This window comes from Mizuhopecten yessoensis, unplaced genomic scaffold (assembly GCF_002113885.1).
Source record: "Mizuhopecten yessoensis strain PY_sf001 unplaced genomic scaffold, ASM211388v2 scaffold11011, whole genome shotgun sequence".
NCBI classification, from domain to species: Eukaryota; Metazoa; Mollusca; class Bivalvia; order Pectinida; family Pectinidae; genus Mizuhopecten; species Mizuhopecten yessoensis.
The window spans coordinates 868,969-940,859 of NW_018408834.1; the positions used below are offsets into that span (position 1 = coordinate 868,969).

The 71,891-nt window shown below is 35.0% G+C and overlaps 3 protein-coding genes across 8 annotated transcripts; 1 reads left to right on the plus strand and 2 right to left on the minus strand.

The window, feature by feature from the left end:
• The first annotated feature begins 1,445 nt into the window (after positions 1–1,445).
• Positions 1,446–18,146, plus strand: LOC110464600. Of its 3 annotated transcripts, none has more exons than XM_021519901.1 (13): positions 1,446–2,141; positions 5,156–5,701; positions 6,028–6,113; positions 8,213–8,255; positions 8,861–9,223; positions 9,417–9,755; positions 11,198–11,325; positions 12,300–12,658; positions 13,284–14,205; positions 14,364–14,412; positions 15,128–15,229; positions 15,553–15,873; positions 16,157–18,146. In XM_021519901.1, exons 2-13 carry the CDS (start codon positions 5,275–5,277, stop codon positions 16,450–16,452), a joined length of 3,435 nt encoding a protein of 1,144 aa, XP_021375576.1. In that variant the 5' UTR covers positions 1,446–2,141; positions 5,156–5,274; the 3' UTR covers positions 16,453–18,146. The 3 variants fall into 3 exon arrangements, with proteins under 3 accessions (XP_021375576.1, XP_021375577.1, XP_021375579.1); XM_021519902.1 differs by having other exon boundaries at positions 5,447–5,701; XM_021519904.1 differs by lacking the exons at positions 14,364–14,412; positions 16,157–18,146 and having other exon boundaries at positions 15,553–15,715.
• Positions 18,147–22,708: 4,562 nt separating this feature from the next.
• Positions 22,709–51,024, minus strand: LOC110464583. Of its 4 annotated transcripts, none has more exons than XM_021519863.1 (15): positions 50,917–51,003; positions 43,622–47,374; positions 38,024–38,244; positions 37,476–37,689; positions 34,639–34,656; positions 34,204–34,307; positions 33,995–34,068; positions 33,124–33,389; positions 31,062–31,388; positions 30,234–30,566; positions 28,403–28,506; positions 28,069–28,136; positions 27,620–27,831; positions 27,164–27,181; positions 22,709–25,403 (listed from the first exon to the last, which is right to left on the minus strand). In XM_021519863.1, exons 2-15 carry the CDS (start codon positions 43,644–43,646, stop codon positions 24,829–24,831), a joined length of 2,559 nt encoding a protein of 852 aa, XP_021375538.1. In that variant the 5' UTR covers positions 43,647–47,374; positions 50,917–51,003; the 3' UTR covers positions 22,709–24,828. The 4 variants fall into 4 exon arrangements, with proteins under 4 accessions (XP_021375538.1, XP_021375539.1, XP_021375541.1 ...); XM_021519864.1 differs by lacking the exon at positions 50,917–51,003 and having other exon boundaries at positions 43,622–43,757; positions 47,239–49,294; XM_021519866.1 differs by lacking the exon at positions 43,622–47,374 and having other exon boundaries at positions 50,917–51,024.
• Positions 51,025–60,763: 9,739 nt separating this feature from the next.
• LOC110464582 lies at positions 60,764–71,885 on the minus strand. Its single transcript, XM_021519861.1, has 11 exons — positions 71,878–71,885; positions 71,230–71,568; positions 70,532–70,861; positions 69,901–70,239; positions 68,857–69,183; positions 68,143–68,475; positions 67,499–67,602; positions 67,184–67,251; positions 66,401–66,615; positions 64,268–64,285; positions 60,764–61,341 (listed from the first exon to the last, which is right to left on the minus strand). The coding sequence occupies exons 2-11, from the start codon at positions 71,306–71,308 to the stop codon at positions 60,764–60,766; spliced, it is 2,391 nt and encodes a 796-aa protein (XP_021375536.1). The 5' UTR covers positions 71,309–71,568; positions 71,878–71,885.
• Between the last annotated feature and the right edge of the window lie 6 nt (positions 71,886–71,891).

Here is a 71,891-nt window from a genome sequence, read left to right on the forward strand (position 1 = left end):
TAGATGTCAAGCAGTTAATTGGTAGACACAAATTGGTTACCTAATTCATTAACTTATAAAGTAGGTAAGTGTGTAATTAAGGTTCTTTGACTGATAGTTCATAATTCAAATAAAGGTATATTTGTTCCCTCTTTTAGGGTACTAATAAACTTACGTGTATGTTCACATGCATGTACACAAGGAAACAAATCTGCAGCTATCAGTCAGTTTTTATACTGGTATTCGCTAGTCATATATTTTGTCCATGCAATGGAGCATGACTGTGCAACATGCCTTTATTAGTACTTTATTACTGCTTAGCTATTTTTAAAAATCACCAATAAGTTTTAACACAACAGGTTAATTACTAGACCGTAAAACTACCTGTAGTTTATCACAGTATAGTACGTTTCATTAAGGGGTGTGTGGGTGATTCCCCGAATTTTCCAACCTATCTAAATACACTAGCTTTTGAACTATTGGGAAAATATTAAATCATTACATCTGTACCTATGGACAAATATCAATATTATCAATAGATAAATATCAGTAGTATCAAAAGACAAATATCAGTAGTATCAATAGACAAATATCAGTATTATCAATAGATAAATATCAGTAGTATCAAAAGACAAATATCAGTAGTATCAATGGACAAATATCAGTATTATCAATGGACAAATATCAGTAGTATCAATAGACAAATATCAATATTATCAATGGACAAATATCAGTAGTATCAATGGACAAATATCAGTATTATCAATGGACAAATATCAGTATTATCAATAGACAAATATCAGTATTATCAATAGACAAAAATCAGTATAATAAATGGACAAATATCAGCAATATTAATGGACAAATATTAATAACCAATATACAAATATCAGTATTATCACTGGACAGACATCAGAATTAGCATTGGACAAATATCGTTGTTACCAGTTCTATAATAACGAAGACATATCAGACTTAACGATGGAGAAATATAAGTATTTTACACATTCTGATCGAACGGAGATGCTAATTCATAAACATTTTTTTAATAAGATTGTTTTTATTATAATAGCGTTGTAAATATATGTATATGTCCAAAGTTTTAGCAGATTTGATGAATCAACAAGTGTTTTGTTTTGTTTATGTGTTTGTAAACTGCTTTTAGAGAGAAATTCAGAGCCAGTACCATCACTTACAGTCCTGTTTTACGTTAATATTGTATTTAAAGTTCAATGGTCACGGTCTTGTTCAATCTGAGGTTCCATAAACTGAATATTACAAATTGTTATTTTTGAGAGATAAATATAATTTAGAAATGTATATTAAATAATATCATATTGATATTGGTATTATAACTAATATGATTACAAGGTAGTTATTTCTCCTTTGCTTATTCTGATACTTTGCCATTATTATGAGCTATTTCATGTTGTAATACTAAAATATTCTTAGATAATTATTTTCAAACTAGATATATCTATACGTGTAAGGTTTTCTTTCAAGAGATTTGGAGAAATTACATTCAAACGTTTTGTTAAACGAAGTAAGGCGATCAAGGTGTTGAACAATTGAGGATTGTATAAAACTCTTAATGGTTCATTAATGTTAAGTTCGAATGTAATATATTGTTATAATTTTAAAAATGTTATGCATATCCGGCGGTTGACATAATCACATTTTTGTATTAGACACAAAACATATTTCAGAATTAAGATATGTCAGATAATTTCTAAATTTCCTGTATATAAAACAATGACACAATGATTTAAAACATAGCTAATGAGGGTTGACATTTCTTTGTATTTATGAATAGGTACTAAATAATTCTAACTGTAGACACATCATAAACAATACTATTGTCATATTTCACAATGGTTTATACACGTATATACCCACAAAATACCCTTTGAAATCTTTGGTCGGTGCTCGAAACACCTGGACTTTAAAGTCTGTCTGTACAAGCACTACACGATGAGGATTGTACATGAATGATAGTAACGTCAGTTATAGGCTCTAACAGAACATTTCGTGGAATAACAAGATGTTAAAGTGATGTAATCATTGTGATTTGTTAAGCGGGTTGTGAGGTAAGCAGTCATGTCTATCGAGCGACAGAGGCTTCACATCACCCAGCTATGGAGCTAAAGCCAAAAGATTGGAAGGTAATGTAACGGATATATTTCTTAATTTAAAACTATCATCAACTTGATATAACAAAAATGTATAAGAATGACAGGGTTCTCTTTCAGAAAGATTGATAAGTAGGATAAACGAAAAAATCTACAATCTAAGTCATTAATCAATACGCATCTGTTATGGTTATCATACAAATTACTGTCAAGTTGGTGTATTAGGGGATAGGTTTCTATTTAAATCGAGTGCAATGTTGGGTTTGGATGACGTTGGATTGGTTATGGTGGCTGGGATGTAGTAAATTGTTCATCCTGTTTAAGCAAATGTTAAACACATGTTTTCATCGCTCAATGGAAATGTGTTTTCTTTTGTTCTTTGTTCTTTGTTTTGACAACACTCAGCTGTTGAACAACGCACGTAACAAACAAAATTGCCGGTCGAAAGGGGATTTAAAAGAATCAAAGTCAAAATATTGGTCAGTGTTTTATTATAGACCAATGCCTTCACGACTCTGTCGATAGGATGGGTATATGCAACACGAAATAAACTTGACTTTTCTTTACCATGCGAATTTGAAGATGTTGACGGGATCTATGGTTTGAAATCGAAATGTCTCTCTAAAAATTGCTTGATAAGTTCTAGCATGTAGTGAATATATCGTTTCCACTTGCACTATTTTTGGATAGTGGGTATTGCGTTTCGCTTCAGATAATTTAGCTGATCATATTTCTTCTGAAGTATTGTTGATAGGTGACCTCACGGAAGCTAAAATATATTGATGTCAGTATAAATCCTAGGAAATCCATAATATCATGGATTTGTCTAATTCTGAGCGATGACTAATACATCAGAGAGAAACAACAAAATAACGTCAAATGCATTAAGGTGGCGCGGTGGATAGCGCACTCGCCTCTCATCAAGACGACCGGGGTTCGATTTCCCGATCGGATGTGAAAAGTTGTGGGGTCACCTGCAGGACAACATGGGCTTTCTCCGGGTACTCAGGTATCCTCCCACATCAAGACCCCGTGCACTTACATAACATCCGGGCGAACAGGTGTGATTAACATTATTTGGTAACTTGTTTCATGATTGTTGCAAAATAAATAAAATAGATATTTATTCCACATATTTTTGAATGATGACGTTGAATTTACGTTTCGCCATATTCTTCTAATTCTTGACATGGTGTCAGTTTCACCCACTATTCAAAGATTATTTTCTAGAGTCGAGGACACATTGTACACAATGAAATAAGTACAATCGACAATAGGCCTCGAAGTGTTAACTTGTGTATGGTTTATAGGGATTCATTACATTATGGGGATATTTATGTTTATTTTTATGATTTTGTTGTTGAAGATACAGGTATTTGTAATAGGATTAAATGACAGGTATCTTACTATCTTTATTTAGTTGCGACAGAATTACAATATCGAGCTTAAGTTTAAGCTTTGAGTAAGATCTGTTTGGAACGATTAATAAGTCGTAGAAGTCCTTTAGCATGATCACGGCCTTTCTGTAGCATTCGTCTTTCGCCTTTGGCAGGAAAATCATTCAAAATACATTTTTCCAATATTGGAAATGTTACACCTTCTTCATTAGTTGTTACCCAGGCTCCATGTATCTCAGATTTTTACACGCTAGTTCTTATACCTCTGCGAAAACTTCAACTGGAAATATATTTTGTCTGATGACAAAGTTCAGATCCTTAGCGAATAACCTTATTTTTTTACCACCTACATGTACGTATTCAGTATGGTTTTATTCAAAGCTTCAACTGTGTTATTGTTTTGTGTAGATACAATTTTAGTCATTTGGTTATGGATACTCATTCATCTAAACATTTGTTTACACTACGCATTAAGCGCCAGGTAAGATGAATTGCGCAATATCTTATACAGATATACATGTACCTGTATCCTCCGATAACAAAAGGTCGTACAAACCACCGTTTTACGTCTGTGATATAACTGTTCACCTATATTTAAGGTACCAGAATGTTCTACCTCTCCATATCGGAGGTTTCATTAACATATGAATGAATTGATTCGCAAATGCACTTTGAAACAATGTATGCGCTGATATGAGGTAATTTCCAGCGGACAGGACGATTTATTTACCTGCGATAAGTGGTGCGTAGCTTATGTTGTCTCTCATTTGTCTTCACACACCTGGTTGAAAGACTACTCCAGATTAATCTTTAAATGCTATAGCGGGTATTGTAGAAATGTATTGTCTCGATAACAGTACAAAAGAGCAAGGTAAAATTTGTCCCGTAGACTATTGTTACCTATGTAATGTCTAGAACACTGTAAAACCTATGGGCACAATGAATACAAACATATAGTTGTGGGGGTATGATAATCTTTATGAAGCGTGTATAACTTGGAGTCAGAAACAAGGCTTGCCAAGTGAACATGTATATTATATCTGAGTTTCTAACTAACGTACTTCTATCTGTTGAACACATGGTATTTTATTTTCTATTTCTATGTATGTTGAAGTCATAGACACATCCTTTTCCAAGTGTAATGACGTTATGGTACTTTTTGTGTCATTGATTTCTGTGTTTTGATGTCAGTGGAGTAATACCAAATGGTCAACAAAGCCGCCATTCAGTATCACAATCGATAACACTAGGGCAAATATACACAAAGAAAATGGTAACACTTTCTGAAAGGTTAGTGACAACGAAACATGACACACTTTTGTGCATTATCAAAAGGATCGACTTTCATGTCAAACAAAAAAGAAACAGAATATTTCCAAATGAAATAACGATAGTGAGAGTACAAGTTGTCCGCGCATAATTTCATGAACCTGCACGTCTAATGTTCATATCGTAAAGTGTATGTTCCCAATTCGAGAATGTGACATCACTTTGATTTTTTGAGATATTGAGATATTGCAAAAGAACAGGAGAAAAAGTATAATTAAGTTTAGAGTTGATCTTTAATTATTGACTTTTCTCATATTAACGTTTCTGGTATTTATATCCCGATTAAGGAGCGGTTAAGCATTTTTGTCTCTTCGTTTTCAGTACATCTCAAGGTGAACTCTATTACTGCCGAAAGCTGTTAACATGGATGATATTAAGTATTATTCATATCAATGTCAAAATTGATTTTGTGAGGCCAGCTGCATTGAACGGTAGTAAACATGAGTCTTTCACGAAGGACAGCTACCAGTGAGCTGTTCAGGGCTGCGATGCAAGGAAACATAGACTTGTTCGACGCGGCTATTAAATCCGGGGAGAATATAGCGAGCACAAACTACCACGGCCAGTCCGTGGTCCACGTTGTAAGTGTGAATTGCCACTTTTCCTTACTAGAGCACCTTGTCGCGCGGTACCCTCAAGTGCTTCATCTTGGTAGGCGATTGGACAATGGTGGCTATAACGCTGCTCACCGTTGCTGCAGAACTCTCCATACAGAAGGACGTCTAAGGATGCTCGACTTGCTGCTTCGAACTACTGGCATTGATGTGGAAGATTATTGTCAACGTACCACATTGCTTGACCTAGCCAGGCAGTACTACTACACTGATGTGGAGGAATACTTACTATGGCGTAGATCCCATACGCAAGGTATATGAAGCAATTTTATACCGATTTATTTATATTTTGATATACATCGGAACAGAAATATATATGAACACATGAAACCAATTAGTATTCAATTTTACAATATGCAATATATATTAGTTAGGATAGTCAAACGGAAAAATCTCTCATATCAATTACAAAACATTTAACAGTAGAAAACGTAGTGTTGTCTTTCTTCCACAAGGCTAATTATAAATATTTTCCATTTACACTTTAAGTAGATATCGTGAAATTTCGTATTTATGAAAATCATGTGCCTCCGGCATTACGTCAAATCGGACATAAAAGTTCTATATATCTTTACGTAGGTTTGCCTGAGAATATACGCCGTATGACTAATGATGGGGTGATGAAATTTCTGAAACAACAGCTACTATCACCGCCACAACCGCAGGTAATAAAACAATGAGATGATCATCTGTATTAGATATGAATACTATCTGTATGAACGTTCATCGTGATTTCGCTTTGCTTTGAAATAGCATAAGTCCTCTTATTGTCTTTCCTTGGAGTAACGACTGTGTGGTGCTTTGCCAGTTCTATGATCATATATGAAACTATGAAGAAAAATTAGAGTAGTGTATTTTTTATCTCGTTTCTTCGAGTATTTGCGCCGTACAAAGAAGAAATTAGACTAGTGTTTATTTGATCTCGTGCCTTCGTGTGTTGGCGCGGTACTGAGAAGAAATTATACTATATTATATTTGATCTCAGGCCTTCGTGTGTTGACGCTCTACAAGGAAACATTAGACTAGAGTATATTTGATCTTGTGCCATCATGTGCTGGCGCTGTACTGAGAAGAAAGTATACTAGAGGATATTTGATCTCGTGCCTTCGTGTGTTGACGCTGTACTAAGAAGTTATTAGAGTAGTTTATATCTGATGTCGTACCTTCATGTGTTGGCGCTGTCATAAAAAGAAATTATACTAGAGCATATTTTATCTCGTTCCTTTGTGTGTTGGCGCGGTACTAAGAAGAAATTATACTAGAGGATATTTGATCTCGGGCCTTCATGTGTTGACGCTATGCTAAGAAAAAAATAAAGTAGTGTTTATTTGATCTCGTACCTTCGTGTGCTGGCGCTGTACTAAGAACATATAGGACTAGTTTATATTTGAACTCGGTGTCTTCGTGTGCCGGCGCTGTACTAAGAAGTTATTGACTAGAGTATATTTGATCTCAGGCCTTCGTGTGTTGACACTGTACTATGAACATATAAGCCAAGTGTATATTTTAATCTTGTGCCTTCGTGTGTTGACACTGTACTAAGAAGAAATTATACTTTATTATATTTGATCTCGGGTTTTCGTGCGTTTACGGTGTACAAAGAACATATTAGACCAGTACATATTTTAATCTTGTGCCTTCGTGTGTTGACACTGTGCTAAGAAGAAATTATACTATAGTATATTTGATCTCGGGCTTTCGTGTGTTGACGGTGTACTAAGAACATATAAGACCAGTATATATTTTAATCTCGGGCCTTCGTGTGCTGGCACTGTACTAAGAAGAAATTAGAGTAGTTTATATTTGATCTCGGGCTTTCATGTGTTTACACTGTTTAATGAAAAATTAGACTAGAGTATATTTGATCTTGTGCCATCTTGTGTTGACGTTGTACTGAGAGAAATTAAACTAGAGTATATTTGATCTCGTTCCTTCGTGTGTTGGCGCGGTACTGAGAAGAAATTATACTAGAGTATATTTGATCTCGTATTTTCGTGTGCCGGCGCTGTACTAAGAACATATAGGTCCAGTTCATATTTGAACTCGTGTCTTCGTGTGCTGGCGCTGTACTAAGAAGTAATTGTACTAGAGTATATTTGATCTCGGGCCTTCATGTGCTGATGCTGTACTTAGAACATGTATACGACCAGTATATATTTTAATCTTTGGCCTTCGTGTGGTGTCGCTGAACAAGGAAAAAGTAGACTAGAGTATATTTGAGCTTCTGCCATCGCGTGCTGGCGCTGTACTGAGAAGAAAATATATTAGAGTATATTTGATATCGGGCCTTCGTGTGTTGACGCTGTACGAGGAAAAAGTAGACTGGAGTATACTTGATCTTTTGCCATCGTGTGCTGGCGCTGTACTGAGAAGAAAATATATTAGAGTATATTTGATATCGGGCCTTCGTGTGCTGGCGCTGTACTGAGAAGAAATTATACTGGAGTATATTTGATCTCTTGCTTTCGTGTGTTGACCCTGTACTGAGAAGAAATTAGACCGGTGTATACTTAATCTCGGGCCTTCGTGTGTTGACGCTGTACTGAGAAGAAATAAGACCGGTGTATATTTGATCTCGGGCCTTCGTGTGCTGGCGCTATACTAAACAAAAACTATACTAGAGTATATTAATTTTGTTCTCCTACCAGCATGTGTTGACGCTGTACAAGGAAAAATTAGACCAGTGCATCTTTTTTTTATCGCGGGCCTTCGCTGTATTGTTTTTTCTTCTGTATCTATTAATTGTTTGATCTCTATTTACTAGAAAACCTCAACCAGAACAAAGACCGTTCCTGCAGAAAAGTTTGGTAAGCTAAAAGTAGCAATAATTTGCCATAATCAACTAATTTGCGTGGTGATATATTAGTAATAATCAACGTCATTCGTGTTTTACCATTTTTAATACATACCTACGATTACAAACTTCATTGTTATAAAAATGATTAGTTTACTAAATCGGAAACAGTTTGCAATATCACCACAGACAAAGCATTTAAATTCTATACACTGTATGCGATGTATATTAAGATAAACTTTTAATCGTATACTAAGTAAGAGACGTGTTCAACAATTTGCAAAATGACAAGTCAATTAGGAACGGTGTGTAATAAAGGTAAGGCGCACATATTTTCACACCGCTTCAACCAAACTAATCAAATGCGAAATCCACATTTACTTTTAAATGGGAGAATGAAGCATGACGTATTACCTTTAAGATAGGGTGCATTACATTTATATCGATATATATATAGTTATCGCAATTTGACCAATAAAATACCATGCCGTTAAATAGTTTTTAATGTGATGTGGTAAACAATTCCTTAAATGTCGACATATGTAATCTGAGAAGAACTCTAAAGGTGTCACTATTCGGTACCCTTTTTGATGTACGATAATACAAATATACTTTCAGAGGATTTACCGTCTGCAAAGATTAATTCCTATCTGGAGATGTTCATTGGTCAGAAAGAAAAGTATCGGCACATCAGAGTAATGTTTGTCGGAAAAGAGGGAGTAGGAAAAACTACCCTTTGTTTACGTCTACAAGGGAAACCAGTGGATATCGCAATAAGGGAACCCACTGAAGGGGCTTCCCTTTATCTTCAGGTTTTTGAAATTGATCTTGACACGTACACTTGGTCACGAATTGATGACGCTAGCTCCGATGGCATCATGGCTGACCGCATGGGGCGCCTAATGAGGGACGCGAAAAAACGACGTTCCTTGGCATTACCGAGCGAACTGAAATTGTCACTTGTACCTTTAAATGAATCAGGTAAAACGATGCAGAAATTTTCTTTTAATTTGATAACTAAGCTTTGTTGTTTTGTAACTGTATATTACATTTTTAGGTAACATACAGGTCAAAGACACTTGCTTCTACCTCTATTTATGTAATTGTCCTTATTCTTATCAAATAAACAATTAAAATGAATAGTTCCCTGATGTACACATTGTTTACTTATCAGAAATAGAAGAGACTCCTGGCGACGCGAACGTTCCTATGTCAGCAGGAATTCCAGGCAGAGAGCCAGCGTTAGGAGGGATACTATTCACAGGTGCCAGTAAGCCACACATGACGTCTCTACCTGATGTCCGCAAGTTAGAAGAGAGACAATTACGATTTGTCGACGTCGTTCGGCAAACATCTGAACTGCAAAAGGGAGACAATGTTGCGTTTCTGTCTATGTGGGACATGGGAGGACAGACATCTTTCCAGGCCAACCACGGGGTGTTTATGAGCTCTCACTGTGTCTTTATCCTCGCCTTTGATACACTGGAGTATCTGACTGAACGTGACGAAAGTGGTGAGAATTTATATATTCTGACATTTCCCTATTCTGGTAGTCAGAGGGTGTACTTTTAAATTATGACCAAGTGCGTTAACATTGACCCTTCTATTAATACCATTCTAAAGTGTAGAGAAATGAAGAAAATAGTATATTAAAAACATCAACACAAGTAACAGTAATCAGGAGGAACGTGACGGCTTGGTTACATAGGTTAGAGAGTACTATTGGGTATTATTGACTTCTTTATCATATCATCATTATGGCAGATTCACGCTTGTATCTACCTATGGTTTCGTGTCTGTCATGCTTTTGACAATTGTTAGAGAGTTGATAACTGATTTGCCTCCCAAAGATGACAGTATAGCGTATACCACTTAGGGGATAACCCTACTGTATTTTGATATTTGCGGCGATATATCGTGATTATGCTGTCGCAAATATCCGATATACTGGCTCCGCGGGTTCAAAATACAGTAGGGTTATCCCCATTCTAATTCATATCAACCGAAACACCGAAAGAAACGACGATTTTAAAATATTTTTGAGTGTTTTCTTTAAATTCTGGTTCTCTTTGCTGTGGATTGGTAACGTCAGAAATATTCAAAGTAAGGGGGAATTACGTTGCCCTTTCGGAGTCACGCTATTGTTCGTGACATAAATAATAATCAATTTCATGACATGTCAGGGTCAGTCGGGGTCATCGACGGCATTATCAATCGCCATTAGGGCTTCATATGTAAATGAGAAATTTGCGAACGGTTTATCGTGGTTTTTCTATCGCAAATTATTTTTGATTGTCCAATCAAATACCTTGTTACATCTCGAATAAATTAGAATATTGTTTGTAGTACAGGAAACACTTAAATTCGTTGTAAATTAAATTAGATTTAATTAAATTAAGTCCCTGGTTACGGCTCTTTCATCAAGCCTTTCCTTTTGTTCTGGTTCAAATATTTTGTTTTGTATTTGGCTTAGAGTTCTGAATTTGTTCTATTACAATGGTATTTTTGTATACACAATACATGTAATCAGTGTAGCTGAGCCCGACCTTAAAACTTGTTATTGTTTGGCGTTTACCGGTCAAGGATTTACGGTTGAGTAATTAAGTAGGTCTTAATAGATTGTTTATGACGTTATTCAACTCTTATTACTAGGATTTTTATTTAAGTCTAAACCATCAATACATTTATTGTGTAAGTTGATTTTTCTGATTGTATCAAAATGTCCAAGGATTCTGTGGTTTTATTTGCTATTAACTTTCAGTTCGTTTGTTCAATTCAGTTGCATTTGTCCATGTGTATAAACGATTCGTTGTAGGTTCTGTTTTTTCTTAAACATTGCTAAAAAAGTATTGAATATAAAATGAACAATAACTTTTTAAGTATCGATTATAAATATGAACTATTTTTAAGGAAAAGTCTCACAACATCTGTCAAGTTGGTTTATTCATGTTACAGGGCGCATCACAGAATGGATACGGACCATTGGTACATACCGTAGTTCTTACGATAAATCCCAGCCAAGCCACAAGCCTCCTATCATAATTGTCGGCACAAAAATGGACCTCGTCAACAAGCACATACCGGTAATATTCTTTAGAATATACATTTGATAAGACAGATAACATGGCACAGTTGTTCAAAAGATGATAAACTTAATGAGTGACTGACGCAATTAATTATTTTTATGTATCTTTAAAATACTACCATTAATTGAGTTTAAACTTTCCAGATAGTACATATTTTTGTAGCGTTACATGTTTCACCTCGTATTATGAACTAGTTATTAGAGACTGAAAAACGTCGTTAAATATTGATAAATTTGATCACCTTTTGAACAAATTGGAACTTATCTTCAAAATTTAAGACAATACAAATATCTACTTGTCTTAAAAAATGTGAATTATAAACATCAAATATGGTAAAAGGCAGCACAAACTTGTTACTGATATCCCTTTATGATATTCCATCTCTTTGAGAAGAATTAGTGTGCTTGATCATAGGACTCTTATCTTAACCCTTCAGGTTTAACATGCTGAACCAATAGAAGTAATTTGATCTTAACATTTTATTGTTTATCACTTTTACTACACCTGGTGTTGTTTTTTGTCACAACAATCTTTACACACTATATCAGTTTTTTGTTCGAGTTGATGGTTATGGTGCTAAAAGTATATATCTGACAAGGGAGCGCACGCTTAAACTTATTGATAATTATGTATGGGGGTTTCAAGCAACGCTTTGTTTTTATGATTAAGTTTTGATGAAACAAGCATCAAAACCTTTTTTAAAAGTCAGATGAAATGAAAGCGACTTTGTTTTACATAATACGATAAATGAAACTGTGGAGAGAAGCATGTGTCTTTATGTCGAATAAAAGAAGAAAGAGTTGATAAAAATATTCACATATACACAGTAGATTATTATTGATCAGCCTTTTTATTTTTTTATGGACTATATTTATCTAAATCACAATATTAAAATTAAAACGTTTGCAAAACTCATCATGTGTAGTTGACTATAATACGCATATATACGTATATCAAATTCCAAACAACAGGCGAAAAACAATCGCAAAAAACAGCTGGAAGCTATAAAGGAAGAACTTTGCCAAACAAAAGAAGTGGAAGCAAGTGTGGACAGCGACGGTTCTGCAGATTTTGTCCGTTTTTGTACAGTCGACAATACGAACGAAAACGCATCTTCTTATGATGATATCCGGAACCTGATTCTGGAAGCTGCCAAACATCAAGACCAATGGGAGAGGGAACTCCCTGTGAATTGGCTAGTGCTAGAACGGGATCTGCTCAAACAGCGAACTCTAGGAAGAAAGATACTGACGCTGGATGAGATTTATGAAATAGATGCCAAGTGTGAATTTCCTATTAAGAACAAAGAAGACATCATGCTGTTCCTAGAGTAAGTTTATATTCAACAGCTGTTAATTTTGCCCTTCAAACTTCAGTACTATTTTATTATGTTGTTTACTAACGTTTGCTTTACTGATAAATTGACCCACATAACAGAGGGTGAAATGATGAAAGCTTAAGCAAAACGTTGTCGGTATGTTAGCCGTTGGAAATTATTTACTTGTTTTATATGATATATACACACGTCCCCTTCCTCATTAATGAAGTCATAAAATTCATTAAAAAATTAGGGGTATGTTACACATAACATTTCCAAACGATTGCCATTTTTGTACTCAGCAGTCTTTTTGGATGTTTACTATTCAGAGACTCTTATACGTATCAGAGGTAATCTACCTGTGATGTTTTATTCAAGATACCTGTGTAAACAAAGAATATTGTTAACTGTGTGTGCGATATATTCCTCTCATTCTTTTCAAACGAATATGGCAGGAATTTTTCATGTTGAGTAAAAAAAACTGGTTTTATGATCACGGCTGCTGCAAGATTAAGATATAACGCCATATGCTAACAGAATACCACGTAATGGTACTGTAGTTTTCATTTTGATGTCAGCAGATAAAATTTACGATAATTATATATATATGTATCATAATTTATCATCGCACCTTAAGATACCTTCACCGAAATCGGACAATCGTCTTCTTCCGAGGTCACAACCAGGCAGTGATTGACCCGCAATGGCTGGCCGATGCTTTCCGGCGGCTCATCACAGACAAATTGTTCATTGAAAGGGACTTAACGCTGCGAAGACACTTGGTGAACTTCCAGTCGTTCGCCAAGCTGACGCTTTCACTAATCGAGGAGCTCTTGGCAAGTGACGAGTCAAAGGGATTCCGTGAACACATGCCAATCCTCTTGGTATTCATGGAGAAATTCGGTCTCCTTGTCCGACCAATCGACGGATTCGACTGCCGCGGAAAGGTCATATTTGCAAATCACTATTTTGTACCCAGCAAGCTTAAAGATCCATCAAACACAGCCCAGATTGATGAGGAGTTGCGAAATGCAAGATTTGTAACCAAAACCCTTTGCATCATGTTCAATGAGGTTTTCATCCCCCGAGATCTCTTTGATAGAATTCTAGCAGGATGTCTGCAGAAGTACGCGCTGACACGAAACTCGACAGGTTCCGCTGAATCCAGTACCTTGCTTCAAGGATTCGGCTGCTTCCAGATAGAGGGCGTATGGAATCTCATAGTCTCCCTACAGTGGAATAGGTCGGCCATTACACTGACTTTGTACAGCATGACAGAGAGAAGCATTTACTTGAATACTGGTCGTCGACTGCTTAAGGAGATCAAAATAATAATTGACACTGTACTTAAGACAAACTGCCATGAACACATGACATACCGGGATCATCTTCACTGTAGCTACAGACTCGGTCCCCGAGACGACCCTTTACCGGTGGACGAGGTGATTATGACTAGATCACACCACCTATGCAGGGGAGAGACGTGTCGACAAAAACATCAACTGGGAAGGCGCCATCTGTCTGTGTGGATCACAGATACAAGGCATGCTCAACCACGGGTAAGTCTTATTTGATAAATAAATACATTATAATAAGTGAAGTCCAAATGTATGAACTTTGAATATGGGGTAAATGATGTCAATAATTCGCGATGATCAGTGATATTTTCATTGTATATTTTTTATCATAATGTTGGTACTTTATTAATACATTCTAGGAGAACTACATACCTGGACAAGGGACAGTGCCCTCTATTCCACCAGCAGGTATTCAGTTCTAATCAATTACCGTATTCTTTATATGGTATTTGTCAATTATAACTAGTTGAAATTAAACTTCTGCTTTCCTATTAAATATTCGGCCAGATAGCTAACTTGATAAGAATATCTTTTGCAATACTTAACCTGGGTATTAAATATTTATCTGAAACCTGGATTTGAAGATTATTATCATCATGAGTTCCACGACTTGGTGAACTTGTGCTGCCATCTTTGAAAGATTTTGGTCTTTTCCATTGGACCATCGAAGATATGTCTCAATTATTATTAATTTATCCGAAAAGAAATATTCCTCCTTGAATTTCTTATATCAAATAAAACTAACCTGTCGATCATAATATAATGTGGCTTCGACGTTTACATGACTTTATGAAAACATAACGTATGCGATATTATCTCCATATTTGGCCAATAACATGAAATGTTGTACCTGTCCTTTCCATAAAAAATGTTTTTGTCTCAAAGCAGCAGTTTTCAACATTTCGTTTATGATGCCAAAATTAAAAGTGTGCGTGAAAATCATTGTAATTGAAATCCCATTGTATTCATATTGCTAAGAATAAACTGCGAGTTCTTTAAAGGCAAATTGTTAAAATGTAAATATATGTGCAATTTAGTGTAAAAAAGTATTTAGTTACGATAATGACCATCTTTAGATGAAGATACATATTTCAAAATTTAAAACTGGTGTATTGTTTTAAAGGGACTCGACAGAAGGCTTGGAACCGAATTCGAAATTGGAGAAAATTCTTTCGCAACCTACTTCGTACCAGGTCAAAAAAATACGTTCCAACGGAGCATTCTGGTAAATTTAAATATTAAATCTGTTATCCTATCTTGCTCATCTGCAGAACAAGTGACATTTTCTGAAAGCTTTTATCAGTGCAGTACAGTAATATTTCTGATTGATTCGGTAAACATTTTGAAACTTAAACAATTATTTTACCTCGAACCTATTGTTTAGTTTTTTTGTGGATTTTTTTTTTAATTCTGTTTTCTTTACAATTTTGCGATTGCATTTTTTCATAATCTGTCCGCGTAATGGTACATTTTTTTGTTTGTTTTTCTTTTGTTTTTCAATTTACTTACTAACAATTATTACAGCCCGTGTTCTATATGTGTTTTCAGAAGATCCTGACCATTTCGGAATACCACACCGTATGCCGACAGCTCGTGAATTCGGTAGGTTATCGGAGCACGTAGGCAGCTGGTATACCCTGATGTTTGCAGAACTCGGAATGGAAAGCCATGCGATAGAGCAGATCCAGTCGGAGTGTTCACAGCTCTCTTTCCGTTCACAAATCACAAAGATGTTTCTGCGTTGGTCGACACAGTTCCGTGAGCAAACATACGCACATATAGCCTCCGCTGTGTCCAAGTTTGGCGTGGACCAAGACCACATTCTCAAGACCATAGAGAGGAGATCGGACATTCATCGCACAGTGAAAGGTCAGAGTTCAGTGCCTGTACCATCGGTTTATTTTTTTAACAGTTATTAAAAGCTCAAATATAGCGGCTGCACATTATATTTAGTATTCTGAATTAATTTTCAGTGAAGCTTCAATTTTTTAGATCTGAGTATTTTATGATGAATGGAAAGATTGAAAATCAGGCTTCTTAACTGCATTTGGCAAGAAGATATTTATGTATTTGCATGCACGTGAGACTTACAAAGTACAAATATATAAGTATGCATATATACATAAAATACATGTTTCGTTTTCACTGCTAGGTGTCGAATTGCAAGAAAAGACATTAAACAGGAAACCAACTGATGACGAGATCCGAATCATCTCAGAAAATGTGAACAAGTCGTATTTCAACTTATGTCTTGAACTTGGGCTCAAAGTCCCCGAAATTGACCAGGTTGACGTGGAATACGACAAGGTGAAGGACAAAATGGCGAAGCTGTTGAAGCGCTGGGTAAGAGGTTGTAAAGAACCACCTGCGACGATCCGAAGGATACTGCTAGCCATGGAGAGGTGTAATATGGACGTGGCTACGATCGGCAAGATGGGTCTGTCTTAGAGATGAGAAAATGTGTTTTACTACTGTAGAATGTGATTATTCTATATTTTCCAATTCGTACATGTAAGGAATGGCTCGAGGCAAGGGCGTGACATTACGTGGCATTGGGTACTTGCTTCACGGTTTCTGTGAATGTATAGATAGGCAACAAACAGTGTAAGTCAGAACTGCACAAAATAAGCTTAACTATTATATTACAAAACTGTATATAAGAATACACTCAATCTTTTGAGTTTATGTCTGTTTTTATTAAAATCAAACTTAAGTTATTTCACAACAATTTCGAAACACCTTCTTTCAAATTAAATTAATCGCTCTCGTTGCCTCGGATTGTACCACGCAGGGGTCTCAATGTGGGAGAAACTGGAGTGTCAAAAGAAAACCCGCATGGCCTTTTCAACGTCGGTTTGGGAATCGAACCCAGGCCGTCTTGGTGAAAGGCGAATGCGCTATCCAATGCACAACCCGACCATCCATTAGAGTTGATCTTCAAATTATTATCTTATGGCATACATATTTCAAAGACTGTACGTAAGATTATATAGCACAACAAATGAATATCTTAACCTGTTAATCGCATAAAATTATGAATTTTGCTTCATCGTGTAGCTAGATGAGACATCATGAAAAATACAAATATAAAGAGTATACTTATTTCTGAATAAAAAGTAAACAAGTTATTGACAAAAAGAAAAGGTGAACGAGATTTAAAGCAATACTTTTGAGTAGTGTAAGTAATGGTCATTTTGACAAATAAAACGTTATTTCAAAACGTTTGAAGGCATATTTATAACTATTTGATTGTGGACACAATTTTTATTACTCGTTTATCGATGATATTGTCATGCAGAAATATTAAATTGAGTGCGGTGAAACAGGTTTAGGCATTATTTCACAAATATTTAGGTGCCATGTTTCACATTTAAGGTGTTATGTAACATCATTTTGATGAAGCGTTTTTGTGTGAAAAATTACATGCATATAAGTATTTATGAATATTTAGAACTGGGATTTCGAAACATTTTGCTGAGGTAGCCGATTCTAATCAATGAACTTAATTTAAACATAAATAAAGTTTATTCCGCATATGGGATGAATTACTTACTGTTGCGCCCCTATTTTTTATGTTTTTATTTTAACCAGACTTTGTTGAAGACATTTGTTTGTTGCTAAATGTTGCTATTGATTTTCGTCGTTCGTACACACAATAGTCTAGAAGTTGGAAAAATAGAAAGATAAATCACTGTTGTCTTCCTCTATAAACTGGACCCTTCAATGGAAGTCGCAAGAGAAACGCTTTCAGAGCTAAAGGTATCCATGATATTCAGGAAGGATTTAGGGAAGTGTGAAAAAAGAATTGTCAAGGAAAATATGAAAAATTCTTGTCTCATTCCGATGGAGGATTGAGTCTGGTGAAAAATACAAGGATTTCAATGTGTAACCATCCCTCCCAAATTTTAGAGGTGGCAACCCTGATTCTGGAGAAGACTGATGTAAGCTTTCTTTCGATTTGCCAGAAATATATACTGTATATGTTAGCCATTTCCTGACATCATTTATTTAATAAGTGTCTGGTATTGCTTTGTATACATGATAAAATTTACTTTATTTCTCAGCAGGAACATTCTATAAAACTCATGTCACTGTTACATGTTAAGTCCGTTCGTGTGTTATAATATGATTAAATTATGTAACAATGAGAATTAAAGATTTAACTAATAATACGTTGTGTTTTAATTGTACTTAAATATATGAATATTGTTTATGTTATGTTTTATAAAATCATAAGTTATATCCTGAACCATAACACTACTCGTGATCACTGGAGCTATCAAATTTGCAACAAACCTCGGAGACTTAAAAACCCAACAGCAAAGTCTACCACCATGTAACTAGAAAGATAAACACAACATAAACATGGGATTCCATCTTTATAAATTTGTAATAGACACAGTATGGCAAAAATGAAAGACACAACACCATACAGCTATTCAAGACTCCTCGATGATGTTAGTTAATATTCGAAACTGGTCTTAACTACTGTCGAAACAGAAGGTAAGTGCGAAAAGTCTCTAAAGAAGTTTAAAAAATTAGGGTACTTGATAATTTGAAATTACATCATGAGTGAAGTGTGTACATTTTGAAACATTAGGAGCAGTAACGTTTGTCTAAATGACTAAAATATGATATAAATTTAATACCGCAGTAAATCTATGAATTTTGCAGTGAAGTAACAAGCGTAACCTGAAGTATTAGCATCTGATTCTCCTCATAATGAAAAAGTTATATGGTTCCTCATATATTTTACTGTATACTTAGTGTACTAGAAATTGCTCATCCAACAACCCCTTCACTATTTGAAGTTTGAGCTATCTCACTTCAAGAAATCATTCCTTTCACATTATATAACCAATAGCTTCATGCCTAGATCTAGATACGTCATTCCGGGGAGGAAAGATCGACTAGAGAATACCAGTATGTCAACAACGGCGCACTTATGCCAAAAGATATTGGCCATGTAGTACGGTTTTCTGAATGCTGGTAACAACGACCGCCTACTTCTCAAACCCGACATCTGTGTTTCTCTTACACATAATACTTGTAGTATGGCCAATTTAAAAAGGTGCACGACGCCTTATGATGTCAGAAAGGAATACAATATGACTCGACCGTGTTTACCTTCGCATACGCCATGTTTGATTGTCCCCGGAAAAAATTACAACTCACCCCGTTAGGAAGGCTGGGATATTTCTCCTATAGCGATGACGTTTTGTCACTGCGATAAATATCCTGTTAATGTGACGAACACATTTATAACGTTAGTTGGTATCATGTCTGGAACTGATAGCAATTGACGGTAAACTAAGCATCATAGATAAAGACGTGTCAACATTCACATACAATACGAAATCTTGTCTACTACAATTTGACCCCAAACACTTCCAAAGCAACCTAAACAACCAATTAAGAAAATCTGAACTCCTGTTTTTCTGTAATAACCTAAACAAAATAACAAATTTCGCACCTTCATTAATTTTACCCCTCGTTTTTCTATGCAGAACCGATTTATCCATTAACGAAACCCCATTACATGATGATCTAACCCTGGACTTTATTTCTGAAAAAAAATGTGCTTAACGGTTGAGGCCCACTGAAGCATTAAAGTGGGCATCATTCTTTTCCTGATGGACTCTTATATTTTCATCCACATGATTACTTCCCGCGTAAAAAAATCTCAGTTTGGTGGATATGTGGTGTTTCGCATAAAAGCCTAAACCTGGTGGCTTTGTCATGATTCCGCTTAAAACGTCTCCAAACAAGAGGTTTTATTGGTCCCGCGTAAAAAGTCTCCACACGGTGGCTTTGTAATGGTCTCGCGTAAAAAGTCTCCACGTAGTGGCTTTGTGGTGTTCCCACACAAAGAAATCTCAATGCTTATTTTCCACATGAACATCTTCCATGTTGTTCCACATAAAAAGTCTCTTTGCACGAATTCCATTTTCCGATCTTGACATTTTGCGTAATCTAGAGTAACATCAAACATACGGTTTACATGTTGCAATGTATTCGATATTAACTTTGAGAACGTAATTATTTCCTATATAGGTTCGGCTGCTGACTAACAAACCTTTAAGATGCAGGTTAATGAAAACTATGGTTAAGGTTTGTGATCCAAATCATGACCTTTTTTTCTTCGTGTAGCAGGAGGTCAATGTTTTGATGATGCTCATTCATTTGCCTTATTGTTTTATCATCACATATATGTACCTATATATAATGTTTTTCGGAGCTTTTAAACTTATGTACTGTTGAAATTCGTCAATGAAAGCCAGTTACAAACCATACTCGATGATTTCCATGTTCCAAACATTAATTTCCGGAAAACGTTTTTTTTTTTCATTTTTTGTTTCTTTTGTTTCGGTATACATGTTGAACTCGTTGTTTGACCACATAGTGGTAATCATTCGGGAATTTTTATCAAAGTTTCGGGAATTTCTATCAAAGTTTCGATTTTACGTCAAGGTTGGTCCTCGATTGTACATGTACTACATCAGGACGGAAACACCGTAACAGTTTCAGATTAAAAAGCTTTCATATGATATAGTCCTAGGGCTATGTTTGATAACGATAGTTTTCGTTGTTTTATAATTTCGATGCTGTTAAACGGAAACGTTTAATCATCAATGATGTATGCTTCTCAAAATGTGTATCACGAAACAGACCACTTTTACCTAGACTGTATAAACATTTGATCTCGTGCAATTAAAACAATAATAATAATAATATACAACATTTCATATAGCGCCCTATCTAGCAAGAATAAGCAAGTCTAAGGCGGTTTACAGTACATAAACATGCAATTTTTATACAATAAATGCAATGTGTGCTGGAGATGTATTGTGTTCTGTTTTATAGTGCCACCTCACTTAAATACTACAACACGGATACTGCAACATCAACCCCAGACCATTTTATACTCCACCTGGGTTGTTGGAGTTGTGTTGGCAGGAGAAATACACTTTCTCTGAATATTACATGCATACGACGACTTCGAGGATCTAACCTGGCCGCCTGCCTGGAGGCCCTGAGTGTTTACCACTCGACCAATCTGCCACAAGAGAGTGATGAAACCATTGCAATTATTTACTTACACTGGAAGCAAAATGTGTGCACACAAGACACAGTTGGTTGGGAACAGGGCAATGGTGAATGATTAACTGTCATATATTTGCAAAATGTCAACAAAATAAAAAAGTACACGTGAATGCATTGTTATATTTTATTTAGTGTTACAGATTACGTATACATGAAGCTAAGATAATTTACACGAAATACATGAACCAAATATCCCCAGTAACTACTGGTAAACTAAATAAATGATCAGTACAAAAACAGCCTGGGCCTGAATAGATCATTTTTGCTTTATATATAACTGGATCAAATGGAAATAGATGTTCCGTACTGTTTTGCTTTCATTCCATTTCCCTGTTATTCCTCTTTTTGTATGTCGCTAACTTTAAACGTATCCGTGGACGATGATAGTTTAACGTTACATAAACCACATTCCACGACAGAACAAATCTAATAATAGTTAAGAATAATAATATGTTATACCGGGCCGGGTTCGTGGATACATAAAATTATGAATCATATATATATATTGTTAGTAAATTCAAATAGCGGTAAGCTGATAAAAGCGACAGGTAAGGACGGGGAAAATAAATCGTAAGTACATCTATCTTCACCGTATAACAATCATATTTGCTGTTTACTGTTTAAAAAAAAAATCCTAATGTTTTTGCGAATGTGCCGAAATAATTTTACGGCACTTAATAAAAGAATAGATATCAGTCTTGTGTGATACTGCGTAAACAGAATAATCACACCTAAAGTTTACAACTGGTTGCTTTAGCTCTTTTGTTTCGAGGGTTGAAATATGTCCGTTACACAGTAAGAATGGGTCATTTTTTTCCATACTTTTTTGCTGGAAACGATTGTAATAGTAAGCCAAAAACACCGCGCCCTCATAGAGGAGCAAATCAAATTGTATGAAAAATAAAATGATAACCTTGGTCGTTAAATACAGTGATGACGCCATGGTGAGGTTTTCAGAATAACACTACTTGTGAGCTGTACCGTTTCCCTACGTAGACAAATACAGTTCATTTTTTACCTATCAGGACTGTGCCTTTAAGGTGTAATGTAAAATTGTCCATTAGTAGGCATCTCGATAGTTTATCATAGAAATGGTATACTACTAAGGTTTGCGTACAATTACTATCAGGTCACCTGTCACTTATACATTTACGTATACTACTAAGGTTTGCGTACAATTACTATCAGGTCACCGGTTACTTATACATTTACGTATATACGCGTATACTATTTATATTTGCTAACAATTTCTACCAGGCCACCTGTCACTTATACACTTACGAATGAAACTAAAGTTTGCTCACGGTTACTATAATAATAATAATAGTAATAATAATAATTCGAGGTTCTTATATACCGCATTATCACAACCTAGTTCATAGGTCGTCTCAAAGCGGTTCACAAATTCTCATCCTTGTTAATAAGGCATTGGCAACCAGCCAATATCTTTCTCAACTCCCTGGGGAGCAAACAGCCGGACCTGCCATTTCGGCGCGAACAGCTAGCATTCAACAATTCTAGCACTGCCCAACCACGTACTCATTTACAGCTGGGTAGTCTGGAACAAGCGGAGTAAAGTATCTTGTTCAAAGATACAACACAGTGCCGTGACTCGAACCCGCAACCCTTCGGTCATGAGCCCGGCGTCCTGCCACTAGACTACCGTGCCTCCTATCAGGCCATCTTGTCGATCGTACTGTTCAATTAAATAGTTAACGACAAGCCTAAGGTTTCGCATATTAATTTAGTAATTAATCAGTACTTAAATGAAGTCGTTGTCACACCCCAATATCAACACGATATGAAGTGCTATTACATCGTCATCTCTCAATGTAATGAAGGTTATGTATATATATATATATTATACATTTTTTTTGTGGACAAAAAAGTAATAACGACAGTGCAGATAAAGGAACGCATCAAAGGTTCTTTGCGATCCGCCCCCTTTTCAGAAACATTTTCAGATAGAAACATGAACAATTACATATCACAACAAACAGTCACTTTGCATCAATAAAACAACAAACTTTATTAGCAAACGACAGTAGTCCCTTATATGAAAAATGCTGTTGTAATTGCATGTCATCGCGGGTAGTTTGTAACCGAAGGCTATTTTTTTAAAACAATACTGTATACTGTTTTGTAATATACAGTTGTGAAACCGTACAACGCACCAAAAATAGCGTGCGCATATCGTGTATTCATCGTGCACACATCGTCTGTACATCGTACGCACAACCCTGCGATTTAACAATCGTTCGTACAGTTGTGCGCTTCTCTCTACACAACAGTGCGATTTGGTACAATTGGTTGTTCAATATTACAGAATGAAACTAATCCGGAAGAATCGAATGAAATAACGTACACTGTATATATTAATTTCTCATCAAAATGATTAAAGATTGTGTTCAATTTTACAATACGATTTAGACATTTAGACGGTATTAAAGTGAAAGTTAGACTGTCAAGTTTTGATCCCAGGTAAAAGAAAAGGTAAATAACATTTTGATAAGTGACCGGAGCTTTACCTTGTCTGTGCCTGACACAGAGAGCTGATATGTTATACCGTATAATCGTTATGACAAATGGACATTTAGTATTTGTTAACTGCATTCGGTTTGGTCTACAGCTCCCCTTCATCTAGATTTTCAAAAATCGGCCTGTTACGTGAGTGCCCTGGGTGAGGAAAACTACGGTCTAGGTATATGTAAAAAGTGGCCATGTTTACCTGTATATTGGAATCGTGTCAATATTTGTTGTCATTTTACATGTGTCGATTTGGGAAGTTTCAAAAACACCAAAAACAGTATTTCTAATTTTTTAGAAATATAGATAGAAAGATAAGCTTACAGATGTAAGTAGAATATAGAAATATACTTAAAAAAATCAAGTTTATAAGTTGAAACATAAAACCGTTCATGTTGACAAGTTATTTCTCAATTTACACTAACCACGATTGTTATCGAACAACGTTCGTCCATCGTGCGCACAAATTTGCGAAAGCAATAATCTTCTAGAATTGTATCGTTTACACATCGTTCACACATCATGTGCACATCGCACATCGTGTAACTTTGTGCGATTTCACAACCGTATAGTTTCATTTCGTTTTGAATTCACATAAAATAATAATAAACAAAATACATATACAGAGGTCAGAGTATCTACATTGTAATAAACGTTCAGGTATTCAATTACTGTTTCCTACATTTCGCATTTTATTACATATACAAGGTTATATTTTGCATAAAATCATGGATAAACTATTCTCCGATTGAATGTTTTAATATCTAAATAAAAACTACATGTATTGCTAAATGAGGTGAGGTGAAAGGACAGAAAACAATAACAAAAAAGTAGCCGAAAAGGAGAGGAAATAATAAGATTCTAAATATTGTTACGTGGGCAGCCGAATTATTTGGTAACTTCCCTGTACCCGTGTAGAGGACATGAAAGAAAATCCAAAAATCCGGGATTTCCATATTAGTCGTCCCTTATGAAAACGCATACCTATACAAGTTTTACATTAAAGATTAAATACAAATTACCCGAGAACAACAGTTTTCCTTCATGATTATTTGGATAGCGCGATGCATACATATTTACCACTATCAGGTTTAAGCCTGAAGAGAGTTAAATTGTATAGGCCAGACCTCAAATATATGCAGATCACATTCGGGTTATATGATCCTGATCAATTCAAAATATTCAGAAAGGAACTTAACTGTTGTTGTCGATAGTCTCACATGTTGACCTCCTTACAGTATCTCTAATTTGTGTCAACACGTTAAAATCAGCAGCAACAAATACGTATGAGGAGTTGTAAGCGATTTCATTTAACTGAGCCGTATTTATTCCGTTTCCTATTCCAACACAAGCCACCAGGACGCCATTATTTCTCAGTGTGCTGGCGATTGTTGCCGAATTATCAGACGAAACCCCGTCAGTCATCAGAATTATTACCTTTTCTGAGTCAGCTCTTGCACCATTTTGAGCGGCAAGTGCATTATCCCTGACGTACTGCAAACCACTTGCTATATATGTCCCCGCGTTGGTGTATACGATTGAATCTATAGCTGGATTCAGCGTTAATGCTCCATAATGTTCATTGAGCCAAAATTCATATCTAGGAACTGAGGCAAATGTAACGACACTAACTTGAATGGCGGTTGGGTCTAACAGAATATTTGCTGTAATGTTTTTAATGAAGAATTTCATTAATATGAAATTAGATGATCCGATACTTCCTGAGGCGTCCAGAAGGAATACAACGTCAGTCTTCGTATTGCTGCATTCTGGAAAACAACATTCATATATAGAATACCTGCTTTAGAATTTAGTTTTTAAATGCAAATTTACAGGTGGCTTACATAATTTACTTCTTATATATATACCAGAACATTAATAATTATGGAGGTGTATTTTACTGCTTTAAATATTGATATAAGGTTAACACAAAGTAACGAAAAACGAATACCACACACTTAGTGTTTCTGAAGAGTTTCATGCGATATGTGTGGTATTCATCATGAGGTCTCCTATTATTATCATATTCAGGAATTTACTCACATCTTGTAAAGTTGTTTTATCACCAGGACATATTTATACAGAAAAAACAATAAATATCAAAACAAACATGACATAACATCAATCACTTTGTAAAAAGAAACTAAAACAAATAATAAAGTGTTAAGTGAACTATCATGTAGTTTGTGTAAATGGAATATTTCGTATTTTACACTTTTATCTCAACATAACAGACACACTGTTTTGGTAAAATAAAGAGAAATATTAAAAGTCTTTATAAAAAAATACGATAAACACATATTTCATTTTATTGTGTTTATCATTTTTATGAAAGAGTATCGTTTGTTCAGTTTTAGGCTTATATATACAGCAAAAATCAAGTATTTCCTAGAAATACTTTCCAAACAAAATCTGTTTACATTAATGCTGATAATGTCATGTTTTATTTTGCATTCACGCTAAGTCTATAAATGGAATAGTTACGACATAAAATAAGAAAGTATTAGCATATTTCATTGGTCTTTATTACTGCCATCAAACAAACGTTTGGACGTTTCCCCGTAGACTCAGTAAAGATATAAAATTAACTTAGCATGGCTCTCTGGACAAAACAAAATTGTCATTTGGTTTAACATCAATGTAATTCATTGATTATTGTTTTGTTTGAAATGACGATTGGTGTTAACCCTACAGTTAAAAATGTCCCGTTATTGTTTACTAGGCTAGGTCCAAAACAGCTACTGAGGAACAACTGACATCAGGCTCAGTTTCCCGTACAAAATTTAAAGACAAAACAAAGCTATCATATCTGATTCATTTGTTTTAAAAATAAAGATTTTTTTTTTATTATCAAATTAAAAAATAAATGAGAATACTTAATAAGCGTCGATTAAAGTGCCGGGAACGCTTAAATATTTTGATGAACTGTTTTCCGAGCACGTAGTCACGCATCTGTAGCGTGACAGTGATGCCAAGGCTATGGATTCGTGAACTGCAAGCAGTTATAGTTATGTTTGTGATACGAATGTAAAATAAAGACATGTCATATGCATTGTAACGGTGGCAGCTACGCCATGTCTTGGTAAATTATGTAAGATTTGGTACTAAATAATTCATGTGTATACCTGCTATAGGAATATATCTGATCAAAATAATGTGTCATGGTTCAGTGATATTTTGGACGTAAAAGATGGTTGGGGTCATGTTTATAAGTATTAAGCCGCATTGACCTAGTGTAACGTCGTATGGTGTGAGAGGGAATGCTGTTCCACACCTTAACCGAGGCAAGTGCAAGCTCCTGAAAAGGGGATGAACTGTTTCGGGTGACGTCTTCAAATGGGACCCCTGCCGCTCCCATTACAATGAATCAAACAGACACATGGCTTATACGAAAATAAAACGTTATTTTTTTACCTTAAAAAGTATTGACGATGTGTTCGAGCCCAATTGAGGTGATTTATATGATGGCATATTTAAGATGACGATTCAACCCTTTCTGTTGCAGTATGCACCAGAAAAGTTTACTTACCATAATCTTCGTCAGGATCTAAAACCAAAGACAGAAAACAAATAAGATTAAAACATATCATTGATTGTGTGCATGTTGATAACAGACTGAATGTGACGTTACACAACAAAAACTCATTATAATTGCATATCTGGTATTTGCCTATAGTGATTCAGGCATTTTTCAAGCCTTGCAATACAGGTACCTGTATTTCACTGTGATAATGCAAAATGTTTTACAATATCCAATTAGCCAGTCGGGTTCTAAACATGTTTTACTCTAAGTAACTAAGGAGCGCTACGCTCTGGTAGCGAGATAATCGTTATTCAGTCTTCTCTCTCTCCCTCTGTCTCTCTCTGTCTCTTTGTTTCTCTCTCTGTTTCTGCCTCTATGTTTCTATCTCTGTTATAGGCCAAGTACAATAATTATGTAGCTGCACATTTGTTTGTATTTGAAATATGTTTAGATGTAACATACCAGTAATAATGACTTGTCCGACAATGCTGTTGGTTTCTACGCTTTTAAGGTCACTTTCGGTAAGACTGTCGGCAACCAGAGGGAGAGTGACCACAAATGCTGTAACGATGTCGGCAGCTGTCAGCTTTGTTGTGATTACATTGTTAAAGCTATCGGTGATAATCACTTGTATTTCTATAAACATCACGAAAATGACGTTGACACTTCCAGGTCTAAAAAAGACATGAATCAATAAATCAATCAAAAAGTGTATTGTTCATTTTTGCATTAAAAACACATACCAGATTATATTGATGATATTGTTTACAAGAGCATTTTATCTAATGCATATTATTAAAAAAAATGGCGTTAACTATGTAAGAAGGTGTGTACCAGAAAAAACCAGTGGCCGAGCCTGTATAAATAATGTTTATGAGTTGAAACCTGCAGTGGAACATGAAAAAACTTACTCGAGTCCAATGACTTTGCTTCTCTTGTAGTTATCCTTGATATTGCTTCTCTCGTATACATAGTCAGTCTGCAAAGATACATTTAACAGCACATATACCATACCATCAACACAAAAGATACACTAGGAACGCAGAAATAAATACAGAATAACTTTTACAGCTACCCGCGAACAAAAATACTCCGAAGGAAAGCGATTATTTCTCCACATAACTCCGAAGGGAAGTGATTCTTTCCCCACATAACATCTGTATTGTCAAATAAAATCGATTTGTTTTTGCTGAATAAGATCGAATAATTTCTCAAATAATAAAAATAGTTATAGAATAAACTTACGTCACTTTCTATTTTCTCTGCAAAGCTCTTGAATTCATCACTGTTTTTGTCACCGAGGGCAGGGATCCATGTAGTATTTTGCAAATGAAACTGAGTGTTGAAAGCTAATAGAAAATGTAATGATTTTGTTTTAATACACAACAAATTAGTCTCTTGTAGAGTATTATTATTGGCTGATATGTAACCATTGAAATTAAGTTGTAGAGTAGTATGTTTTCAGTAAGGCGTTGTAATGTACGTAAATTAAGTTGTAGAGGAGTGAGTTTTCAGTAAGGCGTTGTAATGTACGTAAATTAAGTTGTAGAGGAGTGTGTTTTCAGTAAGGCGTTGTAATGTACGTAAATTCAGTTGTAGAGTAGTGTGTTTTCAGTAAGGCGTTGTAATGTACGTAAATTAAGTTGTAGAATAGTTTGTTTTCAGTAAGGCATTGTAATGTACGTAAATTAAGTTGTAGAGTAGTGTGATTTCAGTAAGGCGTTGTAATGTACGTAAATTAAGTTGTAGAATAGTTTGTTTTCAGTAAGGCATTGTAATGTACGTAAATTAGTTTTTTAGGTTATTTGTAGAGTAGTGTGTTTTTAGTAAGGCGTTGTAATGTACGTAAATTAAGTTGTAGAATAGTTTGTTTTCAGTAAGGCATTGTAATGTACGTAAATTAAGTTGTAGAGTAGTTTGTGTTCAGTAAGGCGTTGTAATGTACGTAAATTAAGTTGTAGAGGAGTGAGTTTTCAGTAAGGCGTTGTAATGTACGTAAATTCAGTTGTAGAGTAGTGTGTTTTCAGTAAGGCGTTGTAATGTACGTAAATTAAGTTGTAGAATAGTTTGTTTTCAGTAAGGCATTGTAATGTACGCAAATTAAGTTGTAGAGTAGTTTGTTTTCAGTAAGGCACTGTAATGTACGTAAATTAGTTTTTTAGGTTATTTGTAGAGTAGTGTGTTTTTAGTAAGGCGTTGTAATGTACGTAAATTAAGTTGTAGAGGAGTGAGTTTTCAGTAAGGCGTTGTAATGTACGTAAATTCAGTTGTATAGTAGTGTGTTTTCAGTAAGGCGTTGTAATGTACGTAAATTAAGTTGTAGAGTAGTGTGATTTCAGTAAGGCGTTGTAATGTACGTAAATTAAGTTGTAGAATAGTTTGTTTTCAGTAAGGCATTGTAATGTACGTAAATTAAGTTGTAGAGTAGTTTGTTTTCTGTAAGGCATTGTAATGTACGTAAATTAAGTTGTAGAGTAGTTTGTTTTCTGTAAGGCATTGTAATGTACGTAAATTAAGTTGTAGAGTAGTTTGTGTTCAGTAAGGCGTTGTAATGTACGTAAATTAAGTTGTAGAGGAGTGAGTTTTCAGTAAGGCGTTGTAATGTACGTAAATTCAGTTGTATAGTAGTGTGTTTTCAGTAAGGCGTTGTAATGTACGTAAATTAAGTTGTAGAGTAGTTTGTTTTCTGTAAGGCATTGTAATGTACGTAAATTAAGTTGTAGAGTAGTTTGTTTTCAGTAAAGCGTTATAATGTACGTAAATTAAGTTGTAGAGTAGTTTGTTTTCAGTAAGGCATTGTAATGTACGTAAATTAGTTTTTTAGGTTATTTTTGATAAGCAGATTTTCGCACAGTCCATGACTGATTCAATTGTAAATTATAAGCTTAGAGCAAAGTTTGTACATTGATCAAAGAAAGGAGATTGCAAAGATATAGCCCCGTAAAAAAGCATGGCTGTGTCGGTTAATAGGTATAAAATAATAACTATTTTGAAAATGCAAGACTACTCAATTTTACAATTTGTTTAGGGGGGAATAGCGTAATTAAAGAAAACACGATTTGTAAGTGGACATTACCTGCAAAGTCCACTACCATGTCGATTGAACTGCTGGTTTGGTAGGATGATAATTTGACATTAGTGGCGACACATGAGAATTCTGTTCCATTCTGGACCTTTTCAGCGAAAAAATGGTAGGTTTTGGTTACGGACTGGTAACATAAGTCATTGAATTCGCCAACTGTTACTATGGGAACTTCTGTGGTCCTGATAAAGTCCGAAGTATTACCAGATCGTACATGGAGGTGGAGATCCCCGCCTTCTGTAGCTACTCTACCGGAACAGTTCATCTCGTACCTGTCACCCTCATTAACTGTGCCGTTACCTTTAAGTGTTAGGTTGCTGGCTCGATCTTCAACAAATGAGATAGATGTTACTGAAATAATCTGATGGTGGGATGCGTTTGATATAAATAGATATATATATATGGCAGTTTGGAATCATTAAGTAAAGTATAATGATGCACACTAATCGTTTACCTATAGCTATCATAGTAATTAACAATACATTAATAAACAGTTTAGGTCCATTAACAAACGATTCTATGTTCCTACTAGCACTGAATGATGCCAGTCGTACCAAGCTTATTTGCAATTATTTAATAATGTTACTCTATATCTCTTATAATGTTATGGTGATAATGCTATTGTTATATTTACCAAACAAAATATCAACGTGGTGAATGATGCTTTAGGGCTAAAATATTAACGTGGTGAATGATGCTTTAGGGCTAAAATATTAACGCTAAACATGGATTTGTTCAAGTTTATAGTAAACACACTTGATAAAATACATAACCTCCATTTCATCACTTTTTCCAAGCATACATCAATTTCTTTGACCTTACTCGTAATTATAACTGTGGCTGTATCATTGATGACGATGATTCCATCGTCTGTCAATGAACACACATAACTCCCTCTAGCGTAACAGTGTGTCGTGGTATTAGGAAACAGCACGCTAAGTATCATATCTGGACTACTTTGTTGAAGTCTAGCTGTATAAGAACTGTTGCTCTGTCGAATAGTTCCGTTTGAAAAGGCTGTCACGTGGATGTCATCATTGTTCACTGATACTATACTGAAGTTATCCCATCCGGACGGAGCGTACCGTGCGTTACAGCTAATGGTGATCTCCTCTTCAGGTGTGGTGATTGAGTCATTCATTTCCATTTCTGAAATAAACGATGTTCTAATAAATAATGTATTAATGTTGGATATCGACTGAAATTGACATACAATTATATCTGCACAATTCATAAAATAAATATGCATTCCGATCAATCCTGAATGCACATGGAATTCTTCGGTTTTTTGTTCAATGGGTTTTTATTCTATCGTTGCGGTATCAAATGTTATTGATGGGTAACATATCTACTTGCAACTCCTGTCTTAACGAACGCGAAAATACGTTACATTCGAAACAAATAACCGATAATTACTCTTCATTAAACTTAAAAAAAATGTCTTTATTTTCAACGTTTTAAATAATAATAACGACGTGTAATCAAAACCAAAATTCGGACTCAATATGGCATGATATGATCAGGAGAAACATTTACATAGACACGATTGAGAAAAGGACAAGGAGAAATAGGTAAGGTGTTTCAGAAGTGGCCCGAAATTAATAATTGCATTTTGTTGCACAATATCCTGCAAGATCAGGTTGCTTTACAACATTTTGCCATGTCGTCCCAAGCTCCGTGTCACAGGAAAAGCTTCATATTCACTCTCGAGGAAATGCGACATTTGCAACTATTCAACATCTTCGTTGTTGACATAGCATTTTCTGGTTTACTAGCTTAACGGTCTAGAACAAAATCCTTATCTGGGCCGGTGGAAAGCGACTAGCATCATATCAGGGTGAAATATTCATCTTCAAGGAAAGAACTCGACCTGTGTTTTCAAGGAAAACATCGTTTCGTTTTGTTAAGGATCAAACTGATTTTGTTTTCGGTTAAGGAGGATTATCGCCTCATTAATGCTGTAGCAAGTACTGACGACATCGCTCGCAATCTGCATGTCGTTTATCCAAACTGATTAATTTTCGTTTGAAATGTTCATACGATAAAGTATTACAAAATGTGATGAGATAGGGCTTGACAGATGAAAAATTAAAGGACGCAGAACAAAAAGTGCATTATCACTTCATCAGTAAGTGCATTATCACTTCATCAGATTATCTTAAGCTTCATCTTTAACATTAATGTTTTTTCTATATTATTTTAAGAGCATTTTATCTTTGTTTGCTATATCTCATATCATTCTATCTAGTATAAAGTCAGTTTCATTCGTACCAAGATAACAGAAGAATGCACGAGCTAATAAGAACGAAGGACGTTTGGATATTAGCGATCTGTTAAGTTGAAATTCTGAAAGAAACCAAACATATCACAACTTTCATTATTATTTCAAACGTGTTAAACTTGATGATGAATTGATTACTAGAATGGATTCTAATTTGTTATATTCACACAGCCTTCTAAAAACATCCTTATCAATAGTCTAATCAGTTGTAAACAAAAAATAGTCGTTGTTTATACTTATTTCAGCATATTTAAAATAATACACATTGGTTACATTCCGGTATGTTTCAATCTTCTATGCGCTGTTTTGTAAATATTTCGCCTGATTTGTAACTTATACATTATTGTTTTGTTTCGTTATGCTAATGCTAGTATTGAGTATTACAAAACATGAATATACAGAAACATGTTTCCCCGGGTTCTGAAGCGAAACAAACTATCACATTTATTATGCTAATTTCTTTGCACAATTCATTGTAAAATATATGACCAAGTCAATGAAAATAAAATGTGAGTAGCAAGCAGGATACTGATCGATATCAGGCATACGCTAGCACTGGTCGCTTTAAAAACATAATCAAGTGTGAAATGGTAAGATTTGTACCAGGGGGAATAGTGATAGTAGTTGTTGTCTCTGGAGTGGATGTCGTTGTCGTGGGCTCAGATGCGGTTGTTGTCATTATCGTTTGGACGCCTTGCTTCATATATGAAGCAGACGTGACAACTATGGATCCATGTATTACTGTAAATGACCCCAGGGTCCTCGCTGCTCCTATGTATGTTGTAATCGTTTGGACATATTTATCGTTGTCAGGTATGGTGTATCGGCCGGTTATGCTTAACACTAAAGTGCAAATGATGCTGCCAGTTCTGAAATGACGACAAATTACATGTATGCAAATCGTTTGCTATATAAATTAATGTAAATGGACGGTTTTAGATATGATATATGAATTAACGAACAAGAAAATGCTATGTTTATTTCAAAGAGTATATTCCTCTTTCGATTTTGTTTTAAAATCAGTTTTACTTAAATTAGTAAGTTATCTATATATTTATAAAAGGATACTTTTGTAAAGATATCGATATTATGTAGCATTGGATTTCATCTGTATTGGTAAATGACTATTATGGTGTTTGAGAGAAACACACTCGTGCAACCTATTACATATTAAGATATTTTATTTTGGTTTCCATTTGTTGGAATCAGATTCACCAGGTGTTTACCTTGCTTGGACAGGAAATCAGGCGCAAGTCGTTTACATTTAGTATACGGTACAGTGCCTATACTACTGGAGGTGTTATACATGGAAGTACACACAGATAAAGTTCACAGTATCTAATGAATGTATCGTGTCACTATAACCACATATACCTACCTAGTTAAAGCATCTAATAAACACACTAGGCAACATAAACCTAATTTATCATAGTTTCTAATTAATGCATTGTTTCACTAAACCGCATATACCTACCTTAGTGATTTCAGCTTGCACGCATAGTTTGTGTTCCGTTGGGAGTTCCTGTCGGTAGTAAATGCACGTTCTACCTGTCATCAGATACATATACATTGGTGATAGTGATTACATATTCAAAAGCGCCTTCGGAGACTGAGATAATGTCAATGTTTCATCGTATTAATTGTTTTAAGCTCAAATAATTATAACTTTCCTAATAAAGTTACCTCTGGACAAAGGTCCTTCTCCGTCGACTTGAACACTGTGGAAGTAGGACTCTCCATACCGTTTTGAAACTGTTCAGCGAGCTTTATTTCCAGGTTTATTGTTCCTGTATTTCATCATTATGTAAATATAAAACGCAACACAAAGCAATTATTACAGGTTAATATATTGGTAAGACAACATCAATGAAAACATTTTTGTGCCAGTATTCATAAATACACGTTCAATCATAGATTTAAAACGCAGGTCTGTTAAGTTGTAATTATTTGGAGTTTGTATTGACATAATAGAAGATATGAAATGGATGCAATGACCAGTTTGGATATATTTTTTTTTAGGATTTCTTATCAAACAATGATAACAGAACATTAATTTTGATCATATTTCAATTTTGAATTTTAGCACATTTCTTTCTTTGATAAATCAGAATAACTCACCTTCAGTGATCGGGGTTCCTGAAACAAAAATATAGCCAACACTTGTAAGATTGATACAGCGGAAAAGTAGCAAATCTTCAGTAAGTGGTCTCTTTTAAAAGTTTCCAGATTCCCGTATGTCAATAAACGTTTGTCGGTTGAATTTCTCCCATTGCATAAACCAAAGTTACTTTGACCAAGTTGTTTATTTATTTTATCATATTTGTCTTATTATTTGTTATTATGATATCGATATTTGATAATACATTTTTTTAAAGTATTAGATCGTTTGCAGTTTCGACGATATCAATGTGACATGATTCAAACTAAATTGTATGACAAGGTATTGATAGGTCTAACGTCATAATAAACACAATTTTTGTACAACGCCCAATATTATTTTGTCCTGCATTATCATCATCCCTTGATGACATATTTGCACCAAATAAGTACACACGTTAACGCCATTTATACAAAATACATGAACATTTGAGGACCTCCTTTTTAATTTTGGTAACCTCCAACAGATAATGTTCAAGATTGAATTTTGATTATGCAGTGTGATTGTGCTTAAAAAATAAAAAAGTAATAAGCCAAAGTTGAAGAAATGTTTAGCATGAAACAAATTTCAAATCGGAGAAAAACAATTGAAAAATTGTATTATTTACAATGTAGTATTAATACTCAACTTTATATTTATTATTAACTTTCTTTCCTGTTCCATTGATTATCTCCCTTTAACTATCCAGCTCCCTACCTTTCAACAGGGACGTGTACATCTACATCCTAATAACATCTGTACATGTTGTTTTAAGTGATTATCTCCCTTTAACATTCCAGCTCCCTCCCTTTCTACAGGGACGTGTACATCTACATTCTTATAAAATCTGTACATGTTGTTTTAAGTGATTATCTCCCTTTAACTTTCCAGCTCCCTACCTTTGTACAGGGACGTGTACATCTGCATCCTAATAACATCTGTTCATGTTGTTTTAAGTGATTATTTCCCTTTAACTTTCCAGCACCCTACCTTTCTACAGGGAGGTGTCCATCTACATCCTCATAACATCTGTACATGTTGTTTTTAATGATTATCTCCCTTTAACTTTCCAGCTCCCTACCTTTCTACAGGGAGGTGTACATCTACATTCTAACATCATCTGTACATGTTGTTTTATGTGATTATCTCCCTTTAACTATCCAGCTCCCTACCTTCCTACAGGGACGTGTACATCTACATTCTTATAAAATCTGTACATGTTGTTTTAAGTGATTATCTCCCATTAACTTTCCAGCCCCCTACCTTTCTACAGGGACGTTTACATCTACATCCTAATAACATCTGTACATGTTGTTTTAAGTGATTATCTTCCTTTAACTTTCCAGCTCCCTACCTTTCTACAGGGAGGTGTACATCTACATTCTAACATTATCTGTACATGTTGTTTTTAGTGATTATCTCCCTTTAACTTTCCAGCTCCCTACCTTTGTACAGGGACGTGTACATCTGCATCCTCATAACATCTGTACATGTTGTTTTAAGTGATTATCTCCCTTTAACTTTCCAGCTCCCTACCTTTCTACAGGGAGGTGTACATCTACATTCTAACATTATCTGTACATGTTGTTTTTAGTGATTATCTCCCTTTAACTTTCCAGCTCCCTACCTTTGTACAGGGACGTGTACATCTGCATCCTCATAACATCTGTACATGTTGTTTTAAGTGATTATCTCCCTTTAACTTTCCAGCTCCCTACCTTTCTACAGGGAGGTGTACATCTACATTCTAACATTATCTGTACATGTTGTTTTTAGTGATTATCTCCCTTTAACTTTCCAGCTCCCTACCTTTGTACAGGGACGTGTACATCTACATCCTAATAACATCTGTACATGTTGTTTTAAGTGATTATCTCCCTTTAACTATCCAGCTCCCTACCTTCCTACAGGGACGTGTACATCTACATTCTTATAAAATCTGTACATATTGTTTTAAGTGATTATCTTCCTTTAACTTTCCGGCTCCCTACCTTTCTACAGGGACGTGTACATCTACATCCTAACAACATCTGTACATATTGTTTTAAGTGATTATCTTCCTTTAACTTTCCGGCTCCCTACCTTTCTTCAGGGACGTGTGCATCTACATCTTAATAACATCTGTACATGTTGTTTTAAGTTTAGTTTGATTAACGTTTTAATTCCTTTTTAGTGACGAATAATGCTGAGAAAACATTTACCACAAGTTTCATTTTGATACAGCTTGCATGATTTCCAGATAAATATGAGAATATTCAAAATGAAATGCTATTCATAAAATAGAAAAAGTAAAACATAGTCACAAAGCTCTAAATAGGCTTAATTCCATTGAATCTGAGTAAGCGGGTATCGAGTTTTCGATATTGCACAATATCATACCGCTTTCATATATTCAGAAAAAAAATGTTTGTGAATATAGTTTGGCAATTTTTTGATGACATCACAATAACCGATGACGCGTTTTAATGAGGTCACAATTAAACACGTGCTAATCGGCACAAGGCTATCTCCCCCTAGGGGATGATAAGCTAATCTTTACCGGCTAAAACGGGAGACACACCTGTGAAGGGTGTGTGAAAGACATACATTGTATCCCAAGACTGGTAAGATAAAAACATACTTTAGTTCACTAGAATGAAATGGGTAATCTTACTGTGTGTCGTCTGATTTATCTGACCAATTTGTGAAGCTACGTTGACCAGCATATTCGACAGTAAAGAGGACGTTTCCATTATGCGATTGGTTTGATTATACTCCCTCCAAGATAAAACAACAAAATACAACGCAAAAAGCCGCAGGTATGTGTGTGTTTGATTACCTCCTCCGAAGACATAGATAATCAACAGTGGGGTAGCTACGACAACCGCTATCGTGAAAACGGCCAGAGTTGACAGCAGGATGTTAGGGTTTCTTCCTTTCTGGTATCTTGGGGGACGACGGTCAGTATCTTTTTTAGCGGGGCGGCGCTTGGATCTATGGTTGTGTGCATTATGGCTCATATCGCTTGGGTGGCTGTAAGACTCCATATCTTGCTGAAGTTTAGCAAAAACAATATTCTAAATCACATATTTTAACCGTTGGTGTTCAGCTTGATCTTTTAACATGGTTTTCCTTTTTGGTTTACGTGATAATATTGTCTACTTCATTTGTTCAGATATCAATGCATGGGGATTCTTCTTCCTTCATACATTTGTGATAACCATCGATGCAACAAAACATTAGTTATTGTAAGTAAATGAATTCCGCTAATTAGAAACTTAATAACAAATTTGACAGAAACCTGATAATTTGATTGTACGACGTCGCTGTTACCTCAGTTCAGGTAAATTTGTTCTTAAATAAAGCAGCGACAGAAGCAGTACTCACCCGTGGCCAGTCGGCTTTTGCCCAATGACGTTTTGAGTTGTCAGTCCTCTTGTTCCCATAAGGATCATCAACATAATATTCGTCAGGTATGGCATAGTTCTCGAACGCTATGCCACTTGAAATGCGTCTGTTCTCACCATTGCCACGGTCGTACGAACTAGGTATACGTGATTCATTGCTATTTTGTCTGTGAGTTCGTCCGATATAATCGACATGGGGACCTGAAAAAATCGTATAAATCTTTACATAAAGCTGTTAAGATGCATTAAAATATTACTGGTTATTTCTGCGTACGTTGTTTTATATATATTTTTGATATAGCGATGTTTTCTTTTTTAAATAACTTTAAAAATTCGACAAAAAGCGGCCCCCTGCCCCCCCCCCCTCCCCAACAAAACAACAACAACAACAAACAAGATCAAACGATTTTATCTTCCAAATAAGATATAACGCCAGATTAACCCCTATGTTACCATTTTTAACCTGGAATGATCTCAAACCTGACCTTAGAGCCATATATACGGAGGCAAAATGATGAAAATTCAATTAATCTTATTTACCTTGATTCTTTGTATTTTTCTCTAGCAGATTAGCTACGGTAATACCAATATTGGACCTGAATTTCATCATAAAGGTTAAAACTAACAGCACCACATGAAAAAAGGAGAACGTAATATTAGGGTTATATAACCTTTGGTGAAGTTCTCCGGTGAAGGCGTGGAAAGTGGCAAACCAACAATCACACTGACAAGAAATATGGGTTTTTTCTAACTAAACTAAATAAATACGACCACTATCTGATCACATGGCCCCTCTGGTGGATGTGGGTTGTATTGCAAACGCGTCGTGGGCGTGTTAAAAAGGGTACATTTTTAGGCGATATCTTAGACATATAACAGTTGTTGTAGCAGTAGCTTGTTTACCTATATTTCTCAGATGTAATATAATCTTCACCAATTTGATTGTTTATTACATTCTAAATTCATATAAATGTCAGGATATGTTGCTTGAAATTGAGTGCAACACCATGATGGCAACAATTCAAGGTATATGTATACAGTATGAACAAATTCTATCGTTGATATAAGCAAACACCAAAATTTAGATAGTTAAAGTAAAAAACCAAAGAAAAATAAAAATAAAATAAGAGGATGTATACTATAAAGTATCATTTAAACCGAAGTCAAAAACAACAAACTTTGTTTTTACAAAAAATGTGATACCTACAATGATGTGTCCTATCAAATTGACAAACAACCTCACACACAATGTGTCTTCTATTGGAACGAACGCTTAAATGCAATAATATAAATCTTGTCATGAAGTGGTTGCTAATATATATGAAAGAAACGATTTTGTGCGAAATTTAATAAAATAAAATATGAATATCATTGATTTATTTATGTGAATTTTTGTATGGACTCAGCTGGGCAAACAAACTGTGATATGAGGATGGTCTTGATAATTGTTAACAAACTGAACGATCATGGTGTCGCATTGTTCTTCGACTTACGTAATAACAAGATGCATCATGTGTCATTGCATAAGGACAGAATTATGTGAAACGCGAGATTGTATTATAAACACGTACCTGTTACAGAGTAATTTTTATCCCATTGAGAACACTCGTTATTGTAAACAGTCTCAAGGAGATAGCATCTGGCTGTGTACGATGTATTGATATTAAACACATAAAAGAAGACTTCCTGCTCTGTTTTTTGTTCGACTGTAACACTCGCTGTCGTAACTGTCAATCTCAAAAAAGATATTCTCGACACCTTTTTCAAGTTTCATTTTCTAACGACACTCAAAGGATAAATGTAACCTTTTATTTTTACACATAAAAATGTACCTCGCCAAAGGATTTCATTATTAAAAACCTTTCGCTTCGCTACGTCCGCTCATGTAGTGAGCTGATAAAACGTCTCCTGTTCATACTTTCATTAAGATTGGAAAATTCCCGATTTAATCTCCATATTATTCAAAACATTTTGAATGTTGTTGTTACTTTAGACAATTCTTGATGAATGGTTACAAAACGTAGATAACTTGTAATGTACATGTATGTGAACACGTAAACTGTACCGTTTGCTAGTCTTATCAATAAAATGTCCAAAATATTTTCCCCAATCTATAACTGAAATGAAGACAGTAACAAGGCCATGAAGATGACGTCATAGTCATTGAAGTTGTAATGGATAAACGCTTATTGCAACGTCGTTTTCGAAATGGCCAAAATCAAGAATTATCTTTTCTAATTATATGTTTGCATTAAGACATGTTCCTCTGGTCTGTCATTACGTATAAAGAAAACCGTGCTATTCAAAAGTACGATACGTATCTTTAATATTCTGTGTCCTTTTCGTTTTCAAACATTATTTATAGACTTAAAACTATCCGTTTGAGGCCATCATATTTCAGTAACCAAACTGTGGTATTGGCAGGAGATGTATGCTCCTGCAAGCAAAAGTATTAAAAACCTCCCACTTTCATATCCATTGGTTTTAGCTTGAGTATTCGAGCCATAGTGTATTTGATTGATCTATACAAACTAATGAAATGTTTGAATCATATGTGACGGATGATAACTCATATGTTTATTGAAAAGACATTATAGTTACACAATAGTTATACCAGATCAAATGCCAAACCAACCCAAGCAGATTATAAAGACATGGACAAAATTTTACAACGTTTTTGGTAAGTTTCACGGTTTATTTTCAGAAAAGATAAAGAAAATAATGCGGATGTTTCTGTTTCTTTTTTTGAAAATTCTCTAATCGTCATACTGTGAAAACGTAAATTTTCGTAGGACATTAAATTCGTTTATTTCGTGGATAACAATAAATCCACGTAATTAAATCCCCACGTAAATTTGGTATGAAATAAATAGGGGAAAATCAGAAATCAACAAAAAATAATGTTCTTGGCACAGTATATGAAAACCACGAAATTTTGACCCCACGAAAATATTCGATTATACAGTATTAACACATTTGTTTTATGAATAAATAATTTGATACAAAAAAGAAACAACAAAAACAATAACCGAGAGACATATTAACAAAAGAAAAAGCAACAGGAACCTAAATAAAAATAAAGACAGGTTCAACATATGCTTAGATAACATTCACCCTTTCATCAGATCTTTCCCAGAAATATTCAAATGACATCATTACATTTAGTGAAAATCTGTTCGTGTCCACCTATCAAGATATCATAATAACATACCAAAGTCGAGAAGAATATAAGGCTACGTACATGTGATATTGGTTTACAAATAATAGCATTAATAAGCAAAAAGGAATTCCATTGGAAAAGCTGACATACAAAGAGACTTGGGTAAGATGTAAAGGTGAAAGTTATGTACTGACACGTTGTTTTAACTTACTGGGGTAGAATTGATGTTACTGGTGAGTTGAAAATATTACATAAGAATGATAAATCTAGTTATCACTCTTTGTCTCGTGATATATCCAACTAACTTGCACTAAACCCTTGTTTCGCTGTTTATCTTATTGTAATTTATAGACATGCTTTTATGACGACATGACAGAGGAATCCATTACATGGATAACAAAAGGTTATTATTTATTCTACTATCAATTTTATACTTTTTCAGAGCACCTAAAGAATTGAAAATGAGTAGAATACCACTTAATTTCAAAATCGTGAAGTCGACCACGTGGAAAAAGAAAGAACCTTTCTACGTCTGCCACTCATTTTTTCTCTCTTTTTATATCATCATTTCTGTCAATTTTGTTTTATTGATGACCAAACGAAAGAAGTTGTGTTCTTCCTATGCGTTGTTGCAACAAGGAGGTTATCAGCCAGGGTTAAATGACGTGGTACAATAATAAGATGTTTGTATTCAGGAGGTTGATCAGGACGGAAGGGAAAGGGGATAATATCGGAGAGGTTACAGGCACAGACAGTACAACTGAAGAGAGAGGATGCTTGGGGACATAGCTGAGAGGTAGACCTTTTCTACTGGAACCTCTGAAATTCATTTAGTCCCAATGAATAGACACTGGAAACTCTCGATTTCTACGGTAGAGGACTTATATATGGTTGTCTGTTGCCCAACTCTCATAAAATGTTATTGATGTAATAAAATAATTCGAAATGAAACAATATCCATGGAGTTTTGCGGCAAAACTGCACCACGTGTGCATGAAGACATTATTGTTGGTTTAAGCGAAATTCTGAAATGAAATTATGTGCGTCCAGGTGCATTTTGTTCCGCAATTTTCCCCTGGACTAAATCATTAGATATCACGTGACACCCCACATAGTAGACAGAGCTGCAGCAATTTCTTTGTTGTTTAAATCTACATGTGCATGCTTTTGATATTTTATAATGTTTTACATTATTATTTCATTACCATGCTTGTATTATTGATTGGCAAGTTGATTCATTCTATATAGGAATATGACAACGGCTTGTTTTATAATTCTTAACAAGATATCTGATCATAGTGCCAATGATAATCAAACCTTATTTGCAGTTAAATGAATAGGACAAAAAAATATTCGTCTAGGAGCCTGTTACGTAACGGCCTGGGTATTCAAATGAGACATTATATACGCTGTTTCAGTGTCAGTTTGATCATATTAGGTACCATCTGTATTATGCCTGTTTTCCTGTGGAGAGACAGTACCTGGCTGGACGAGTTATATGTACACGTATAATGTATCATAAACTGTAACCTCTTATTTTACTTGGGAGCCGGCTGCTAAACTTTCTATCCTTAAGTTATTTGATTTTGGTAGGCAAACAACACTTTGCCATCTCATTAAAAAAGGATCGACCTATACAAGTATGATTGTTAATCGTAAGGGTAGTAGAGCTTATGTTAAATGACCTTTAAAGACTGACTATGCGTTGCATGTTTTGTTCTTAAATCTAAACTTAATGTTAGAGATCTTTAAACAGTCCTGGCTGTGTAGAGTATTTTTATTTGCTTTCAAATTCCATTTATCGACGGCCTAGTATCCATTCTGAAAGGACAATGTCTAGGCGGGAAATATTGGGTGGCGATGAAATTGGTTATTGTGTATTTTATTGTACCATCACAGACATAAACGTTTATGTGACGTCGATTTCATAGCTGTAACTTTCGGGAAACAACATCATATGACTAGCTGTCGCGTTAATGGTTAAACACAAGAAAACAAACACAATCTTGACCATTTGGTAAAAATGCTTAATATGCCCACCAGTAAAGGATCCTTCTTACGTAACCTCGAAACGTCATAGAAATCTTCGACAACAAATATAAACGCTACACAGATGTTGTTACTGCGCGAACATGTTCTATTTACAGTAACAGTGACTTTGCATTCAGTAAAAATGCAATAACGCAGATTTGATCAATGTACTATAGTAGTTCATATCTGTATAAGGTACCAAAGCAATTCTTTCACAAGCGAAGGTAGGTGCGAGAGAGAAGACGTCACTTCGTGAAGTCATACAGACAGACGGAATTAGGTAACACTATATATATATGAGCCTTTCTCCTCCTATCCACCCTTCATTCCCATAAACAACTGTGTACAGTTTTGGTTGTCAGTGTATATTATACAAGGTTTACTTACCTTTGTACTGTTTCTTTCTGTCCATGTTGTGTTAGGTCCACTTAGACATCCATAGAACGTCAGACCTACTCCAGTCCTTTAACCATTATGTCTGTGTCTTGTATCAAAAACCGTATACATACCTTCCTGGTTGTTTCTATTTATAGTGTGAATATATGCATATCAATTAGTTACCTGCCAGGTTTTCTTTCAAATAGCAGTGGTCATGTTATATTTACATCGTGAATGCGGATGATATCTCGTTTCTGTAAAGAATGTTTACCGTCATTACACCTATCTTAAATATACCTGTTGTTTTCTCAGAGGCTGTTAAACACTTTATTTTAGGTTCAATAATTTACAAGATACAAGATACAAGAAACTTAATTGTTTGTCGTATATGTGTAACACGAAACATAAGCTCTGAAGAGATTTTCTTACGACAGAAAACGATTACAATTTTATATCCAAGTCTCTTCATTCGTTGATTCATTATTGTATGATTCATTCTTGATTGTTATATTTTAACCTAAATCGTTATACTTAAATATTTAAATTTCTATTTACACACATATTGGCTATGACTCTTGGCACATGTAAAGTGTGTGTGTCGGAAGGGGTTGGTGGGATGGGGATTGGTTGGAGTACGGGATGGTGGAGGGGTTCTGTACTTCTTGTACATTACACCTTAACGTAGGATAAAACAACAGTTACAAAACGATGAAATGAAATACTATACGTCCAATTATATTAAGGTTAACAGAGTTAATTAATAAAACCGATTCCAGAATTTATTTTGGTATTTTTTTGAGTCGATATCTTACCCTCTAGGGAACGAACACGATAAATAAACCGAAGGAGATATATTTTTAAGTACATTTTACCGAAACATATTGAGTACACAAATTGAAGCCGGTAAATCTTCACGTTAACGACAGCGTTCCCACAACGTTTATTTACTTCAGACAGCGTGTCTCATCACACATTTGTAATTCTAAGTCACACCACAGTAAACAATACATGTATATGGTAGTTAAGGTACACTGAGATTACGGGGCATTTACACAGGATACGAAATCCACACATTCAGTACTATTGATAATATCGATTCTATTTATAATTTCTATAACATCGTGCAGTGAACGACATTGGGCATTTAGATATGGTAGTATCAGTTTCTCTATTTCGGCATTGGTAAGAATTTTTTGAGTTATTTAAGTTGCCGATATCAACAAGGGTGAATGTTAGACAATAGACAAGGTCATGCGCCAAAGCCATGATTTTTCTTAATTGATCGAGACCGCTCATCAAATGTCAAATTCGTCAAATTTTATCATTCTTTAAAATATTTGCATCAAAATGAAAAAATAATCTCAACCATTATAATTGATCACAACAACTTAATGTAAACATAGCATACCTGTTTCATCATGTTATGTAGAAGGGAGACATTGTCGAAAAATGAAATGGCCAGCTCTAATGTGTAAGAGAGTTTAGCTATATTCTATAACTGTATCTGCACCAATAATGATATTTGGATTACCACTTATGCTACCTCTGTGGATAGCATGTTTATAAATTATTTTCCTATTAATTTCTGTAGCTCACTGCAAAGTCATTCTGTATTTATAATAATTTTAGTATTTTGGTAAGATAACAATACACTGGCTTCAAATGCCTCACTCCCTGCTTTCCACTTAATTAGGGTGTTTGGTGACTGCATCATGTCAACTACTGATATGTCGTGTTTTACCCAAGGTCATTTTTTCTCTCTTTTTATATCATCATTTCTGTCAATTTTGTTTTATTGATGACCAAACGAAAGAAGTTGTGTTCTTCCTATGCGTTGTTGCAACAAGGAGGTTATCAGCCAGGGTTAAATGACGTGGTACAATAATAAGATGTTTGTATTCAGGAGGTTGATCAGGACGGAAGGGAAAGGGGATAATATCGGAGAGGTTACAGGCACAGACAGTACAACTGAAGAGAGAGGATGCTTGGGGACATAGCTGAGAGGTAGACCTTTTCTACTGGAACCTCTGAAATTCATTTAGTCCCAATGAATAGACACTGGAAACTCTCGATTTCTACGGTAGAGGACTTATATATGGTTGTCTGTTGCCCAACTCTCATAAAATGTTATTGATGTAATAAAATAATTCGAAATGAAACAATATCCATGGAGTTTTGCGGCAAAACTGCACCACGTGTGCATGAAGACATTATTGTTGGTTTAAGCGAAATTCTGAAATGAAATTATGTGCGTCCAGGTGCATTTTGTTCCGCAATTTTCCCCTGGACTAAATCATTAGATATCACGTGACACCCCACATAGTAGACAGAGCTGCAGCAATTTCTTTGTTGTTTAAATCTACATGTGCATGCTTTTGATATTTTATAATGTTTTACATTATTATTTCATTACCATGCTTGTATTATTGATTGGCAAGTTGATTCATTCTATATAGGAATATGACAACGGCTTGTTTTATAATTCTTAACAAGATATCTGATCATAGTGCCAATGATAATCAAACCTTATTTGCAGTTAAATGAATAGGACAAAAAAATATTCGTCTAGGAGCCTGTTACGTAACGGCCTGGGTATTCAAATGAGACATTATATACGCTGTTTCAGTGTCAGTTTGATCATATTAGGTACCATCTGTATTATGCCTGTTTTCCTGTGGAGAGACAGTACCTGGCTGGACGAGTTATATGTACACGTATAATGTATCATAAACTGTAACCTCTTATTTTACTTGGGAGCCGGCTGCTAAACTTTCTATCCTTAAGTTATTTGATTTTGGTAGGCAAACAACACTTTGCCATCTCATTAAAAAAGGATCGACCTATACAAGTATGATTGTTAATCGTAAGGGTAGTAGAGCTTATGTTAAATGACCTTTAAAGACTGACTATGCGTTGCATGTTTTGTTCTTAAATCTAAACTTAATGTTAGAGATCTTTAAACAGTCCTGGCTGTGTAGAGTATTTTTATTTGCTTTCAAATTCCATTTATCGACGGCCTAGTATCCATTCTGAAAGGACAATGTCTAGGCGGGAAATATTGGGTGGCGATGAAATTGGTTATTGTGTATTTTATTGTACCATCACAGACATAAACGTTTATGTGACGTCGATTTCATAGCTGTAACTTTCGGGAAACAACATCATATGACTAGCTGTCGCGTTAATGGTTAAACACAAGAAAACAAACACAATCTTGACCATTTGGTAAAAATGCTTAATATGCCCACCAGTAAAGGATCCTTCTTACGTAACCTCGAAACGTCATAGAAATCTTCGACAACAAATATAAACGCTACACAGATGTTGTTACTGCGCGAACATGTTCTATTTACAGTAACAGTGACTTTGCATTCAGTAAAAATGCAATAACGCAGATTTGATCAATGTACTATAGTAGTTCATATCTGTATAAGGTACCAAAGCAATTCTTTCACAAGCGAAGGTAGGTGCGAGAGAGAAGACGTCACTTCGTGAAGTCATACAGACAGACGGAATTAGGTAACACTATATATATATGAGCCTTTCTCCTCCTATCCACCCTTCATTCCCATAAACAACTGTGTACAGTTTTGGTTGTCAGTGTATATTATACAAGGTTTACTTACCTTTGTACTGTTTCTTTCTGTCCATGTTGTGTTAGGTCCACTTAGACATCCATAGAACGTCAGACCTACTCCAGTCCTTTAACCATTATGTCTGTGTCTTGTATCAAAAACCGTATACATACCTTCCTGGTTGTTTCTATTTATAGTGTGAATATATGCATATCAATTAGTTACCTGCCAGGTTTTCTTTCAAATAGCAGTGGTCATGTTATATTTACATCGTGAATGCGGATGATATCTCGTTTCTGTAAAGAATGTTTACCGTCATTACACCTATCTTAAATATACCTGTTGTTTTCTCAGAGGCTGTTAAACACTTTATTTTAGGTTCAATAATTTACAAGATACAAGATACAAGAAACTTAATTGTTTGTCGTATATGTGTAACACGAAACATAAGCTCTGAAGAGATTTTCTTACGACAGAAAACGATTACAATTTTATATCCAAGTCTCTTCATTCGTTGATTCATTATTGTATGATTCATTCTTGATTGTTATATTTTAACCTAAATCGTTATACTTAAATATTTAAATTTCTATTTACACACATATTGGCTATGACTCTTGGCACATGTAAAGTGTGTGTGTCGGAAGGGGTTGGTGGGATGGGGATTGGTTGGAGTACGGGATGGTGGAGGGGTTCTGTACTTCTTGTACATTACACCTTAACGTAGGATAAAACAACAGTTACAAAACGATGAAATGAAATACTATACGTCCAATTATATTAAGGTTAACAGAGTTAATTAATAAAACCGATTCCAGGATTTATTTTGGTATTTTTTTGAGTCGATATCTTACCCTCTAGGGAATGAACACGATAAATAAACCGAAGGAGATATATTTTTAAGTACATTTTACCGAAACATATTGAGTACACAAATTGAAGCCGGTAAATCTTCACGTTAACGACAGCGTTCCCACAACGTTTATTTACTTCAGACAGCGTGTCTCATCACACATTTGTAATTCTAAGTCACACCACAGTAAACAATACATGTATATGGTAGTTAAGGTACACTGAGATTACGGGGCATTTACACAGGATACGAAATCCACACATTCAGTACTATTGATAATATCGATTCTATTTATAATTTCTATAACATCGTGCAGTGAACGACATTGGGCATTTAGATATGGTAGTATCAGTTTCTCTATTTCGGCATTGGTAAGAATTTTTTGAGTTATTTAAGTTGCCGATATCAACAAGGGTGAATGTTAGACAATAGACAAGGTCATGCGCCAAAGCCATGATTTTTCTTAATTGATCGAGACCGCTCATCAAATGTCAAATTCGTCAAATTTTATCATTCTTTAAAATATTTGCATCAAAATGAAAAAATAATCTCAACCATTATAATTGATCACAACAACTTAATGTAAACATAGCATACCTGTTTCATCATGTTATGTAGAAGGGAGACATTGTCGAAAAATGAAATGGCCAGCTCTAATGTGTAAGAGAGTTTAGCTATATTCTATAACTGTATCTGCACCAATAATGATATTTGGATTACCACTTATGCTACCTCTGTGGATAGCATGTTTATAAATTATTTTCCTATTAATTTCTGTAGCTCACTGCAAAGTCATTCTGTATTTATAATAATTTTAGTATTTTGGTAAGATAACAATACACTGGCTTCAAATGCCTCACTCCCTGCTTTCCACTTAATTAGGGTGTTTGGTGACTGCATCATGTCAACTACTGATATGTCGTGTTTTACCCAAGGTCATTTTTTCTCTCTTTTTATATCATCATTTCTGTCAATTTTGTTTTATTGATGACCAAACGAAAGAAGTTGTGTTCTTCCTATGCGTTGTTGCAACAAGGAGGTTATCAGCCAGGGTTAAATGACGTGGTACAATAATAAGATGTTTGTATTCAGGAGGTTGATCAGGACGGAAGGGAAAGGGGATAATATCGGAGAGGTTACAGGCACAGACAGTACAACTGAAGAGAGAGGATGCTTGGGGACATAGCTGAGAGGTAGACCTTTTCTACTGGAACCTCTGAAATTCATTTAGTCCCAATGAATAGACACTGGAAACTCTCGATTTCTACGNCCTAGAACCTCTGAAATTCATTTAGTCCCAATGAATAGACACTGGAAACTCTCGATTTCTACGGTAGAGGACTTATATATGGTTGTCTGTTGCCCAACTCTCATAAAATGTTATTGATGTAATAAAATAATTCGAAATGAAACAATATCCATGGAGTTTTGCGGCAAAACTGCACCACGTGTGCATGAAGACATTATTGTTGGTTTAAGCGAAATTCTGAAATGAAATTATGTGCGTCCAGGTGCATTTTGTTCCGCAACTTTCCCCTGGACTAAATCATTAGATATCACGTGACACCCTACATAGTAGACAGAGCTGCAGCAATTTCTTTGTTGTTTAAATCTACAATGTACATGCTTTTGATATTTTATAATATTTTACGTTATTATTTCATGACCATGTTTGTATTATTTATTGGCAAATTTATTTATTCTATATAGGAATATGACAACGGCTTGTTTTATAATACTTAACAAGATATGTGATCATAGTGCCAATGATAATGACACCTTATTTGTACTTATATGAATAGGACAAAGAAAGATCCGTCTAGGAGCCTGTTACGTAATGGCCCAAGTATTTAAATGAGACATTATATACGCTGTTTCAGTGTCAGTTTGATCATATTAGGTACCATCTGTATTATGCCTGTTTTCCTGTGGAGAGACAGTACCTGGCTGGACGAGTTATATGTACACGTATAATGTATCATAAACTGTAACCTCTTATTTTACTTGGGAGTCGGCTCCTAAACTTTCTATCCTTAAGTTATTTGATATTGGTAGGCAAACAACACTTTGCAATCTCATTAAGAAAAATCGATCGACCTATACAAGTATGGTTGTTAATCGTGAGGGTAGTAGAGCTTATGTTAAATGATCTTTAAAGACTTCATGTTTTGTTCTTAAATCTAAACTAAATGTTGGAGATCTTTAAACAGTCCTAGCTGTGTAGAGTGTTTTTATTTGCTTTCGAATTCCATTTATCGACGACCTATTATCCATCCTGAAAGGACAATTTCTAGGCGGGAAATATTGGTTGGCGATGAAATTGGTTATTGTGTATTTTATTGTAACCATCACAGACATAAGCGTTTATGTGACGTCGATTTCATAGCTGTAACCTTCGAGAAACAACATGATATGACTCTAGCTGTCGCGTTTATTGTTAAACACCATACAACAAACACAATCTTGACCATTTGGTAAAAAATGCTTTATATGCCCACCAGTAAAGGATTCCTTCTTACGTAACCTCGAAACGTCATAGAAATCTTCGACAACAAATATAAACGCTACACAGATGTTGTTACTGCGCGAACATGTTCTATTTACAGTAACAGTGACTTTTCATTCAGTAAAAATGCAATAACGCAGATTTTAATGTACTATGGTAGTTCATATCTGTATAAGGTACCAAAGCAATTCTTTCACAAGCGAAGGTAGGCGCGAGAGAGAAGACGTCAATTCGTGAAGTCATACAGACAGACGGAATTAGGTAACACTATATATATATATGAGCCTTTCTCCTCCTATCCACCCTTCCTTCCCATAAACAACTGAGTACAGTATTGGTTGTCAGTGTATATTATACAAGGTTTACTTACCTTTGTACTGTTTCTTTCTGTCCATGTTGTGTTAGGTCCACTTAGACATCCATAGAACGTCGGACCTACTTTAGTCCTTTAACCATTATGTCTGTGTCTTGAATCAAACGGTATCAATACCTTCCTGGTTGTCTCTATTTATAGTGTGCATATATATTAGTTACCTGCCAGGTTTTCTTTCAACAGTGGTCATGTTACATTGTTTTCTGATATCTCTGGTCTGTAAAGAATGTTTACCGTCACTGCACCTATCTTAAATATACCTGTTTTTCCCTCAAAAGCAGTTAAACACTTTATATAAGGTTCAGCAATTTACAAGATACAAGACACAAGAGACTTTTTTGTCGTATATGTGCAACACGAAAAATCAGTTCTGAAGTCTCTTTGTTCGTTGATTCATTATTGTATTATTAAATCTTGATTGTTATATTTTAACCTAAATCGTTATATTTAAATATTTAAATTTATATTTACACAGATATAGACTATGCCTCCTGGCACATGTAAAGTGTGTGTGTCGGAAGGGGTGGGTGGGGTGGGATTGGTTTGGGTTCGGGGTGGTGGAGAGGTTCTGTACTTCTTGTACATTAAAACCTAACGTAGGATAAAACAACAGTTACAAAACGATGAAATGAAATACTATACGTCCAATTATATGAATGTTAACAGGGTTAATTAATAAAATGATTTCAGGATTTGTTTTGGTATTTTTTGAGTTGATAACTTACCTTCTTGGAAACGTGCACACTTTTTTTACTGAAGGAGATATATTTTACCGAAACATGATGAGAATCAAACTTTATCAGTATTTTGCCTTCAAAGCATTTAAAATGCACATCAATACGTAAAAATGAACAATGATTAGGTAAGTTCTTAGTGTGTTGGCATATGAAATACGCTAATTAAAGCCGATAAATCTTCATGTTAACGACAGCGTTCCCACAACATATATTTACTTTAGTTAAGGTCCCTTGAGATCGCGGGGCATTTACACAGGGTACGAAATATCGATTCTATTTATAATTTCTATAACATCGTGCAGTGAACGACATAGGGCATTTAAATATGGTAGTATCAGTTTTTCTATTACGGCATTGGTAAGAATGTTTCGAGTAATTTAAGTTGCCGATATTAACAAGGATGAATGAACATATGTATTCGTCGCCAGCCATTAAACAAGGTCATGCGCCAAAGCCATGATTTTTCTTAATTGATCGAGACCGCTTATCAAATGTCAAATTTCTTTCGTAATATGGAAATATCGTGTCCTAAGAAGTTTGTGGATGGTAAATTTAATCTGCAAATGTGATCCCTGTCACTCTGGTAAAACAACAACCTTCTTCCAACTAATTATTTTTGTTCGGGGAATTTCTTTTAACTCAATCGGCGTCAGAAAAATACAACAGTCCTCCCGGGTGAGATCCTTAACGGAGATATTGAGAGATCAATTACCACGGTCACATACAACTACCTGTCGCATTGAGCCACGAAAAAAGAATATAACGACTGTGGTACCGGTTACATAAATTCTTACCTGTTCGCTTACCTGTAGTCACTCACATGTGCGTCTACACACTCTGACATACCCTATACGCTACGTTCCATATACAATTAGTTTTAAAATGACCCCTGTATTCGCTTGTCTGTGTCTCTGTCTCCACGCTCCGTGAAAATAAGACGGGTCTAATGCAAGGGATCGGTGTCATTAAGCATGCTATGATACATTTGTAAGTGTAAAGGTACTGAGTCTGTCGTGTATGGTAGTATCGTGTACCGCTTTATAAATCTTATCTTCATGGATGATTTTTGAACAAGTCAGGACATTTTTGTGAATAAATATCTTTTATAATATTCATAAAACAACAAAGTTTAACATGGTGAGTCTTTGTAAAAATAAACTAGATTTATATAATGTTGGGCATGCACTTAATTAAACATCATGTACGCCTTAAAGGATCCCCTTCTATCCCTGGTTAAGCAAGCATAGCCTTTTATGTTTAAAACAGTTTGTTATCCAGGCAATAGCTTTGATGTTCATGGTCAAATTGTTATGAAATGTGTTAAGTCATCCATTATAAGAAGCGAAGGACACGATAATTAGCCGATATATAATCTGTCTATTTAGCATACTGATCGGTAATTACCTCCCTTACCATCGTACCATTTTACACATTAAGTACGTTTGGTTAATGAAGATAATTTACTCTTACATTGAATGTCGTGTATACTGTACCAGTTTCAATTCCAGCTACAACGTTACGAAAAGTACGAAGTGTACCGGTTAATGTACACACATTTTATAATTTGAAGTAGAATAGTTAAAGGACTTGTTTGTGAAATGTTTTAGCGTAAGTAAAATTTGATGATATTGATTCAAATGTATTCGTTTTATCACGAACGCCTTTTCTATTATCTTTGTAAAATACAATGTATCTTCTCACCATTTATGATGGAATTAAAGCAGGGTCTGGCAAACATACTTGATGTATTCAATATCCCTAATATAGACCTCATATTTTATATCACATAGCTGAAACCATGAAAGCTCATAATAAATTGCACATCAAGCAGAATGTATTATTTTCCAAGGTACAGTTAATGTTTTTTTTTTAAAGTTATTTTGCAGGTGTTTTCTTTCGTTATACATTTAAAGCTCGCTGTTTTGTCATACGGTGGTAATCGTTTAGGGATTTCTGTCTAAGTTCGGATTTGACGTCAGGGATGGTCCACGGTAGTAGTAAGAGCAGGACGAAAATACCCTTATCTTTTCCGATTGGAAAATATTCACGTAGATAAGTTTCAGAGCTATGCTTTGACAACAACATTTGGCGTTGATAGAGAATTTGGTGTTTTTATACGGAAGCGTAAATAGTAAGTGATTCATAAAACGTTACTTACAAAACAGACCATTTTAAAAGCTGTGAATACAGATCATTGATAAAAATTGAAACAGGAATGTGTTGACTAATACAGACCTCATCCTTTATGTCACAAAGCTGAAACCACTTTATTTGATTAACTGCACGTTTAGCAGCTTGTGTGTAAGTAAGACAAGGTTTTTGTGGGAAGCTAAAAGTGAATGATTTCCTTGTTGACAGTAACGTTTATGTGAAATACCAACCCAAAGAAACAACAGACATCCATTAAAAAACTTTGATATGTTTTATTGAAATGCTACAGATTAGCAAAGTACAAAATATGAGTAAAATTTATACAACATATTCTTCAAGCGAGGTACAAAAATGTGCAGTATTTACTTTTGTTTTCATTAAAATTATTGTATCCAATCTGAATTGATACTTTTTGCATCTTTCAACTAACTGGATGAAATGTAATAACTCTTCAGCAGAATAAGTGATATTTACACTGTTTTCTTATTTGTTGTACCAGTTGTCAATAAAACTTCACATGTTTGTAAACCTAGTCCCACGACAAAAAAGCATAAGCGCACCATTGGTGATGTACTTAAAAACGTTTTAGTCAACCTATCAATAAACCATGAAATATAAGCAGCTTTAAAAACAAGTTGTTGAACACAAAAAGGAGTAAATAAATTAATAAAATATCTACCGTTTACCTTGAAATACCGATCATACATATACCGCAGTCTTGAGAATAAAAGATACCGATCATACCTATACCGCAGACCTGAGAATAAAAGATACCGATTATACCTCTACCACAGACGTGAGAATAAAAGATACCGATCATACCTCTACCTCAGACCTGAGAATAAAAGATACCGATCATACCTCTACATCAGACCTGTGAATAAAAGATACCGATCATACCTCTACATCAGATCTGGGAATAAAAGATACCGATCATACCTCTACCTCAGACCTGAGAATAAAAGATACCGATCATACCTATACCTCAGACCTGAGAATAAAAGATACCGATCATACCTCTACATCAGATCTGATAATAAAAGATACCGATCATACCTCTACCTCAGACCTGAGAATAAAAGATACCGATGATACCTCTACATCAGATCTGATAATAAAAGATACCGATCATACCTCTACCTCAGATCTGAGAATAAAAGATACCGATCATACCTCTACCACAGACCTGAGAATAAAAGATACCGATCATACCTATACCTCAGACCTGAGAATAAAAGATACCGATCATCCCTCTACCTCAGACCTGAGAATAAAAGATACCGATCATACCTCTACATCAGACCTGAGAATAAAAGATACCGATCATACTTCTACCACAGACCTGAGAATAAAAGATACCGATCATACCTTTACTGTAGACCTTGGTATAGAAAGATTCTAATTATTTCTCCCATAAACCTTAGGATAAAAAAAAATTAAAACAAACATATCCGCTCGACCATATTATAAAAAATACTGATAATTTCTCCCATAACCTTAGAATTAAAGACATCGATTGATATTATATTACGCATAAACGAATTTCCAATTGTCAAACATGTAGTACAGGCACCAGTGTATCAGTATATGTTTTCTTTGGTAAAGTATAATGTGCAATCCAGCGTAAGACATTGTCAATATAATAATCAGAATAAAAAAAAAAAGCCATGTGGGCAAATAACATTGATATTTTGCATGTAACAATATGCTAAATGAGCACAGATATGTGACGTAATATTATACCGATGTAAGTAGTTTGGTCAATATAACTCTGTCGCGGTTACGACTGTGTTCGGGGCTATATTGAAAAATAGTTTTATTTGTAAATATGTTACCCTGTATAAATTGAGATATTATTATTATCATCATTGACTATAAAAATATCTTTCTTGATCAAAGATTCAAATGCCAGATATGTTGTAGTAAAGGGCGGGTAAGTTGGCGTCCATAAACGTTTATATAAATTATCACCAATACATGCCAAATAGTCAATCGTTACTGGTACACATTGCATATATTAAGTTAAATCAATATAATATGACAAATAAAGACCTCATTCCTTTATCATATAATCAAAACCACTGCAATTCTATAAATATACCACAGGCGGAATGAGTGTAAGTAGGACACATACTTTGTTGTAAACATGCTAATAGTGAATGCTTCCCTTGTTTAATGTAACTTTAGTGATAAGTGTCAACACAAAAAAAGATTTCTACAAAGAATAGCATTGTTATAGTATATTAAAACACTGTATACAAGGAAACGTGCATCCAATCAAAAATAAACCCTTCATCAGTTCATTTAAAACCATATTCGTCCAACATATTGTACATGTTCGTGTAAAGGTTTACAGGGACCTGAGGTGAGGGACACATAATAGCATAAATGATGTATACTGTAATTATTTGCGTTACCCTGCGGGCTATATACTATTTTACATCTGAAAATGCCTTTTGCGGGTATCTGGTGAAGACGGCTTTCTGTTTTCTTTTATATCAATGCAAAAAAGTGCAGGCTGTGTCGAATTTGTTTGTTTTGATTGCAGTTGAGAGCCGCATGTATTAAATATGAAACAAAAGTACACATTATACAAGTATATCACTAGATTAAAAATCAAAATTGAAAGTCAGACACAATAGAAGTTGTTTCTGGTAAAAGGCGAAGCACGGCGCCGTCTCCAAAATATTGGAAAAACACGATAACTAGACCGGTACATTCGATTCAATATGTTATTTGCAGGAAATCTGACCAGGCCGGCTATATGGTAATTCTTTCACGGAATACTATGTTTTAGCTTCTGCGGGTTATCACCGGTGCGCGTAGTACACAGGCATATATTCAAGACCAATACATATATATATATATACACATACTGTAAGTGCAACAGATCTAAGTTAACTATCGGTTAGCTGTTATTAATGTCAGATGATGACGGGGAAAGTTTTTACAGCTATCCAAATCGTATTACAATGTGAGTTTAGGTACACCTTTTTTTTTCTCAAATTATGACAAATAGGATCAAATTTGCTGATATAGTTTTGCAAAGATTACTAGAATCTATCAGTTTGATGTACTGCTAGACAGAGAAATCACAACCAGCTTTGGCAAGTTCTAGCTTCAATAAATGTTATCCCGAGGGTTGCAAGTTTGCATTATGAAGAAGCTAAGAATTGAATTTTCTCCAACATTTTCATTCAGAAAACTAAACGAGTTGTTATGATAATCTGAAAGCATCGCGCCATCATCAGGGGTGCATGGAATGTGTGATAATATTGATGACGCTACCCTGGATGCTTTAGAATAATAGTAAATGAGTGTTGTCTATACCAATGTAGGAGAACAAAGATTTGTCAAAAAACGGGTATACATTTGTGATATATGGGGGAAAAATGTCACATGAGCAGATAGCTGGACATTTCATTATAGTACTGATCAGATGTGACATCGACCTGTTCCTTATTTAATAACGTATAATGACGAGTGACAAGCCGATTACACCCCCAAATAGTAACAGTATATGGTATGTTATAATGCCATCGAATGTATCTGAATCTATTCAGAGCTGAGGATTACGGTTTTGCCTTAAATTAATGTGTCTTGGTCGGGTAGGGGTTATTCAAAACTTAAGAAATATTGATTTGAAACTTAGTTTAATGGTTATGTACTTAATTACTATATAAGTTAATTTATCAGGAAATAAGCAGGAATTATATGTGTGTGAATGGTCATACATTGTTACCAAGGCAGCGTCACCGACATACTTCCAGACTAGTCACTACTGGTGATGTTATTGCAGCAGTAGTTACTTCCCTTTGTTTACCTCAGTGGTGAACAAGGTGTCATAAACCTTATCCATTCTCACCACTACGTGCCTCTCCTTCAAAGGACCGATTTAACAACAAACATGTGTACAGCCATGGGTAGGTCGGTGTCCTATATATTTCTCCACCTTGTATATGGAATTTTTTAAACAAAAATAACACCCTGGTCACGTGTGACCCTTTCTTCTGGAAAAGGTGTGTGGATAAAGATGTGCTCGAGATCATGCGATACCGTTATTCTGTAGACGACATCTCCAGTATGAAGTTCCCGAGAGAACAAAAGACACCATACACTTTTCTTCAACACTCTAATAGTGAGGAAATTTGATGGATCAATCAATCTACTTGTGTATCGGGAACCTTCTCAATGAGTCCAGTACTTTCACTTCATATCCCACCACCCCCTACATAAAAGGTTTGGGGTAGTGAGGCCTGTCCTGGAGTGATATTACAATTTCGTCATAGAACAAGACGATAAAATAAGGAGGGACAACATATCACAACGGCACGAAAGAAAGGTACAGTTACGTCCAATAGTAAGATGAATCAAAACTATGAGGGATATAAGGAACAAACAGAACACAGCGAAAATCATTGACTGGGAGCAGGCTAAGATACTGGACAGAGATATCAACCAACAAGTAAGAAAAAAGTGAAGTGAGTCATCCAGATTAGAAAACAAGGGTCTGTTATGAACAGAAACCAGGAGCCGTTCCAGATTAGACAGGTTTATGACACCTTAGTACTGTCTACATGTAGCCACTTCGATGAATAAAGGGAGGTAACTCACGCTGCGCTAACGTTTCCAGTGACCAAGATGGCAGATAGTCAGCGAAACTATCTTGCTAGGATTTATTAGAGTTTTTTTAAAAAAAGTGATCATAAAAACTTAAACACATATATGTTTTTATGTTTCATGCTTTTGGGGCGTAACAAATGCATATAAATGAAAAGGCTTCATAAATATGTAGTTTATGCTAATTTAATGTTTGAACATTTTATCCCGAAGTGTTTTAACCAAGCAAATCTTTTATGGTCCAAAACCGAAGGCATTAATTAAGTGTTTTATTTTTACTTATTCAATGTAAATGATATTGAACATTATGATCATTTACAAAATTTACTGTACGCAAATAATGATTGCTTTCTCAACGTTATGACATTATGATCTTTCCAATACAAACGTTACCTGTGCACGGTCAAATTTACAGTTTTGAAACTGATATCTTCTATTACAATTACATGGAAGTTATTATCACGTGATATTTCCGGGGCCTATACAAGTGCAATCTGACTGTGCGATAACTTTGAACTAATGGCCGGTAGGAGTGAACTGGATTCAAAAATCACGGGATTAGTCTAAACTACATAGAGATAAAAAATAATGATAGCATGTTATATGGCACTACAGTTAATTGGTATATCAGTACTAATGAGCATGTTTATGGGGCCAATAATAGTGCCTTCTGACTGTACGATAGTCTTTAAACTAATGGCCGTGTGGAGTGAACTGTATTCAAAAATCACGGGCTTAGTCAAAACTATCTAATGATAAAAAATAATGATGAAATGTTATATGGCACTACAGTTAATTGGTATATTATTATTAAAGAACATAGCGTCATTCTATTACAATATAATCGCACATTACAGTTGTACATATTGAATAGCTTTGTTATATAACATATGCTATTATAGCGAAAAAGCATGTAAGATAGAGTAGCATATTTCAAATTATATGCATCGAATACCTTTGTGATATAACATAAAGAGCAATAGTGAAATAACATGAAAGCCAGAATAGCGAATAACAAATATATGTGTTGAGTACCTTAGTGATAAAGCATTTAGAACAATAGTGAAAGAGTTCAAATTATAAAGCGTATCATAACTATTCGTATTGAGTTCCTAAGCGTGTACAGTGCAGTACTATAGCGACATCGCATATAAGATAGTAAGAGTGTTACACATACACATGTTGAGTTCCTTGGTGATATATCATATAGTACTTTAGCGAAATAGCATGTAAGGTGGCATAGCGTATTACAGTTACATATATCGAGTACCCCAGTGATATACACACATTTGTTATTCTGAATATGGGATAAAACAATTCTTTGTTAGCTCAATACAAAACGCTAGTATCACCAAATTGTTCATCGTGCGCACACCGCACATCGTGTAACTTTGTGCGATCCCACAATTGTATATATCAATGACATAATCATCAGAAATATCACCTAGCAATGTTAACATCCAAGAAATATACAGAATAATCTCAAAAATAAGATTCCAAATGATAGACCACAAAGTCTATAAAAATAAAAATGAATACACGAAAACTACATAACCCGATACATGAAGTTCTTTTATCAAGAAAAAGTCACTTGATTCATCTACCATACGATTGGATGATTTTTCCAATTCTAAAAGCTCTAGTCGAGCTCTTCTCTGCGATTGTTTCTGATACTTTACCTTAAATGTTCCTTTTTGTAAACTGTCAGAGAGTTGTAAGAATGATACTCGATGCCAAGTATTGTTTATGCATTCGGAAATCCTCGAGATATTTCAATTGCTACTTCCTTAAATTAAATTTAAAACTACACATTAACATAATATATGAGCGAGATGAATAGTTCTAGATTAAAGGATGTTTTCAGACAATTTTACTTATAATCATGATAGCATGTTTACCGCATAAACATCGTATCAGAAACTATTATACGTAAATGTAACATTACACATTAGACATTACAACAGTACATCGTGTAACCTCGAGATAGATAGCTTACTCGTTATACTAGTTCACCGTCTATTGGCTGAAAAAATTTCTGATATATTTTAAGGATATCAGATTTTAGAAAATAACGATATCTAAAATACAAACATGCTTTCTGTTTTTGATATGTGTGTATATACTTTCACTCTATGAGTTAGTCCCTACAAATGAAATTTGCAATACCTCAAATGTCCTTTATTTACTTCGGAATTTCTGATCCTGATCATTCAAAATATTTATAAATGAACTCTGTTATAATTAACTATTGTTGTCAATAGTATCACATGTCGATCTCCTCACAGTATCACTGATTTGTGTCAACACGTTAAAGTTATAAATTAATTCTGTTATAATTAGTTGTTGTCGTTGTTTGTCGGGTCACATGTCGATCTCCTTACGGTATCACTGATTTGTGTCAACACGTTGAAGTTAGAAGCATAGAATATGTAGGAAGAGTTGTATGCGATTTCATTCAACTGAACCGTATTTATTCCGTTTCCTATTCCTACACAAGCCACAAGAACGCCGTCATTCCTGAGTGTGCTGGCGATTGTTGCCGAATTATCAGACGAAACTCCGTCAGTCATCAGAATTATTACCTTTTCTGAGTCATCTCTCGCTCCATTTGCAGCGGCAAGGGAATTTCCCCTAACGTAGTTTAAGGCGTTTGCTATGTATGTCCCTCCACCGGTGTATACGATGGATTCTATGGCATTATTGAGCTCCAATACTCCATGATATTCATTGAGCCAAAACTCATTATAAGCACCCCAGGAAAATTTTGCAATACTGATTTGAATGGCCTCTGGACCTAACAGAATGTTTGCTGTAATATTTTTAATGAAGAATTTCATTAATACGAAATTATATGATCCGATACTTCCTGAGGCGTCCAAGAGGAATATAACGTCAGTCTTCGTATTGCTGCATTCTGGAATCCAAAATTCATTAATAGAGTACTTTTTTTCCACAATACAATTCAAACGCAAAATGCATATGTGGTTTTGCTAAATAAATTTCTAGTTAGTAATACAGAATATTAAAAAGGGAAAACAAAATATTTTCACGAACTAAGACTAAGACGGTTTACCCATTACTCGGCCAGACGACCGGGAACCGGTTACCAAAATCAACCGAATCCTCGGTTATTTATTGAGATGGAGAGCCCCATTTAAAACAACAAAATATATATTGATGAGACTGAAATATAATGTTTTTTGGTTATAGAAACAGTGTTCAGACCGACATGTCGGTGATGTTTTTGTACTCGATCAGATTGACAAAGAGATGACGACAGCACCATAACAAAAATCGAACATATTTTAGAAGGAAGCCAGTATGCAAAGTTGTGAAATGTCAACTTTGCGAGAAAGATATCGCTTTTTAAAGTATGTCATAAAATAATCCGAGATACACAATTGAATGATATATAAGCGAAACATTAAAAGAGGCGCAACCATCCATGACATTTTTAGTTTATCAATTATTTTCCCAATAACAATAATACCGCATATGATTTTGAGTAGAAATACCGGTAACGTTTATCTCGCCTAATAATGACCGATGTTGTCCATACAATATAATTATTTAGCTTAAATGTATTTCCAGCGTTCAGCTGTGGAGAGCTTGAACTACGTGAATAAACTATCGTGTTACATAACATGTAATACGTCTGAATAAAACATTCGTTAACATGCTGTTAAGTGTTTGATTAACAAATTGACCGATTATATTTTAAATATTTACATCTGTTTCCCAATTTGCTCGAGGGGGAATTTATAAATTTATAAAACAGAATGAGTCATCTTTGCATAAGGAAGGTCCAGACCTAATAAAAAGATGAAATTTACCTATTCATAGAAAAGATGAACGATTTGAAGATTAACCAATACTTCCCTTTATGGTGCACCCTTATAGACCCGCCATTCATACGAAACTAAATCTCCTTTGCACAAAGATGCTGTGGACGGATTTTGGTTAAGGAAGACAAATATTTGTAAAGGGTTTCCCCTATTTCTTTCACTGGGCACTGCTACTCTGACCTATTTGGCCTATACACTCCGTTTATACAAAGTTGAGTCCCCCATTTCCCAAGGATGTTCACCACCAAATGTCGTTTCTCTCCATACAAAGGAGTTTAATCATATATCCCTATGTACACCGTTATGGGCCTGGCCCATGTGCTCCCGATGTGGCAACATATGTAATATTTGTATATTTACAAAACAGAGTCCACTTACCCAAAAGATGCGCTAGACCAAATTTGGTTATACATGTACACTGAAACACCTCCATTCGTACAGATGGAGGATTTTAATCATCCATCCCAATTTCCCGTGTTGGCCCCGCCCCTTTGCCCACAGAAACTACCTCCTTTTATACAAATTGAATCTCTAGGTCAAATTAAGTCAAAATCCACAGAGCCGTTCAGGGAAAGCAGCGTTTTAAAGGAAAACTTGACTGATGGACCGATTGAGCTACATTTAACAAAGGATCGATCAAACAAGAGTTACAACTTCTTTGCGTAAATACCTAGTCAAATGCTTTCTTATGCATGTAGAAAAAAGACGATGAATGGTTTCCTATCTATAGAGATCAAGGGTAGAGAAATTTAAAACAGTTCAAAATCATCAAACATTTTCCCGGGTCGCTATCAACACTTAAATCCTTTAATTTACCAAAAAGCTTAAAAAATTACAATCTAGTAAAGTGCTCAGCTTTTTACAGCCAATTAAGTAACGGTTGAATTATAAACTAAAGCGCTTATCATGAATAGTTTTGGCTTCTTTGTCCTTCATAAATACACAATATGATAGCAATATACAAGCTATGAAAAACTTTGTGCAGCAAACCGAATAGATTTTTACCAATATAAAAAGGATATTGAACGGTCTCCCGTTAAATACCATTCACATTGCAAGAGCATTGCAGAATATTGATATCTTTCTGGAGTATATTATGTCATAAGAAGAACCATGTGACCTTGAAAATGGGATGAGGTCATTTATTTGAACAACCTGTCTGACCTTGAAAGTGTGTTGGGGTCATTTATCAAACTTGCTTGCCCTTTCGATTCGACTGGTGAAATATTCAAAGGTAGTTGTTTGAAGATTTAAACACATTTTACCAATGTAGCACTGAACGTCGACTTTCGTCATTCATTTGAATACAAATAGTAGATTTATTTTCATCATGCTCCTGGCGAGATAACATTTCTCTAGATATTGGGAATTGAGAAGAAGAAGCCGTTTAAAGGTTTTAACATAGTTAAATAATCATTCGTATATATTTTGTAGCCCTTTATATTAGCATTTGACTGTACAGGTGCATGTATCATCATCCGGTGCCTTTTAGTTATGCAGAAGGGGTTTCAAGATATATTAACCTTTTCCCCTATTGCCCTCGAAAGCGGATCAAGGTCATTAAGTTCAACAAACGTTGTAGCCCTATATACTAGCATACTACTAACCTGATATCATCACACTAGGCCCTTTGGTTATTCAGAATAAAATGATTAAATGTTTTTGAACATATCACCCTAGTTATATTGAATTTGGGTCAAGGACAGTAACATGAACAAACGTTGTAGCCCTTTTAGCTCAGCACGCTAATGACTAAATATCATCACCCTTAGTTTTTTTGTTATTCAGAAGTTGTTTTTAAGGGTTTGTTTTCCACATTTGACCCCAGTGACATCCATGAAGATGATTGAAGATTTTTTTAAACATTTGACACAAGTGACTTCAAAAGTTTTTACTGTAAGTTTATATTCAATTGTTGATTCCTTTCATTTCACTAACGTATTTGAATATTGTCAGTATTTGTATTATTTGTCTATTGAATATAAAATTACTTACCATAGTTAACGTCAGGAGCTAAAGATAAAGAAAAAAATCAGATTTAATAATAATACATTGATTTATATAACGTAATATACATAATAATGAATAATATGGTCGTGTAAGGAGCTATTTTTCAGTGTAATATACCAATGAAATAAAAGGGTGCTAATATTACGTAATTAAAGGTAAGTATCATATATGTTATATATGTTGCTAATAAGAAATGTGACATATTAGTTGGTAGATAATGGCATGATGTAAGTATAGCTTCAAAAATATAAGTAAGGTGTATTATATACAGGCATTTTGTCAGACATGTTACTAAATACACAAACAACATAGTCCCAATTATCTAAATACGCAAAACAACATAGTCCCAATTATCTAAATACGCAAAACAACCTAGTCCCAATTATCTAAATACGCAAACAACATAGTCTCCATAATACATTAGATCATAAATAACTTTATCTTACTGCATATTACATAATTTGCATTTCTATCAATTACCGGATATTATTTGAATAAAATGTATTGTGATATGGAGAGAAATTGATAAAGGCTTTCAGCCTGATTTTCAATCCGATTGCTCAGATTATCAATACAATTTGTTGAAATTGAAATAGATAAATAAAGTAAATCCCCACTTCCTTCAACTCGGTTTACTCGAATACCCCTCAATCGTCGAACAGTTCGTTTGGTCCTGACCGAGTCCGTACGTATTCTTTGTAAAGTAACCCCGTATTAGTCGAACGGTTATTTTCCTCGAACAAAAATGTTCCCCCGACTATTCATGGTCATAGTATTAATCCTATCTATTCGTCGAACTGGTGTCACCTGTGTATCGTAATGTGGAAAGCACCTTGTTACTATTTATAGCTCAGGGTGGTGTCCTACCCGTGTTGTGTCATGGTCGTCTCTATATGTCCGTTTTTGGTGTTGTTGATGATTATATGTAAATTAGGGTGTAAGTTTGTAAGAAAGCAAGCAAGTGTGAGTGAGAGTAGTAATACAGCTATTTAATACACTGCGCTAATTCGCAGTTGGCCGTTTAACGTATCTTCTGAGGTCCCGCCTGCACAGTCATGCCGTACTCGTAAAGAGTGACTACTATGGTTACATAATTTTGCCGGACCTTGACAGTCTCGGAAGGTAACTATAGCATGAATGCTTTAATGTAGTCATAAATTTTAATATTTAATTAAAAGTATATAGATTAAATATTGGACTAGGTATTGTATACGGCGACATACTAATTCTAGGCCATATTTGTATTGGATTTTTTTCTGTATGAATCTGCAATGATGATCCGGTCATAATAAATTCGACTCGAACCAACAGGACGTGTGGAGTTTTTATTCAATAAATGTCCTGTGACATGTGTATCACAGGTACCGGCACTGCCGCCGACATGTCTCGAGACACGGGTTGCGGTCCACGTTAATTGTTATTATATAGGTGTCGGCTGGACGTCAGATAATTAAAGAATTTTGCGGAAGTGATAATTCACTTGGTGTGTAAAAAACATTTTTCGGCATGGCAATATTAAGCAAAAATCAAATTGCAGAGTCCGACCGACTTAAAAGATATTCAAACTTAAATACGTTATCAATCAACATTTTGATTGCGAGGATTCAAGATTTTCGTCATTTTAAAATGATCAAAGAGTTTGTCTCGTTTTGATATTTTGTAAAATTAACGTAGCCGATTATATTATGGCGGACTATGTCAAAACGACAAGTACCTTACAAATGCAGCTTTTAATTTCATTTCTTTTCTTAATACCGGTGGCAACATGTTTTCATTGTCTAGCTATTTTAAATTTTATTAAATGCTGTCATCTTGATAACACTTTTTCCATCGATCATCTATAAATAGCTACTGTCCGCGATAGTCTCAGTGCTTGTACTGTCTGTTGCCCCACCTGATAAAACAAATGACGGTGTCGGTCGAACCTCGGATTCGTCGAATACCATGTATTCCTCCAACTATTGACCTGGGCCGTACGAGTTCGAGTAAACGGGGGTTCACAGTACAATAAACAGCAATAAACAGCAATAGAATACGCAAGTCTCAACACAACCATAATCCGTAAACCTATAATAGATGATGAAAGTATAAACAATGGAAATATGTTGAAATACATACCAGTAACTTCGCCGACGATGCTGTTTTCGTCTACGTTTTTAAGGTCACTGTTGGTAAGGTCGTTGACAACCTGGGGAAGAGTGTTCACAAATGCAGTCAGGATGTCGGTGGCGGTCAGTTTTGTTGTGATGACGTTGTTTGAACTATCGGTGATTGTCACTTGTATCTCTATAAACATCACGATGACGACGTTTACAGTTCCTATTCTGTAAAAACTAACCAATACAAAAATCAAATTAATTATTTGTTTCCATTTTGTGTGAGTTACGTTGATTTTTTAAAAAATAACCCAAAAATACATGAATGTCTGTCTCTGTTTTATACCAGACAATATTGAAAAATATCCATTTCCGTTTACTTCGCCAGTGCCATTTGTTAATAATTCATTTTCAAATGCCAAATATCGACGCTGGTTATGACATGATGTCTGTACCACAGAAACCGAGGCTGAACCCGTATCAATATTGTAAATGCATAGCGCTTGCAGTTCCTCATGACATTGTTTGAACTATCGATGATTGTCACTTGTATCTCTATAAACATCACGATGACGACGTTTACAGTTCCTAATCTGTAAAAACTAACCAATATAAAAATCAAATTAACTATTTGTTTCCATTTTGTTTGAGTTACGTTGATTTTTTTTATAAAAAAACCCACAAAATACATGAATGTCCCTCTCTGTTTTATACCAGACAATATTGAAAAATATCCATTTCCGAGGCTGAACCCGTATAAATATTGTAAATGCATAGCGCTTGCAGTTCCTCATGAAGAGCTTACTTGAGTTCAGTGACTTTGCTTCTCTTGTAGTTATCCTTGATAGGGCTTCTCTCGTACACATAGTCAGTCTGCAAAGATGCATACATTCAACAGCTTATATACCATACCACTGACATGGAGGATGTATTTGGCACTCAACATAAAAAGCAGAAACATATAAAACTACTTCCTGCTATTACAAATGAGCCAAATCAACATGCACGTTCGCCAATTACGGTCCAAGCCAATATCTTCTCGGCTGTCACATAGGCTCAGGTCTTTTCCATTGAATCAGAACGAAGCCGTTACTGTATTATAGCTGTAGTATATACTCACGTCATTTTCAATTTTCTCTGCAACGCTCTTGAATTCAGGACTGTTTTTGTCACCGTAGGCAGGGATCCATGCAGTATTTTTTAAATGAAATTTTGCGCTGAAATCTTTAAAAAATGTTATGTGTTTTATGATAATCTTTAATTGTTTGATTGGGAATACACAACATGGTCATCACTTATTCTATTGACGAATATTTGACGAAACACCTGCACATTTTGAGTATTTGTTAGTTGTATGGTATCGCAGTGCATTTACATTAACAATATAAAAGACAGACGCTAACAGAGTGAATGACTCATTCAATTGACACCACATGCTACAAATGTTTGTACATTAATCACTAAAAAGGTATGAAAAGATAAAGGTACTTCTGACAATTACTATGAATGTATCAGCTTGTACAGTATCAATAATAATAGCGGTACAAACAATTCTACAATTTATAATTCTAATATTTTCAAAATAACACAAATAGAGAAAACTAGATGTGAAAATTTATCTAACTGCAAAACCAACGGTTTCGGTCGATACGTTTAAATTAACATTGTTATATTTTCTCGAAACTGCAAGACTAACTATTTTTTACAGTTAATAGGTTTATCGTAACTAAAGGAAACAATATATGTAAAAGTATACTACCGTACCTGCAAAATCCACTACCATGTCGATTGAACTGGTACTTTGGTAGGATGATAGTTTTGCATTAGTGGCCACGCAAGAGAAACCTGTTCCATTCTGGACATTCTCAGCGATAAAATTGTAAGTTTTAGTTATGAGTTGGTAGCATAAGTCATTATTTTCACCAACGGTAACTATGGGAACTTCTGTGGTCCTGACAAAGTCGGAAGTATTAACAGATCGTGTATGGAGGTGGAGTTCCCCGCCTTCTGTAGCTACTCTACCAGAACAGCTCATCTCGTACCTGTCACCCTCATTAACTGTGCTGATTCCGTTTAGTGTTAGGTTGCTGGCGATATCTGTAACAGATGAAATAATGGTTTGTATTCAAAGTGAAAGGGTTTCTTATATTTGTTTATATGAGCGTTTTGGTATTGCAACCCCTGTTTAATATGAAAAGTATTATTGATAGAAGAGAAGTATAAAAATATTATTCGTATGTCTAAGAATTTTGCTGGAGTGATTATTCAAAAGTGAATCTCTATTTCGTTAATGTTAAAACTTTAAGGATTATATGCTGTCGTTACGCTTACCAAACATAACATAAATGTGGTGAATGCTGTTTTAGGGCTAGAATATTAAACCCAAAACAAATGTCTGTTTAGGTTAATGTGAAAATACGTGATACAATACATAACCCTCGTTTTATATAGTTTTGCGCGCAATATATATCATTTTACCTGCAATTATGACTGTTGCTGTATTATTGATGACGATGATTCCGTTGTCTATCAATGTACACACGTAACTCCCCCTAGCGTAACAGTGTGTCGTGGTATTAGGAAACAGCACGCTTAGTATCATATATGGAATACTTTGTTGAAGTCTAGCTGTATAAGAACTGTTGCCCTGTTGAAAAGTTCCGTTTGAAAAGGCTGTCACGTGGATGTCATCATTGTTCACTGATACTATACTGAAGTTATCCCATCCGGACGGTGCGTACCGTACATTACAGCTAATGGTGATCTCCTCTTCAGGTGTTGTGATAGAATCATTCATTTCCATTTCTGAAGAACAAAAAACAAAAACAAAAATCTAGGGATAAGTTAGTATCTTTAAAGACACAGATTATATATAAATAAAACAAAAAAAAGAAAGAAAAATAAACAATCCCAGTAAAATTGTTATTCAATCTTCAATAAACCTCAATCTTGAACTTAAAATGTGGTATCACTGATGATTACTTAGCCTGCTACGCCGTATCACAATTAAAGGGCATTCAAAACCAGAGTAAAGTATTTGATAAAGAATCAACCCCCTATTTATCCGTCAAAATGGTAATAAAACAAATAAAGAACAAAGGAATGATTCGCATGATGACCTTTAACAAAGAGCTAAAATAATATGACTAGGTTTGCACATAGCGTGAGCGTTATGCACATGCTCTTTGGCGGAGGAACCTTCTGTGATTTATGAATAGTCCTAAAATACTGTTATACTGTAGCACCTATTCTATTTACTTACGACCTCGCTCGGCCGTCTACGTCTGTTGCAAACTTCTAATTCAAATGTCTTCAAGAAGTTTAAAACTTCTCACTTACCTAAGCCCGAAGCCAACAGACATATATCAAAGAATAATTATTTTCCCCAAATATAACGCGCATATGAAGAGAGCACGTGTTCCCAACGAAGACATGCGTCTGATACGGGGTTCGGGATGGGGGTGGTAAGGGATGGAAGTGATGGAAGTGATGGAGGTGGTGATTACAATAAGGTATACGTACCAGCAACTCGTACAATAATTAACTGTCCTTTAGACATCGATGTTAATCCACTCGAAGAATTTAGCGCTTCACACCTCAACTCCGTGCCATTATCAGTTATATCAGCGATAAAAAAGTAGCTCTTTGTCGATTGGACGTAGCACGACTCGGAAATACCATCAATGGTAACTATTGGTTTTACAGATGACTTTGTAAATGACGCGGCGTTCGCAGTTCTAGTGTACAGGTCTAGTGTACTTGACGGCGGTGCCAGATCCCCAGTACAGTTCACTACATACGTGTCACCTTTATTCAAAGTGGTGTTGCCTTCAATTTTAACGTTGACTGCTGTATCTACAACTAAATAGTAGTGGAACCTTTACCAATAAACTGATAAAGAATTTTCCCGTTACACATTTTTGTATACATGTAGATAAATAAAATATTTAAGCGTAGGATAGATATAATGTTTTTATCTGAGAGGTATTCATTTAAAAACAAAATCAAAAACAAAATATTAAAAGTAAATTCAAACAGCTTGTCGTCAGGACATCTGAAGAAAATGTTGCGTAATCATTATAATATTTGATACAATATTTTTTATAGAGAACTACTGTATAACACGGTAATACTAATAATATGTTTATTATACCTGGAATGGAGACATATTTCGCTGCATCCACAATGATGTTGCCGTTGTCATAGAGTGAACAAGTGTAGTTCCTCCTCCCAAAACAATGTTTCGTTGTGTTTGGAAATTGAAGACTTATTGCTACGTTACTACTTGAAGGTTGAAAGGTCAGTTGGTACGAGTTGTTGTCCTTTTGTGTTGTTCCGTTGACATAACCAACAGCGACAATACCAGTACTGATGTCAGAAGACATTAGTTTAATCTCATTCCAGGTATTTGGTGCATGTTGAACGTTGCAAGCAATGAGTAGATTAGCATGAGAAGATGCTAGCGAGCTGTCGAGTTGTATTTCTAAAAGAAAGATAATAGAATATTCAACACATGTCATAATTATAATAAACTAATCGCTGACAATACATATTGATAGACATTCAAATCTCTTAACCATTTATTCTGATAGCACTAATGATTGGCCATTATTTCAGGAAATGAAGAATAAATGTTTACAATACCTGACGTTTGCAAATATTATCCGGGGATACAGACAACAAGGATAACTTGCATGAAACGTTTTAAAATGTTTTAAGTTGAATAACATCTTTTGTATCAATTCTACTTTGATTAGAAATCGCTGTGATTATAACAGACTTGCACCATGCGTTAGAGAGAAACATTGTTTTTAGTATCAGAGTTGGGAGATTAAGTATTTTTACATTTACCAGCAAGTTTCACAAGAACCATTCGAGAACTTGATGTCGTTCGTGAGCCCGGGGAAGAGTTAACTGCCTCACACCGCATCTCTGTGCCGTTATCAGTCCTGTTGGCTATTAAAGTATAAGTCTTTGTTGTTTGGAGGTAGCAGGACTTGGTAACATCACCACTAGTTACAAGGGGATTTACCGAAGAATTGGTAAATGACGTGGCAGTTGCGGTTCTAGTAAACAGGTCGAGTGTACATGATGGCGGAGCCAGATCCCCAGTACAGTTTACCACATATCTGTCACCTTCGTTCAACGTTGTATTGCCATCAATTTCAAGATTTTCTGCTGCGTCTGCAACTGAATATGAATGACATTGTTTCCGTTATATAATAAGAAGATCTTTGAGAATGATTTAGATATTGTGATAATACATAAAGCTTTTGACATGCTACTTCATTCAATTTTCATGTATTTATTACAGTATCATTATATGGCATGATTGAAACAAAAAACTAAAGTCGATATTAAAGACAAGATTTGAAAAAAAGATGAATGGAAAGGAAAAGAAGCAATTACATTACGAAATGTTTGAATTTATTACCACTTTTGAAAATAAAGGATTAATGCATTAATATTGGACAAATTCTATAAAGTAATAAAATGTACCTGGAATGGAGACA

Coding starts and splice junctions, on each gene's coding strand:
- LOC110464583 (XM_021519866.1), bottom strand. CDS start 50,941: ATGGACAGAAAGAAACAGTACAAAG. Junction 30,567..31,061: donor AGCCACAGTTATAATTACGA/GTAAGGTCAAAG, acceptor CATTTGTTGAAG/ATCGAGCCAGCAACCTAACA. Junction 27,832..28,068: donor AGCAAAGTCATTGGACTCGA/GTAAGTTTTTTC, acceptor TGTCTTTTTTAG/ACCTGGAAGTGTCAACGTCA.
- LOC110464600 (XM_021519901.1), top strand. CDS start 5,275: ATGAGTCTTTCACGAAGGACAGCTACCAGTGAGCTGTTCAGGGCTGCG. Junction 11,326..12,299: donor TCGTCAACAAGCACATACCG/GTAATATTCTTT, acceptor TCCAAACAACAG/GCGAAAAACAATCGCAAAAA. Junction 12,659..13,283: donor GACATCATGCTGTTCCTAGA/GTAAGTTTATAT, acceptor TCGCACCTTAAG/ATACCTTCACCGAAATCGGA.
- LOC110464582 (XM_021519861.1), bottom strand. CDS start 71,308: ATGCGGTGTGAGGCAGTTAACTCTTCCCCGGGCTCACGAACGACATCA. Junction 70,240..70,531: donor GAAATATGTCTCCATTCCAG/GTATAATAAACA, acceptor ACTACTATTTAG/TTGTAGATACAGCAGTCAAC. Junction 68,476..68,856: donor AGCAACAGTCATAATTGCAG/GTAAAATGATAT, acceptor CATCTGTTACAG/ATATCGCCAGCAACCTAACA.